This window comes from Siphateles boraxobius, unplaced genomic scaffold, assembly GCF_051911475.1.
Source record: "Siphateles boraxobius isolate OS27281-9 unplaced genomic scaffold, OSU_SipBor_1 25, whole genome shotgun sequence".
Taxonomy (NCBI): Eukaryota; Metazoa; Chordata; class Actinopteri; order Cypriniformes; family Leuciscidae; genus Siphateles; species Siphateles boraxobius.
Genome location: NW_027508866.1, coordinates 19481620 through 19542567, shown reverse-complemented (window position 1 = coordinate 19542567; position 60948 = coordinate 19481620). Strand labels below are relative to the sequence as shown.

The 60948-nt window shown below is 40.4% G+C and overlaps 2 protein-coding genes across 3 annotated transcripts; one reads left to right on the top strand and one right to left on the bottom strand.

The window, feature by feature from the left end:
• Positions 1-1070: 1070 nt before the first annotated feature.
• Positions 1071-15986, top strand: mat2aa (methionine adenosyltransferase 2Aa). The gene is made up of 9 exons (XM_077243072.1): positions 1071-1394; positions 11204-11281; positions 11378-11500; positions 11681-11793; positions 11877-12020; positions 13131-13349; positions 13685-13867; positions 13952-14085; positions 14282-15986. Exons 1-9 carry the CDS (start codon positions 1304-1306, stop codon positions 14382-14384), a joined length of 1188 nt encoding a protein of 395 aa, XP_077099187.1. The 5' UTR covers positions 1071-1303; the 3' UTR covers positions 14385-15986.
• Positions 15987-28487: 12501 nt separating this feature from the next.
• Positions 28488-38642, bottom strand: sftpba (surfactant protein Ba). Of its 2 annotated transcripts, XM_077243076.1 has the most exons (12): positions 38523-38642; positions 38096-38160; positions 37547-37621; positions 34391-34513; positions 34114-34227; positions 33960-34040; positions 31924-32107; positions 31449-31591; positions 31276-31356; positions 28819-28929; positions 28634-28695; positions 28488-28563 (listed from the first exon to the last, which is right to left on the bottom strand). In XM_077243076.1, exons 1-11 carry the CDS (start codon positions 38572-38574, stop codon positions 28660-28662), a joined length of 1065 nt encoding a protein of 354 aa, XP_077099191.1. In that variant the 5' UTR covers positions 38575-38642; the 3' UTR covers positions 28488-28563; positions 28634-28659. The 2 variants fall into 2 exon arrangements, with proteins under 2 accessions (XP_077099191.1, XP_077099190.1); XM_077243075.1 differs by having other exon boundaries at positions 28488-28695.
• Between the last annotated feature and the right edge of the window lie 22306 nt (positions 38643-60948).

The window sequence follows — 60948 nt, the reverse complement described above, 5'->3', positions numbered from 1 at the left end:
CAGTAAATTATTTAAAATGTATTGATTCTCCCTAATTCTTCTTTTTACTGTTTTAAATTTCCTTTCTAAAAAAACCTATTGTGTGTCATATACCATAGCTTTGACTATATTCAAAACATAGAATGGACATGTCCAATAAATTTGTGTTGCTTCCAAATTTGGGGACAAAAGCACCTCTTGGTTACACCGTTTATGAGAGGAATAATCATGCAAGTTAGTAAACACTGATATAGCTTTGGAAAACTATCTCTTCATCATATACAGTGGCCTTCACTATTGATCTGGACAAAAGTCCGGACAAATATATTTCAAACCTGGAAAACTTTGAATGTGCAATGTCATTGCTGTTCATCATCATCATCATCTTCTTCTTCCGCTTCTCCGGGGCCGGGTCGCGGGGGCAGCAGTCTAAGCACAGACGCCCAGACTTCCCTCTCCCTAGACACTTCCACCAGCTCTTCCGGGGGAATACTGAATAAAATTAAATATTAATATAAGTAAGTATTAGAAAGTATAAACATATTAATTACAGTATTCAATTCAATTCAGTTCACATTTATTTGTATAGGAATTTTCATAATCGTTTTAAAGCAGCTTTACAGTAAATGCATGAGTCCTCATTACAATTTAGAGTTATCTGTTATCAGAGATATCCTATATAACTGTCTAAGTTTTGTATTTTCAGAAATGTACATATACAAATCACAGTTAGCTAAAAATGTATTAATTTAAACAATGTAATAATTTAAGATAGAAATTATTACTCAAATTATAAATCGACTCACAATCCCCCTGCAGTTATTTCACTAACCCCATTTTGAGAAACTCTATCATAATGTAATTTTTAATGCATTTCATGTTGTTGATAACAAAGGATGAGAATATGTGTTTTCTTTTCTTTATATGTATCAATATGGTACACAGTAATAATAATCCCATTCAGTATGCTTTCTATTTCTTTAAAATGTTGTATACTAAGCAGGGCCTTCTTTTGTCTGCTCACCGTTTTAGAGCCTTACGTCGTTTCTGATTGGCTGACAGCCAGACGGACGGGGGCGTGCCCGAGTGACGCTTGAGTTTAGAGAGAAGTGGGAGGGATATAAACTTGAAGACCGGCGACTCGCGTCAGTCGCGTGATCATTTGAGGTCAAGTCTACACAGCGTGTCCACGGCAGAGCATCACTAGAAACATCCCTTTAAGACCCACGTTTGAAAAGCAGAGAGAACCTGAATCTAACACGCTAAAGCCAGCGCGAGAGACAAACACCGATTTAGAAAAGCGCAACAGTAACTTACATCCAACATGAACGGGCAAATGAACGGCTTTCATAACTCCCTGATTGATGAAGACTGCTTTTTGTTCACGTCGGAATCTGTCGGTGAAGGACACCCTGGTATGTATCACAACATCATTGTATTTTCAATAGGATTTTAGTCTCATAAGGTCGTGCAGAAGGGAAACACGATCTAGCGCGATAACGTTACCATACTGCTAGCACGTGCTAAAAGCTTATGCAAAATATTTTCCATTTCTTGATCTACAACATTTGCCATCATGACCATTTCACCATACTCGCATTATGTGACCAGTAAAATACGTTATTTGTTAATATGCGCTGATTTCGTTAATGTGGGATGTATTTATCTCCTTGGCCACGCGCGGCGGAGTCACCAGATTTTCGGCCCAAAGCTAATCTTGCGAATATAGGCCATGAGCGCTTTAAACGGCATATTCTCGGTTTTATTCTCCGTTTTATATAGTAAATTAATAAAAAATGGTATGCACTATATTTTGGATCGTAACAATTATGTTTCCGTTTGAAGGCTGCGCGCGTGTGATGGCCATGTTATCGGCGGGCTCGCGGAACACGCGTTCATGTGCAATGCGGGCTGCGCGTGTTGTTGTCCTGCCGGTTTGCCCGGTTGCGTATATCAGTCAAGACGAGCCTTGAACTTATTCCATTCCAATAATTATTAATCACCATTTCCGCTTAATACATTTCTTGATAATCCTTATTCAATGGCTAATGAGATCAGCGACTATTATCCGCTAAGCGCGTCACCGTGAACTGGTGAAATCGTCGTTAAATGTTTATTGTCGATGTGGTCTGTTCGCCTAGAATAAGCCTCTGTTTGTATGATAGTTTTGTCGTCCTTGGTCTGACACCCTTGCACGTGGTGTAACGTTAGTTTCCTTCTCGCTCAACTGCCCCGCGACTATTGCGTCAGCGCACCTTTTAGGCCCGAAACATGCAGGAAGGCAATTGCGTCTCGCTGCGCAAAGCGTCCCTGCGATCATTTAAGTTTGTCGTTCACACAGCACGCGTGCTTTTTCGCGGTTTGCATGGTAGTTTTGTTATTTTAGATATGTGCTTGACGGACGTCTTCCATCGCTGCGACGCGTCTCGCGCTCTTTGCGCTGCATTTAACGCTGTACGCCAAATGAGTAACAGTTACGCAGTATTCATAAAGCAGTGTGCGGACATTATCCACACGGGAATCTAAGCGGATGCAGTAGGTCCTATTGATGCCTTTTAATTTCCGTAAGACCACAAAATGAGTTTATGGATGATTATGATAAAGAACTGTGAGGCAGGCAGTAGTTTTTGTGTGTGTGCTGTAGGTACCAAGAACGATGAGAAAGTTGGGATTAAACTGTACTTGTTTAACAACACCCGAGTCAATAGTTTATCAATAGTTATTACATCACAATTCAAAGACCAAACTGTTAATTGCACACGTGTATTTCCAGGAATGTGTTTATGCTGCACACTTTCAGCTACAGTCTGATCCAGTACGTGTTCTGCAAGTGTGTGATTTCAGATGCAGCACAGTTTTCTTTCCTGAACATATGTTGCGTTCACCCCTGTCAGAATTTCCATAATAGAGGGAACCACTGCCCGTCCGCTTTTACAGATGTATTTTCCCCCATAGGTATCTTTAAAAAGACTTTGTTAAAGACTTATAAGCCATGAACCAAACCAACCAACTACAAGGTGAATCACAATATTGCAAACTATTTGAAAATCAGACAAAAAGACAAAGGTGCAAGACTGTGTAATTAACTTTAATGAGGGAAAGAACTTTGAATCCCATGAAGCATTGCAAATATAATAATGTAATGGAAATAAATCAATGAGACATATACAACTTTTTGTATATGTATATACAGTATATATTATATCAGTATAAATAAGAAATGGTTATTGCAAGCCTTGAATATACACAATTATTTAAGTAGATAGAGAGTGTAGGGAGATTATAACTATGTCCTCAAAGGGACATTGTGTAGGAATTTCTCCCATCTAGCGGTGAAATTGTATTTTACATTCAAACGAATTGTGCTCTCCCGTCCTCGCTTTTTCAAATGCGTGTTGCATCTACGGCAGCTGTTATGTACCAAAAAGCTATGACAGGATCTCTTCTAATAGCACTTCGTTGAGTTTTCCTTTGGGTGAACAGGTTTGTTATTTCAAACAAACTGCAACATTGACACAACGAACGAATGTTACAGTATGAATAATAACAGTGCAATGCAGCCTTTTAAACTTGCCGGGGCAGTGCAGCGCCTCTCACTGCTCTGCTCTCCCGTTTCTGCTGCTTTCAGTCACGTGACGCTGGCTCCTAACGGAAACGCGTTGGCCTAGTACTTTTTGACCCTCTCTGCTATTATTGTTTTTCAATATGGCGGAACGAAATGTAAGCCTCCGTGGACCTACCCGTCACATGTATATAAAGATAATAAATTCGTTGTTTACGAGGATAAGTCAGATAATTGGCAGAGGTATTGTACACCATTAAGGACATATTTAAGAATAAAAATTTTGATTTTAGATAATAAAATACCTTAACTACACATTGTCCCTTTAATGGTTTATAAGTTGATGTTAATCTATTCCCCTATAGAGAAAATGAATGAGTTTTTACTTCTGGAATCTGACTGTTACACTTGCACACTACAGAATGACAACCCATTGCAGAATAGGCCATTACAGGATAACAAGTTTTTAATACAAGATCATCCTCCAAAATGTTCTTTCTGTCTCACCTTTTTATCACTATGGTATGATTTATTAGATTTTGCTGGTTTTAACCCTGTGAGAATTTTTTTTTTTAATTCAGTTATCTCTTGAAGTTTTTGACAGTTAATCCAAATAAAGTTTTAGAGTTTTTAGCAAAAATACATTTTAAACACCTGATATAGTTTTACCTTTTTTTTTTTTTCTCGGCATGAAAATAGCCATAGAAGCTGGCATGGCGTTACAAACACACAATTACAGGATGACAATCATTGGTGCTTCTGTTCTTCAGTTGTAAAACTCAAATAACTTGACTAGTGGTCGACCGATATGGGTTTTTTGATGGCCGATGCCGATATCTTAGAGAGCAAGGTGGCCGATATAAAGCCGATATTTATAATAAATATTTAAAAATCTTTAAAATAAACATGCTTAGGCACTATACTTTATATGGCAACTTCTTGAATCTGCAATCCTATTACAGTATTTTTCACAAAGTAATTGTTTAAAAATATATGACTATGCGAATAAAAAGGAAGTAAACACTAACAGGGCACTCAGTAATCTTGTAATTTCATGCGCACTGATAATCATATTTTTTCAAATAAAGACTATTTTTTATTTTGACTTTTGACAAGGTAACGATAATTTTACATACAGCACACAGTGAAAAAACGACATGAATATGACACAGTGGGCCACTGGATATAGCACAGCATATTTTAAAATGAAGGATTTAAAGTTTTTCGATCGCGTCTCCTGTGAAGCTGATCTTCTGTTCGCATTCACTCACTTCACACGGACCGTCACTCGCAGTAACACGTTTATGCTGGCTACAAATGCACACTTCACAAGATATCACAGCTGGATTCGATTAAATCTGCAAGGTTTGTGAAATTAAATGTTTATTAGATATTCAGAGAATTGTTTAAATTATGTAGATGCGCATTTGCTGAATGTTGACGGTAAATGAGAAAGTATTTCAGCCTGATTGTTTTCTTTTTCGGTTACAAATAATATAAAAGCAAGCGCATTACTTTTTCGCATACCATGTACTTTCTTTGATTACCAGTTCTGTAGCCACCGGTTCTGTCTAACAAAGTATTAGATCTGACTGAAAGAGATCGTAAACTAATGAAGACGGAGAATGTGAGTGAGCGCTGTGTGATCAGGCGCTGCCGTTCTCTTCTCAGGTGCTCAGCGCCGTCCGTCAAAATAAAAGTCCGCATTGCCGTCAAAATAAAAGACCCGCTTCCAACACATCGGCCAATCAGTAAAACTTATCGCCCGATGCCGATATTCTAAAAAAAGCCAAATATCGGCTGATATATCGGCCGTGGCGATATATCGGTCGACCACTAAACTTGACTTGTTCTCGCGTCCTTGTTGAATTAATAGTCAAGTCTGATGCTTGTAATTACGATTATTTTTATTATTGTAAAAGGATTTTTGATTGGCTTTTTTTTAACTGCCAGTGGGTTTCTGAGTTGTTTGCAGGTGGTGTTAGGGAGAGGGGCATTCTTGTTCTCTAATTTAATTGGACAGATCTGTTAGTGCAGGTTGTGTCATATTTACATTTAACAGTACATTAACATATTGATAGTCTCAAAGCTAACGTAAGTGAACCAAAAGAAACGTTTGATCGGATCTTTAAAACACATGGCCAGTGATCTCTGTCAAGTCAACTACCATCTTAAAGTGACTGTCGAAGGAGTCTTGTCAATCAAGCACTAGTTCAATGACACTTAATGTTTGGATAACTGAGGTTGTTCCAGCCACAGAAAAGAAAGAGTTTACTTTGCTCAATGATCACTTGGCCGCGTACGCATTTGTGTACTCTCGTAAAGTATACTTGTGGGCAGGTCATGTTTTGCCTACTGTATCATTGACTGACACCTGTACACGTGGTCTGAACTTTCCCCTCTCGCTCCACTGCCCCTGGCTACTGTGTCACAGTGCTTTCTAATGAGATCAGCGCAGGTCTAAGTTCAGTACTGATGCTGTGGGGGATGGCTGATTAGCTTGGCTTACCTCTGCCCTAAATATAGATCATTGCTACAGGGGCTGCAGTTGGGCGGCAGCGAGGGCATTCCTGCCGATGCCTTGACGAGAGGCCGTACTGCAGTAAACTACTTGCTCCTAAAGTTACCTTTATCTCAGCTAAATGTATGCTCAAACTAAATTTGTGTTTTTACAACTGGGTAATTTTGTTGCTCATGAGTTTAACACGGCGCAAGGAAGCTGGATTTAAACCTTGAATTGACTTTACTGAAAGAACTAAGCACAAATGCAATAAAATAAAAATGCAAATGAAACTAAAGGTAGTTTTCAGGTAGTTCTGACAGAATTACTACAGAAATTGAATGCATTTAAATGCAGATTAATAAATGTATTAATGCTGTTTGATTAACATCAATGACCCAGACAGTAGCAGGTTTATTAGATTGCTGTCACTTTAAGAGCAAAGATACAAAATACTGATACACATGCATTTTCTTTCTCAACTGTTTACGTTCACTTAAAGGTGAATTGTGTAATATTTCTACGGATCTATTGACAGAAATGCAATATAAGATCTAGGGATGGGTCCGATCCAGTAGCCAGCTAGCAGGATAGCATTGAGCTGCCAACATGTTCGCTGTGTGGAAATCCTATGGTGAAAAATACTTCACACTGGAAACACCGCAGCAGAGCAAGACAGTAAAATGCAATGTTTGCAAAGCCGTATTAACTAAACCATTGGTCTGTGATGCATTTTTGCTATTCGCAGTCCAGAAGAGAAAGAGAGATCTCATGCGGTGCCACAGCGCGCACAACATGACAGCCCTGCTTAATGAGTGATGACGGAGGACAGAACTAAACATTCAAATGTAGCCTATATGGTTACACTTTAGATCTGTGATCTTAGTCTGATTTTATTTTAGATTTCGGCTTCCAAAGATTATAGAATATATTGAGGTAAAACCATTAAAAACTAAAGCCACATTCTGTTTAGCGCAACTTCCTTCCCATCGCAGCAGTAGCCTACGCTGTCATTTCTCATTAACTCAAACTTTAAGACAGAATCAGCCAGATCGGTGATTGTTGTAAAATGCAGTCTCTACTGTTGCTAAATTGCGGGACGCTTTTAATAATAAAAAGAGCTATTAAAAGCACAAAAATCTGCGCAAGAGATGCTGTTCCCAATGCGGCGCGCGCTCCGAAACAGACCGCAACTAGACAAGCAAATTGGGCTTCATGTGCGCGTCTAAACTATCAAATGTACACAAAAATATGTAAAACTGACCTGCATGGAGATTCACTTAAACAGTTAAATGTCTAAAATGGACGTAGTTATGGAAATAGTTGGGAGAAAATATGGTGCATCAGTAGACTCGTTCTCAAAGGTGAAGCAGTCTAATTAACATGCTGACGATTGCGCCATTACTGTGAATCAAACAACAAAAGGCAAAGAGAAAATCACTCACAGCTCTTGAATGAATAACTTTAGCTTTAATAAGCATAAATCTATCTATGATAAACTTTGCAGTGCTATTTTACTTTTTATTACTTTATTATAATTATTTTTAGACCATACATGAATAGTAATGTTAGTAGACCTTCCTTAAATTAAGCACTGTGTAGGCCTAGGCCTGTATAATGTGTATCTTTGTTTAATTGTCTATCTTTTATCTACTGTTTTTTTATATATAAAAAATTTTTTTTGACTTGCATGCATATATATACGTACATATCATACTTGCCTGTAGAGAGGAGTTTATTTCAGCATCATATAAAATCAACAATAATGATAATAATATTAAAGCAAACACCGCTCTGGTATCGGAATAGCATCGGTAGCGGCCGATATCCAAATTCAGGTATCGGGATCGGATCGGAAGTGAAAAAATGTGGATCGGTGCATCCCTAATAAGATCCATAACTATGTTTTCAGTGGTGTATAAAGACCTTGCATAATGAACCGTTATGTTTTTATTACCTTAGAATGAGACATTTATATCTCCACAACCGTGGGCACCCCCTTCTATGGAGGTAGACATATTGTTGTCATGTTTCTACCGTTGCCGACAGCAAACAAACAGCACTACAGAGCGCTTTTCGTCACGACCTTGAAAAAAAGATTTCAGTGGTGTATAAAGACTTTACTTAATGAAGTTATATTTGTATTACCTTTAGAATGAGCAGTTTTATCTACATACACCACCAGATCCCTTACATTGAAATGCGCCGCATGTTTCTACAGTAGCCCTAAACAGACAAACGCATTTCGTTACTATGTTGCTCTTCGTGTAAGGCAGCAAGCTTAGTTCAGCAAATAAAACAGACACAATGATGAACAAGTAACAATAATATTCGCAATAACATATAGTTTTACGGAATAATTTAGTAAACATTATTTCTCAATTTACCCAATTTAACCTCATTGCTGAACTGGCTACTCTCTGCTGTCTCAGAAGATGACATATTTTCGTGTCGGCCAACGTAACTTTTGTTGGTTGTAATTCGTAACCTCACCACTAGATGCCGCTAAAAATCACACACTGCACCTTTAAGACACCACCGCTTGTTTGCAATGTAAATAGCCTGGATGCTAACGCCGTTGTTAACTCGCCAAGACTGGTATTTTGACAATTTTGTGCGTTTCTGACCATTTAAGTGCAATAAGCCTCTCCGAGCACGCGAGTACTACTGAATGCAACACTGGCCCGAAAGTCTTGTATTGCAGTGTGTAGCTTGCTTGTACAGACTATGTGGGGATTTGAAGCGCATTTTGATAGAGAGAGAAGACACTAGCGCTGACTCACTCTCGCTGTTTGGGACATTTTCTCAAAGTTTTGCTGATACGATCTGATAATCTGTGTGGATAAATTTGCTTATTCAACCAACAAGCTATTTGAATAAATGTTTGCAGCAATTTTCCGCCTTGTAAGCATGAAACCTGCGGAAATTAGTTCCGAAATTCGAGCTCTGATATGTTTAATTTACATCCTGTCACATCCTTGTCACACTCAAATTCCAAGCCTGCTATTTTTCAATAAGGCAATCCAGTTATGCCCATCACTGGAGGCGATTGTGGTTTACAATGAGGGTAGGGGTGGGCCATATGGCAAAAATATCATGTCACGGTTTTTGTCAGGAAAATCACGATTTTGAACATGGTTCTTTTTCATGTTGGTATTACTATTTTTGTATTACTATTTTTGTAAGTGACTGAGCATTACAGCCAAACTCGTTTCCCTATTAAAACAGCCTTACAAGGAAACAAAATATATAAAAAAAAAAAAGAATGGTAAACATTTAGGCCAAACTGGCAAAGATAAAAATCTTTGTCATTTTCTTTGTTGTTAAAATAGAAGTACAAATACACACTACATAATATGCAAATTAAATAAACAGTGCTTTTCCCCCCAGCTACATTAGGTTTTTAACAGTAGCATTCAAGAAAGTAATTAAATTAACATATATAAGTGATTTTCTCTTTGTTTTGTTTTATTTGTTTACATTAAAGGGATAGTTCCCCCCAAAATTTAATTTAAAGGGCACCTATTATGCCCCTTTTTACAAGATGTAATATTGGTCTCGGGTGTCCCCAGAATGTATTTGTGAAGTTTCAGCACAAAATACACCACAGTTAATTTATTATAACCATTTGAAAATGTCATTTTTGGGGCCTGTTTTAAAAAGAGCTGTTTTTGTGTTTACCACCTTAAATGTAAATGAGCTGCATATCCCCGCCCAGCCTTTGGATGACGGCGTAACTTGGATTCCTATGGCAATGAACAGTCGGTAGAAGCAGAATGGCTGAGAATGACAGACCTGCTGTTTTGTATTGCATTCAGTCATACATTTTGAATTAGACCCAGATGATGAAGAGACTCCGGCAGAAGAAACACAAATGAGAATGGACCAGGACATCTCGGAATGGTTATTTGATACATGTATGTACTTATAGAGTTGTAATCGCGTCCCCTTTGCAATTATGGATGTGCAACACACACACAGAAACACACAAACTGTGATAACGTTGGCGCAATTTTTTGAAACTACAAACACAAATACTGTGATAACGTTTGCTACGTACAAACAAAATTACATTTATGTGATGTTTCTGTCTGCACAATATCCCTCGTTCTACAGCTTCGTGTCGATGTGCTGGCCTTTGTATAAACATAGCAATTTTGATGTCTTGTCTTTACAGAAAACATGCACCGTTTTTAATAAAATATCTTTAAATAAATTGATATTTATAAACGTGTGGTTACACACTATACAAACAAGGTTTGAATTATATACACAGACATCCTACGACAACAGCTTTAGACGCATTTGTTGTTGAATTGGCTGACATCGACTGAAATGACTATTTGCTCAAATCATAAAATACACTTACTTCTACTGGAGGTGACGTTGGATCGCGAACAGTAGGCAACTGTTTGGTTAGCCACATTCTTCAAAATATCATCTTTTGTGTTCAGCACAAGAAAGAAATTAATAAAGGTTTGAAACGACTTCAGAGTGAGTAAATGACTGAATTTTCATTTTTGGGACAACTATCCCTTTAAGGACAAGCGGCAGCATGTTCACTATTAGGCTACTGTTACTTTAATATTGGTACGTATCTAATATACACTCATATAAACTCAAATAATTACTTTCACTTTAGACATAACCAACTGTGTTTATGTAAACCATGTGTGTATTTGACAGTATTAGCGATAAAAGACTCGGAAGATAACTTGGTACAGTAACTAGGCGCTGTTTGACAGGCTTTTGGTGCCTGTGCGCTTCGTGTGTGCTCATAAAAGTGCATATTAGAAGAGGGCATCATCATGCGAATGAAATGGTTAACCAGCAAGGCTTTAAAGCGCATACAAATTAACTTTTGTGAATTGCAGTGTCTCGGAAGTATGCCCCTTCGTAGTAACTCTACCTCTTCGTTAGCATGTGATGTGAATGTACGTTGCGTTGGATGGTATGTTGAGATGTTGGCTCCAGAACTGCAACTGATAGAATGCACTGAAGCACGATACTACGATTTTTCTTCAAAAGCAGATCGTGGAGACATTTTATACGTCCATGATCAAAAATCGTGATATCGCACAACCCTAATTGAGTCTCGTTTACCATGAATTCTACACTAAATTGCTGATTTAAATGTTGGAGCACATGTTGTTCTTTTCCAGATAAGATTTGTGACCAGATCAGTGACGCTGTGTTGGACGCCCACCTCAAACAAGATCCTGATGCCAAAGTAGCATGTGGTGAGTGTCAAATTATGCTTTCCTGCACACTTTTCTTCATGCTTGCTACTGGAGTCTTTACTGCGAGTCCTAACCCCTATCAATCTGTCCTTGCAGAGACTGTCGCCAAGACTGGAATGATCTTGTTGGCCGGTGAGATCACCTCTCGTGCTGTAGTGGACTATCAGAAGGTAGTCAGGGACACCATCAGGCACATTGGCTATGATGACTCTTCCAAAGGTATAGTGGCACTAAATGTCAAGGGAAAGAGTGCTACCATGCTACTCTCGTTTTCTGTGTATGTGCATAATGCTTGCATAACTTACTACACTGCATAATGTACTGGTTTACTATTTCGTATGAACGGTCAGTTAGATCTGGGTTAGAATAATTTAATCAGCATTTTATTGTATTTTTTAGGGTTTGACTACAAGACCTGCAACGTGCTTGTGGCTCTTGAGCAGCAGTCACCTGATATTGCTCAAGGGGTTCACCTTGACCGCAGTGAGGAGGATGTAGGAGCTGGAGACCAGGTAAGAGCTGTTTGAAGACCAACTCTCATCTTTGCATATGAACATAGAAACAAGATCTTTACTGGATTGATTTTGCTTCTTAGGGTCTGATGTTTGGTTATGCTACTGATGAGACTGAGGAGTGTATGCCTCTCACTATTGTCCTGGCCCACAAACTGAATGCCAAAATGGCCGAGCTGCGCCGCAATGGCACCCTGCCTTGGCTGCGACCTGATTCCAAGACCCAGGTGAGACGAGGCCTAAAAATGTTGTAAGAAATAAATTGGGGACGAAAATACACTACAGTTCAAAAGTTTGTGGTCAGTAAGAATTTTTATTTATTTAAAGAAATTAGTACTTTTCAGCAAGAATGCAATATTGAAAGTGGTCGTTAAATATATTTATAATAACAATATTATAATAAAATAAATGTACACTTTCCGTTCATAAAATAATCCTGACGAAGACGTAGCAATTTCCACAACTACATTGATAAATGTTTTTAAGCACCAAATCATATTTAAAATTATTTTTGAAGAATCATTCAACACTGAAGACTACGGCTGGGAGAAAAAAAACCCCGATTCTATCACATTTGTTTTTTTTATTTCAGAATCGATATCAATTCAAATAAATTGTTTTGCTTGGTTATAGATGAGGTTGACACAAGTCAGCCACTTTTGTTCCAACAGAGGATAAAATGTGTCATTTATGAGTGTTAAGGACATAATATCCCAAGTTGATGCAAGAAAGTGAAGTGAGACTGAAAAGCCCTCTCGCCACTCAAATGCTGAGAAAGAGATAAGACAATAGAGCTTCTCGATTTATTCTTTCCTTAAAGTTCAAATATAAACACTGTCTACGGTGGCGATCTAGAGTAAATCACCTTTTGATAGAAACTTGGCGCTTAAAATAACGCATTCATATATTCAATTAAATTGGCGACAAGTGACTGTTAAAAAAAGTTATTTGTTATTGAATCATTTATTCAAGAGAATGTAGTATTGTATGATGCTTCTGAAATAACTCGAAGATGTGATGAATTGTTTTTGTAAAAATTACTCGTCTTATATATGTATGGTCAATAAGTGTATGATTTAGCTTTTCCCCATGGTTTAGGTTTAAAAAGAGAAATCGCAATACATTGCAATATCGAATCGCAATTTTATAATTTTTTTTTATCAAATTAATGCAGCTGTGGTGAGAGACTTTTTTCCAGAAACATTAAATTCTTATGCTACTTACCACAAACTTCTGAACCATAGTATATTACTACTGTAGGACTTATGCTGTGCTCCTGCATCTTAAAGATATCTGAACCTTTTCAGCTCATCTTTTGATGTTATGTTTTGCTCTAGGTGACCGTCCAGTACAGGCAGGACCGTGGAGCCATGCTTCCTGTGCGTGTGCACACCATTGTAGTGTCTGTTCAGCATGATGAAGTAGTGTGTCTGGATGAGATGCGTGATGCTCTGAAGGAGAAGGTGGTGAAAGCTGTTGTGCCCAGCGTCTACCTGGACGATGACACCATCTATCACCTGCAGCCCAGCGGACGCTTTGTCATCGGAGGCCCACAGGTTGAAATTACAACTAATAATGCAGACTCTCAAACAGGGTTCCCATTGTCATGGAACTGAAAAGCTGGAATATTTTTTAATTTATACTAATTTAGCAGAGTTTTTTTTTTGTGGTTTTTATATTACTTTTTATTTTGAGGTCCGTTTTAGTTTTCCATTTTGTCCAGTTTTTCTTTAGTTTAACAATAATCCAGTCTTAGTCATTCGTTTAACAATAGATGTGGGAACCCTGGGAGTATTTTGAAAGTGTATACATGTATAATTTTTTTACCACTTTTTATTTCCCCAGTTGTGGTTCTTTTTTAAAGATTTATATGCTTCATTCTGTTTTACAGGGAGATGCTGGTTTGACTGGCCGTAAGATCATTGTGGACACTTACGGAGGATGGGGTGCTCACGGAGGCGGTGCTTTCTCTGGGAAGGATTACACTAAAGTTGACCGTTCAGCTGCCTATGCGGCCCGCTGGGTGGCCAAGTCTCTAGTCAAGGCTGATCTGTGCAAGCGTGTTCTGGTCCAGGTGATTATTTGCTAGTCTTTCGTTTATGTATTGGTTTAATAGGTAAATGACTAAGACGGTCTTATTCCTTCACTGTTTCCTCAGGTGTCTTATGCCATTGGAGTGGCTCACCCCTTGTCCATCTCCATCTTCCACTATGGAACCTCCCAGAGGAGCGAGAAGGAGCTGCTGGAGATTGTGAAGAAGAACTTTGACCTCCGCCCGGGTGTCATAGTCAGGTAAAGTGTGTTCCTCAGGGCTGGCCCAACCGCTGCCTCTCGGTTTGACAGTTCCCCAGTCAACTTTGTGGTATTTGCTCCCGTGTTTCCAAAGTTTGGTCTTTCACAGTTAACGTTAGAGAAGTTAATTGAGTTTGACTGAACGTCCTTCTTTCTGCTTGGCAATTGTCTCACTCTGTCTCCTGTACAATTCCAGAGAGCTGGACCTGAAGAAGCCCATCTACCAGCGCACCGCCGCCTATGGCCACTTTGGCCGTGAGTCCTTCCCTTGGGAAGTTCCTAAAAAGCTTAAATACTAAATCTGTAACCCCCCCTCCTTTCCTTGGGCGGTAGGTGTACATTACAGAGAAACCTACTCAACCCACCGGAGGGGGGAGATGTACCAAAACCCCTCACTCCTAACCTCACACCCATTCCCAAAGGTAATTCCCTTCCCCGTACGACTCTACCTTCAACCCTGTTCTTTGCTGTGTTGTTTTCGAAAGATCTGTGGTGGCTGTTAGGTTTTTGTTCTGTTTGACTTATGCGCCTTTTCCACTCATCTCTCTTCGGCCCTTCCTTCCTTACCTACTTGCTTAAAAGATCAAGTGATGGCACAAATGGGGGTCAAAGGTTGTTCTGTGATGCTATGCATTGCTGGCTGAAGCACTAACCCCTCAACTTTTTGTTTTACCAACTAAGAGAACCGATGCTTACCATTTTCCAGGTCCACCACTTTGTGTACCACCACAAATGGGATCAAAACATCTTTGGTCAGAATCAACACGAATGTGTTTAAGTTACATAGTGCAGGGATTGGATTGAGAAATTTTAAGAGACTTTTTACATGAACGTGTACTGTCACGATGGTTTCGTCCTGGTCGCCGCAGGCCGTGTTGTTTTATTTCTGACGTGTTACAGAGAAGTCAGAAGCTGCTACCAACCCCTGTGCGTCTGCGGGACTGGCGACGCAACCGTTCCCCCCCAAAACCCCTTCTCCGTGGTCTCAATGGTGATTCCAGATTAACCTTCCTGGTAGCTGTTATGTGATATTCTACTAGACCACGGCGGAGGCAAAGCACTCCCTCTCTGTGATCGGCGACAGCGGGCGTAGCTACAGAGAAGCCCTGCTCCCTCGCTGTCCCAGAGGGGCTGCCTCCGCTTCTTGAATCGCTCCATACTTGAAAAATCAACCTAATATTTGCTCGGTGATCCTCTTGAGCCTTGGCCTCGGTACAGAAAAGCCCAGGATCTCAAGGTGTGATTGCCTTTATTACTTTTTGTACATGAATCGTTTTTAAAGACAATGAATACTTTTTTTTCATTTGCTTGAACACCGTAGTCATGGTGTATGTCCCATGTGCTGGTCCTGTGGTCTTCCCTTGGTGTCCTACAGAAAGCTTTGGGCTCTTGCCACAGGCTGGCACTGGTAGCTGTGACCATTATTATTATTATTTTTTTTACTAGAGTAAAGGCAGATAGATAAAGACTGTCCATACGCACTCATGCACAGTTTTACGTTCAGGACTCCCGGTGCTCCTACAGACAGAAGCGAGTCTGGCCGGTGTTGTACAGAGAAACCGGCTTCGTTTACATGCTCTCTCTGTTGTGTGCCCTTGGGTTAAAGTCTTTTATATAAAGCTCATTTTCTGTTTTTATTTCACACTATTTTTTTTAATTCTAGAGATTGGTGCATCAGACTGGTTACTGAAAGAGAAGTGCCTTTTTCTATCTTTTCTTTTCCTCCACAACCCCCCCCCCCCATTCCCTTTCCCCCTTTGTTGTTCTGCTCTCTATCCCTTCGATTTTCCTCTCGTGATAAGTGTGAATCCACAGCAAACTTCTGAATTTCCATCCTTTCAATGCTCCATGATGGTTCTGTCCCTTATATCAGTGAACTGAATAAAAATTCTGACCCTTAAGACTGTTGTTTTCATGATATTTCACATTTCTGACAGATTCATTTGGTGGGATTTCCACTTGTTCCCTAATTTTAAATGCTTACAGCACTCTTCCTGGTTGGGGTACAATATAGGACCTGAAAATCTTAACCGTGTATGGTACTCATTGTTTTAACCATCACTTAAAATATCTCCAACAATAATGGGGAAACAAGGTTATGAAAAAGCTGCCACATAGCTGTACCATGGTTTTAAATCTTTTGAATCAAGCATTTAATTTCTTGATTGTTTACTCTTGGAACCAAGGTTATTTTCGTAAACAAGACTAAAACTATTGGTCAAAAAACATTTTCGTAAACTGAAATAAAATTAAAAATTCATAATAAATGAAAAACTAAAACTAAACGAAACTAACAACAGTTACTGAAAAACTAACTGAAATAAAATAATAATTAGCAAAAATAAATAGTTTTCGTTATTAAGCTCTTTACTTTGGCGGAAAATCTGACCTGTGCCTGATATTGCGCTTCATACGCGTGAAGTTTCTGAGGCGATTAACCGCTGTGACGTGCTCAATGAAGGACCGTAACGTAGAACACACGGCTAGTGCTAAGTGCTGTTCATAAAGGATGCATCTGTTGCAGTGGAATGGGAAATAACACAAGGTAATAAGAGTTAAGTTGGACTTCTTTTAACTTGAGTGCAGCATTTTTAGAATGCCGTTTCATTTGCGAGATGCGGGTGCGACAGCAAAACAAGTTCGTCAAGCACAAAAAAACCTTCAATGTTCTAGGCTACTATGTTTGAGATGTCATGTCATGGAGGTTGACAGTCTGAAAGGTGCTGTTATTTTATAAAACATTTACTGCTAATAATATCCACGTGGAGACATTTCCCCGCAATGTATGGAATACCAGGACACACACACGCACACTAAAACTAAAACTGAAACTAAATAAAATAAAAACTAAATAGAAATGTGTTTGCAAAATAAAACTAAAATAAAATAACAAAACCATTAATAAAACTAACTAAACTGAAATTTAAAAGCAAATTTGAAAACGATATTAAAATAAAAACTAATTTAAAAAAGCAAAACTATAATAACCTTGCTTGGAACTCCTACAAACTAAAATTGAGTGAATGTGTTCTACAATATTGTTCCTAAGAAAATGACTCTGAAAAATGACTCTGAACTTTCTCGCTGTTGTTTGGATCAGTGACTCCGACTTCTCCATAAAACAATGTATATATTTCTGTGAAAGGACAAAGTTGCATACAATTTGTCGTGGTAATTTCAATATAAATCTTGTTGATCTATTAGTCCAATACCTTTGACTTTTGGGTCATTAAGATTTGTAATGTTTTTGAAAAGTCTCTTATGCTCTCCAAGGCTGCATTAATTTGATCAAAATTGTAGTAAACTCATTGTAAAATATTACATTTTACAATTCTATTCAAAGATGAATTTTCAGCATCATTATTCCAGTTTTCAGTGTCACATGATCCTTCAGATATCATTCTAATATGCTGGTTTGCTGCTACAGAAACAATTTATCAGTGCTGAAAATTGTTTAATATTTGTGGAAACCAGGTTATGATTTTATTCAGGATTCTTTGATGAATGAAGTTCATAAGAACAGCATTTATTTGAAATGAAAATCTTTTGTAACATTACTGACACTTGATCAAATTTAATACATCCTTGCGGAATAAAATAATCTAATAGAGTAATAATAACCTTAATAACCCCAAACTTGGAAACAAAATAATGCAAAAGAAACACTGAAAATTGTGGAGTACATCTAAGTCTGTAAGTGTTGTCTTGAAGGGGAACTCATGTCACATGGCTTAAATATAGCATGTTTTTGGATACTTAAAGTGCTGCTTATTTCCATCAATAATCTAAAGTTTTAGTTTTTTAAGGTAAGAAAGTGAAAATAGATGTGTTTGACGTCAGGTGACACTGTGCAGACTGATCAGCATCTGATTCAAAGCAGTACATACCAGTTAGAAAATTGAGACCGCGCAGACGCCACGTCACTGAACGTATGGCATCAAAGGACCGCGAGAGTGACAAGCTCTGATGACACCACTGTTCCATAATTGGTCCGATTCACTGATGACAACAATGTTTATTCCGCTAATACTCACAAAAACAGTGTTTTTATACCCTTAAAAACGTATGTAACCATGATGTTATATTTTCATGTTTATCAAAATAACACGGTTTAATAAAATATGGACTATTGGTATTTAAAAAGAATGGATTTATGTTGAACATTGTTATACAGATATTGCTGTATTAAGCAGTACATGAAAAGTGTTTCAGTTTCTTTTATGAAAACGTTGGTATATGACAATTGGATCTAATCCACTTCGGCTGTGATAAGCGACGCAAACCACGCGAGCGTCATGAGAAGCTGAAAGAGTCTGACTTGACGGCTATAGTTTTCAACTCCTCCCCTGACTGCAATTGGCAACTCTCGCAGGTCGGTCTGCACAGCGCTGTATGAAGTTGAACGCGCCTTATATATTGCCATATGGTCACACTACCATACAGAACCTTTGAGGTCAGAGAAAAGTTAAAGATGCTGGAACAAAATTATTCATTTTTTACCTTTAACGAAGGGTATGTTTACACAGGAATGTACTAAAGCCTGAAAAATATTTCGCAAATAAGTCCCGGCCTGTTCACATGGTTCTGCTAACACGACGAAAAACGCAGGCCAGTTGGTGTTACTTTGTATAGAAACAATATCCACATAGACTGAGCGTATTACGCATGCTCATGACATCACCTTTTTCACGAAGTCATTTTTTGTAGTTGAAAGAGATTATAACGATACTTTTCAAAAACGTGCACTTTAAAGCCTGTTTTCAGGCCCCCAAAATGCTGTTGTCAAGTAAATGAACAGCCGAAATGCATGTTTTCCATTTTTATCTGAAAACGTGTAAATGTTTTCTTCCCCCCAAGAATGGGGAAGAATGCCTTGCAATGTTCTTACCATTGCAAAGTAATAAATGTGCGATTACAGTAGGCCTAACACTTAGCTTTCTGTGGAAGATATTTATATATATAAACTTCATACAGGTTTCATCAAATTAGTGGATTTATGCTGCAACCTAAAAGGTAGGCAAATCTGTAATTCATAGTTGCAGTGTAAAACCGCAAAGCTAAAATCATTCTGCATCAGATATCAAATATTCCAAAAATGCGCAAAACTCACCACTGTGATTGCATCTTGAGGGGAAAACATTGATATGACTTTTTACCTCAGAAATGCATCGGTAATTTTCAACGGCTGCCATTAGTTCTCCCATCATTCTATTCACTGGCTTTAGACAGAAAGGTTTAGGTGAACCATCATTTGATCTAAGGGTGAACCATCATTTGATCTAAGGGTGAAATACCACAGGGTAGAAGTCAATTAACAGGTTCCCTGTACACCCTACTACTATTCATGGTTGAAAGCTGTTAATTCAAAAATAGTGAATGTGTAACAAATATGTAATAATAAAAGAGGTAAGTATGTGCTGACACAATGACACAACAGATCTTTTAACATAAAAGATGTGAAAGCCATTTTAAAACACCAAAGGCAAAACTAAAACGTAATCTTATACAACAGGTTATTTTTGTATCTACAGTAATGTGTAAAAGAAAGTACACCCTGTTTAAATTGTTTTTTTGTCAGGACAAAAAAAATGATCTAGTCCTTAGGTTCTAAAGGTATATTCAACCTCATATGAACAACACATGACATATGTCATACACGGTGTCATTTACAAAAAGCTAAAATGGAGAAGCCATTTGTGGAAAAAACAAAGTGCATCCCATTATTCAATTGCTTGCAGAACCCCCTTTAGCAGCAATAACTTGGTTATAATTTCTTTATGATTTTAAGTCTCTCGTTGTGGAGGAATTTTGGCCCGCTGTCCTTTACAATGTGCATCCGTTCATTGAGGTTTGTGAGCATCACACAACAGCATTTAAATCGGGTTGAGGTCTGGACTTTGACTGGGCCATTGAAACACTTTTTCAGCCATTTAGTTGTAGATTTGCTGGTGCGCTTGGGATCCATTTCAGCCAAGCTTTAGCTGTCACTCAGATGGCCACACATTTGACTCTAGAATACTTTGGTCTACAGAGGAGTTCATTGCCGACTCAATGACTCCAAGGTGCCGAGTAGGTCATGTTGCTGCAAAACAAGGCCAGATCATCAGCCCTCCACCACCGTGCTTGACAGTTGGTATGAGGTGTTTGTGTTGACAAGCTGTGTTTGGTTTTCACCAAACGTAGCGCAGTGCACTATTGCCAAACATCTACACTTTGGTCTCATCTGTCCAAAGGACATTGTTCCAGAAGTCTTGAGGTTTGTTCAGATGCAACTTTGCAAACCTAAGCTATACTGACATGTTCTTTTTAAAGAGAATTAAGAGGCTTTTCCCTGGCATCCCTTCCAAACATGCTATACGTGTCCTGTCTTTTTCTAATTGGACTGTCATGAACTTTAACATGTTAACTGAGGCCTGTAGAGTCTGATGTGTAGTTCTTGGGTGTTTTCTATTGATGGCAATTTCAAAACACTGCTTCAAGAACTGTTTCGAAACACTTCGAAAATTCAATGGTTCACCGCAGGGAGCGATGATCTCGGTCAACCCATGCATCATGAGGAGTCACTGAGAACCATGAACAAGTGTCTGATCTCTGATCAGTTTTATACATATGTAGACATTTTAATTAAACATTAGTATAATTAAAATAAGGTAGTTAGGGACTGTTTGTTTTTTATTTAAGGGGCTACCGGAGGAGTTTTGAGATCTATAGTCAACATAGACTTGACCCTCCCTTCGCTAGCAATACATTTTTCTATAACCCTCCAAAATGATTGTGAAAAAAGGCATGACCCCCCCCATTAATTTATTGATTACTTCTGTACTGGTCTGCACTTGGCAAAGACGTTCAGATCTCCATGCCTAGTAGACCTACACCAAACGTTCATTAAAAAGGGTCCTGTACAGTGCGACATATATCTACGAAAAGACTGGTCTGTGCGATGAATAAATGTACCACTGTAGCACGCAATACAGTTTTGTAAACTCCGTTACTTGTGTTTGTTTTCAGACATGATAACAGTTGTTTTATAGGCCTACTTGTGCTTATGCGATATCAAGATTTTTGATCGTGGATGATTTAATGTCTCTACGATCTGCTTTTGAGGAAATATGGTAGTATCGTGTTACAGCGCACATTCTATCAGCTGCTGTTCTGGCGCCTCAAGCTTGGTACTCGCTGCGTAGATTTTGTAACTGCGCGCGCGGCTCCGAATCCGAAGATGCACGACTTCGAGCCGAATCTGGCCGAGTATATAGGCTACGTCTCATCACACCAGCACCCAGTTTGTGCGTCTAGTAGTTGCTCAAATTTACAAAATGAGCTTACAATAGCAGACATAATGCCTTTTAATTTTTTTTAAAGTTTTCGTTAATTTAGTCGTATAGGCTATGTTCTCAGATGCATTTATTTTATTCTAATGTAACAAGTAGCCTACTAATCTCAAGGTTTACTGCTTTACACGATTCTTTTGTAGTGTGGTTTTGGTGAAGTTTAGCCTACTAAAATAAACATTCACCTTACTACTTCTCATCGCTGATTAATGGTGGTTTAGAGGGCAAGTAGCCTACTCCGAGTCGCCTCCTGTCGTTTCAAAGAATAGTACAACGGCGAGCGCGTCAAGTATAAACGCCTCGTCCGTTTGGGGAGGTGCGCTTGCAGGCAGCGGAGGCTCGCGCTGCGGAGCCAGGCGAAAGTATTAACAAGGCTTAAAGGCCTCATTATGCTTCTGCGTCAACTCCACGGCGTAGCTACGCCGTCACTCCTACGGCGTCGTGGCCGTTTTATGGTTCTGCGTCAAGTTGAGTTGCATTGCATCTGACCAATCACAGCCCTTGTGGTCTGCGTTGCCTCGACACGTAGTTAACATTTTTTGGAGGTGCACGTCGAGCTACGGCGGAGCGGTTCGCGTCGACGCAGAGGGGTCTGCGGGCGTACGCCGTCGATTCGACGCAAAGCATAAAACAGGCTTAAGTCCCAATACTGTAAATCTCGACGTACAATCACATCACATGTTAATTCAGCGGTAGAGTTACACTTACAGGACAGTGCACTTATTCGCAATCACAAAAGTTCATTATTTGCACGTACTTTAAAGCTTACGAAGGCCAAACATTCCATTGGCCTTTTGTTCTGACATGACGCTCTTTTTCTGAGCGCGTACGCCCGAAGCGCGCGCGCAGTCAAACAGCACCACACTGGACTTTATCTTTCGCGTCTGATTGTTGTTGGGCCATCTGCTGGCGATGGGTGGCCGAGACTGAGAGAGCTACATGAAGCTACCAGTGGTGGAAAGAGTACTGAAAAAACATACTCCAGTAAAAGTACCATTACATTCCAAAAAATGTAGTGTGAGTAGAGTAAAAAGTACTTGTCCAAAAAACTACTTGAGTAAGAGTAAAAAAGTAGCTTATTTAAAAGTACTCATGAGCAGTGAGTAGTGAGTTGGCGGATTCTACCCCTTACAATAAACACTGTGCACTACAATTTATAAATTAAAAAAAATTGCACACACTGTAATTCACATTATATTTTGTTCTTTGTCAGAAAGATTGAAGAATATCTATCATCCATCTTTTTTAAATGCATCAAATCAGTACACTCATCACCATTTAAATCATATTATTTGGGGGGAAAAAGCATTTCAAATTAGGCGAAAAGCCACTGGGCTTGCTATTGTTGCACATAAAAAAATCAATATTCATAACTGTACAAAAAATGTAAAAACCTTTGGAAACTCATATGATAGTTCAGCATCACACACCATGAGATGGGTTAAATAGAGAGATTAAAAAATACCCAATTTCTCTCCAAAACGGTACCAATGTTAGTGTTTTGATAAATGAGAATCACTAATATTATCAGATGACCTCACCTAATGCACTGAAAAAGGCTAAGATAGTGAGCTAACACTAATTACAAACTTTAATCCAATGCTATTAAATGTTACAATTTAAACGTAAATGCACATTGTTCTAGAAGGGGGGCATCATCCCTTACATTTTACACGGCTACATTTACTCACATTGTAATGCTGATAATATAATTTGTAAGGAGAATTGTGCATTAAATAGGGAAGTTATATCCAGGAAACTTTTACAAAAGAAACAAACACACACACACACACACAGTTCGCATTACAGGGGGTACTGGGGAGTACTATACCCCCCAATGAAGACCCAGTACCTCCCAAAGGGACAGAAATATCAGTTTTGGGGGGGTCAGATAATTTTTCTGATATTGTGAAAAAATAGAATTAATATTATTTAGATTAATGTCGTGTAATGTAGTGTAGCGAACAAAACACATTAAATGAAAACCGTAGCATTTTAAATTATGAATAATGTCCATGGCCCCCCTACTGAAACCTCATGCCACCCTTTTGCCACCCCAGGTGGTAGTATGGTTCCCTTTCGTAGTCACTCCGAGTTACGTCGGATGACGACGAATGGGGGTTTCGCTTAGAACACCTATCGACCTCGAGTATTACAAAACGAGCCAATGGCGATGAAATGCCATGGGTCTGCGGAATTTGCATAGCGTATCTCCGCCCCACCGCGTGGGTATAAAGGAGGACGCCGGCAACATGCAGGTATGTTTTTGCCTCGGAGCCAAGAATATTTCTTCACTCCACAATCATCTCTGACTTCGCTCTACGAGACGAGCTTCTCTCTCCGGTGTTGGTGTGACGGCGATCTGCAGCGAGCTCACAGTGCCTGCTGATCTGTGCAGTGATCTGCCAGTGTGTGTGTGTCTCCCTGTGCTCTTCAACATCGCGGAGTTTTTTTCTCCTCTCATAAAAGAGCTCGCACGCGGCACGTCTTTACAAAGACGGCTCGCCCGTGCATTTCTGGTTGCAGCGGACTGGTATCGGACTCTGATGGGCACGGGCGCTGTCTAGTGTGTTTGGGCTTTGATCATGCTTGAACAGCGCTCGTGGATGACTCATGTTCTCTCTGGGAACGTGATCATCGCGTCATATATAGGTCGAGACTCGGTGAACTCTCAAGAGTGAGAGTCCCCTCATCCACTACCCGATCTTCGGCTGGTGGCCAGGGTGACCTGAGGGTGTTGGTCTGGAACAAGGCGCCGACTCTTTAAAAAGAAAAGTCCACGCCCCAGCCCCCCCCTCTTTAATGACGATGCCCTCTAGCGAACTGATGATTCCACGAGTCTACCCTTGGGTGGCCCGTGTGTTTTCATTTGAAGCTACAGAGGATGATGCTATGTCTGTAGCAGCATCACTAGGTGGGCTTCATTCTTCTGGAAATGACGACTCGTCACAGCTGCCACCCTCTGGCGTGCATTCGGCTGTGCCTGAATCTGATCTGGAGATGACGGCCATGCTTTCCCGGGACGATTGGTTTTGGGTGAGGCCGCCGAATCGTCCACGGCAAACCCCAATATCTTTCCTCCCGGACGTGCATGATAAGATCACGGGTTCCCTCGTTGGTCTCATCCGCCTTTCCTCCCCTCAGGGGCCGCTGCCCATGGGTAAACTGGGGTTCCGCCGGTTGAACGCTCTGTTGCCATGCTACTATGTCCTCAGAGTGCTCCCCGGCGCTATCCTAAGCACTCGTCCAAAGCCTGTAGTTCTTTTCGTCTACACTAATCTGTGGCGAAATCCTATAGTGCCACAGGACAGGCAGCTGCCTCACTGCATCCCATGACCGTTCTGCTGATCTACCTGACCCAGATGCTCATGGACATGCAGGAGGGCGGGACTGACCCGAGGCTCTTCAGTGAGCTGCTCGCCGCCACTGACCTTGCTCTCCGAGCAACGAAAGTGGCCGTACGCTCTTGGAGTCAGGTGATGTTCACCAGTCTGGGGCTGACCGGTCTGATGTGCACGATGTCGGGCGGACCCGTCTGCTCGACACCCCCATCTCCCAGGTCGGCCTCTTCGGCGGTGCGGTTGAGTGCCTCTGCCCAACAGTTCTCAACCGCCCGTGAGCAGATTGAGGTTATTCTGCCCGACGGCCCCGCCGTCCGCTCAGACCCCTCAGTCTGCCCACCGCCGAAGGCTCCCTCCCACGGTTCCAACCCCGCCCGTTTCCGGGCCTGGCTCTGGAAGACCGTAGGGGGGATGCCACAGCCCTCTCCAGCCCCGCCACCCGCTAAACGCTGGTTAAGCGGCACTTTTGAGATGGGCTGCTCAGAGATGAAAACCAGGCGCCTCAAAGAATAATGACTTTCGTCCCATAGCTCTAACCTCGATTGTAATGAAATGTTTTGAAAAATTTGTTGCGTCTATTATCATGAAGGATGTTGAGTCAAAGTTAGATGTGTACCAGTTGGCCTATAAGCAAGAACGTAGCACTGATGACGCAATCCTTTGCATCTCGCACTTTTTCTAAGCACCTTGAAAACATAGAAGCTTATGCTAGTATGCTATTTTAGTTCAGCTTTTAATACAGTGCAAACTCATGTGCTTTTAGAGAAGCTTAAAAACATGAATGTTAATACTATCTTAATTAAATGGTTTTATTCTTCTTTTTTAACTGACAGGGCACAGCAAGTGAAGGTCAATGGGACGCTATCGGAGATCAAATACTGTAACACAGGAGCTCCTAAGGGTTGTGTTGTATCACCATTACTTTTCACATTGTACACCAATGACTGTAGGAATGTACACTCTATAATGAACTATATAAAATGAAATTTCCTGATGATACCGCTATCCTGAACCTTCTGCACAAGGATACGGACTCCTCTGTGTACCAAGACGAAATAGACACATTTGTTAAATGGTGTGACACCAACCATCTAATTTTAAACATCCAAAAAACAAAGGAGATGGTCTTCGACCTGAGGCAAGTTACAGACCACGAGCCAGTGGTCATTAAAAACCAGGAAGTAACTCAGGTGTCCTCATACAAATATTTAGGGGTCCACATCGACAGTCTTCTTAGCTGGAATACACATGTTAACAACCTGTGTAACAAATTGCAGCAGAGGCTTTATTTTTTAAGGCGTCTAAGGTTGTATGGTGTGAGCAGTCCGATCATGATGATCTTCTACCATGCAATCTTAAAGAGTGTCATCAGATATGGAATTACTGCATGGTTTGGCAACTTAACAGTTAAGCTGAAAAACAAGCTTGCCAACATGCACAAAACAGCCATGAACATTATAGGGAGGAGAGACTATGAGCCTTTACAGAGCCTGTATGATCAGGCAGTTATGAAACAGGCTATGAAAATTAAATCAGACCCTCAACATCCCCTCTTTCCTGAATACGAAACCCTGCCATCAGGAAGAAGACTCCATGTACCAAAATGTAAAGCTAATTGCCTAAAATTATCATTTGTGCCAGCCTCCATTAAGCTGCTGAACAATGTGAAATAGAGCTCTGTGCAATAAATATGTGAGCACTTCAGCACTTTACTTGTGATCCCGGTGCAATAGGGCAACGTGCAATAAACATACTAGCACCTTAGCATATGCACTTTACACAAACTTTAGTGCAATGGAGCAATGTGCAACAACCAAACTAGCACTTTAGCACTTGCTCTTTAATCCATGGAACAGTGCTGTCAACAATGTCCTTTTTCTTCTGTCTTTTCATTTCTTCTTGTGAAGTACAACATGTCGATGCTTCTCAGGTTCTTGTTGATGTGTTTTGTGACGTTTTTTATGAAGCAACTCTGCACTGTGCCCAAGCAGAATTTCCCCTTGGGGACAATAAAGTTAACCTAACCTAACCTAACCTAAGCTACTTACCCTCTTAATTCCTATGGAAGCAGTAAGGGTGTACGAAGGGTCTCAATCAGATCCCTAGGCCATCGTGAATCATTGTGCACGTGACTTTGGGCACTGATAAGGACATTAAGAACCCTGGCTCACTACACATTGGGACACTTGGACACTACTTCCGGCGACATGACAATGTCCTCATTGTACAACATCGTGCAGCATTTCAGCCTTAAATAAATGATAAATGTTAGCCAGATTATGTTCATTACCTGTCTAGCAATGTATGTTCATGCTGAAGTATAATTTGTATTTTAAAAATACATTGTGAGTCAATGTGTAGTGAGTCGGCTAACATGATTTATGTTTCCAGCTTCAGAACTTCCATTAAGGGAACAGTGAGCATCGATGCACCCTGGTTTACATTGTGTATTGTGGGTCTTTTTAGGGAGCAAATATTTCAGCGCACTGGCAGGATTTTGCAATCGAGACAACACTTAAAATGGTCGAGTCCCTGATCAGTGCCCTGACTACTTAACTATAGGGAGCTGATTGAGATTGCACCCTTAGTTTTTCAAAGGTGGCTTCTCCATTTTGTTTATTTTGTTAAATAAATAATGACACGGTGTAATATGTCATGTGGTGTTGTTCGTCTGAGGTTGTATTTACCTAATCTTAAGACCTGCTAAGGACCAAATAATTTTTATTAGGTTCTGATACGTGCATTTTCATATGTGGCACCATTATAAAAAATGGAATGACCTGTTGTAAATCTTTAAAAGTAATTCTGCTGTCTTTACTGTTGACTTTAATATACATTAAGGGTCAAGAAATAAATATTAAATCTAAACATAGAGCTAGCCATTTACTGTAGCTATTCTGCATTTTGGACAGTCTCATTCAACATTTAATATTACTTGCAATAATTTACCATGCTAATACTTTAAGCTAAAATACTATAGTACTATACTAAAGTATTTTGATGTATTTTATGACAGTGGTGTCTAATTCCAAGTGTAGGACCAATAAGGTTAATTCAGGATAATTGAGAATCCTCCACCCCCCACCCCCAATCTGATAAAAATTGCAGTTTTAGTTAAAATGTACATTATCACTGATCAAATGTTTATGCAATCCTAAATTAATCATATCTAAGATAATATTGTTAATGTCCTTTGAATTGACCTCTCTGAAGGCTTGTGCAATCACTGAAAAGATTGATAAAGTATTGTAAGATTAATTATGTTGCTTAAGCAACAGTATCCCTTTGTGTTAAGATAATAACTGCCCCTTAAAACATGTTTTTATAACAAGTCTGTTGTATTTTATCTTGTTTGTTGAAGATATCCAAGCCTATGACTCTGTGACCCTCGTTTTCAACTTGAAAAGCAAATAGAACCATGGAGATCCAGGATAGGATGAAGAATAATAAGGCATTGGTCCAGTGTGTCCATCAGCATTTCATATGGCTACATTGTTGATGCACAGATGCTGAGATGCTGTTAAAACACACACATGCTGGAAACCTCTCACCTTTGATTAGAAGAAAACACAACAAAATACTTTCAACACTCAAAAATCAATCAATAAAATATCCTGGGTTTTTGTGTTCAAATGTTAATATTGACCCCTAAAGTCCACTTACATTTGATATGACGAGGAACACCAAACATATGAGTTATGATTATGAAAAAGGCCCCAGTCTGTGTAGATAAGGTTTGTAAAACTTTAATGAACTGAGTGTAATGCAAAGGAACAGTAAGATATCCAATGGTTCAGAATCTTGTTCTGTACATAAAAGATTTATCAGTTTATAAGGCATTGATTGACATTTGGCAAACTATGTGTTAACATTTACCATTAGCATGGGCAACTGAAACAGATTTATCCCCAAACGTTCTTCTGACAGAAGGACACGGCCTGTAAGAGTTATACAAATGTGTTTAAAACAAAAGTTTAACTTGCAGAATATGAAATAAAGAAAAGTAGAAAGCTAGATCATGCAGATTTATTCGTATATAAACAGCTTTTCATTGCACTTACCCCACAGTCAACAGCGGTCTGGAGGTCTCTGCAGATGTAGTCCAATCCAAGAGTACAGGGGTCGGCAGCAATCGCAGGCTCCTTCTCACCAGAAACACACAAATTTGCCCTCTAAAAGGTCCAGAAAACAGACAAATACTCATTTAAACATGTCAAACTATTTATTAAGCTCATTTAAAAAACAACAACATATTTTAGAAAGTCAACTGACATAATGTTGCGTTTTATTGAAGGTGCATTTAGTAGGCTAGTTTGGTGCCAATTTAAAAAAGAATTAAGGCATCATTATTATAGTGTTTTTGTGAAGTGTCTACATTTTTATGAGATGAAGAATTTTAATAGTTATACACTCATAATAGTTTTCTATAAAAGTGTTTTAATTATACATGGTGCGAGTCTCTTAAAAGTGTAGCCTACTTCGGCATTGACGTGACCCGCGATGTTTCAGTAATCCCTATCATTTGCTGCCTCCTAGATTTGCTAGTAGCATAGTGTTGTTTGGTGATGAGAAGAGCGAAAATTTTACAATAAAAATACTTATTATAGTGCTTTATCTGCAGAGACATCTGTACGATGCAAGATTTGAAACTACGGAGTTGTGATGCCCAATTTTGTTGAACAGATAAGAAAATTAGGCTAATTATTTTGCAGACTGCTCTCTAAAACAAAATAGTCATTTAAATAAAACTGAAAAGACGATCATGCCGATCCACTTAGTGCGGGATCGTTTCGTCACGTCGCAATGCATTGTGGGAATCACGGTACGGAAGTAGATGTACTGAGTAGTAGGCAGTAGGTAATTACGTTGGTCATTAGATAATATTAGGTTTAATTTAGGTTATTTTTAGGAAAATGGTTCAGTATTGCTATATTGCAAACTGCTGTAATCGGTCTTACGATCGACAGGGCAAACGCCTCATAAATCAAATAAGTTTTCACCATTTTCCTACTTGGAAAAAAACACAAGGAGACTTGGTGTCTGGAATTACAAAGAGGCATCGGATGGCTTGGGTCGCCGCTGTACGGAGAAAAACCATCACCTTCGACAATATTTCCAAATAATTGCTTGTTTGCTCACGACACTTTCACAAAGTAAAAAAATCAAAATAGGAGGTGAGGCGTCTTGTTTTGGTGAACGGTGGGTTGTGTGTGAGGTGAATGTTCGTCAATATTACCGGACAACAACAGCAAAGTAGCATCTAACACCATTGTGTTAGCATTTCGGTACTTTTTTTACATTTGCGATGCTAATGCTAGCTAAGCGACTAATGAATGCTTCTTTAATGCAACAGAGTTGGAAATCCCTCGGCTGGAAGGCTATGGTAGGACATTAATAAGACAAAAAGGTCATAATTTTGTAAACAAATAAACTTTAAGTGTTCCGTTTGGGTTTTGCCACAATGTTTATCACAGGGCTCTCAAGTGTCACGCATTGAGCGTGACAGTCACTCATTTCGATCTTTTGTCATCCATCCCGCCTCACTCACCCACCTAGCAATCTCATAGCACCATGCTAAACACCACTCTGAAAACCTTAGCAACTGCCTAGCAACACCCTGGCTTCATGTTCAGATAATTAAAGTCACCATGAAATAAAAATTACAATCCATATTATTTTTTCACAGAATATTGCAGCGTTTATTATAAATTATTTATCCGTACACACCATTATTTTATTTCTAAATTATGTGCCCTTGTAATCTGTTATAAAATATCCTGCAACAACTTCTATTCTCTGATGATGAGTTTACTGGCTCTAGGGTGGGGCAACCTGTCACTCACATGAGATCCACCAATAGCAAACCACAACCATCCAATCAAGTCCCGCCCCACATTTTTTCTTGTTTACATTTACATTTATTCATTTAGCTGACGCTTTTATCCAAAGCGACTTACAATTGCTATATATTTCAGAGGTCGCATGCCTCTGGAGCAACTAGGGGTTAAGTGTCTTGCTCAGGGACACATTGGTGTCTCACAGTGGATTTGAACCCGGGTCTCTCACACCAAAGGCATGTGTCTTATTCATTGCGCCATCACCACCCCCTCGAGAAGGCGCTTTACTATACGTCACTATAGACCAGGAAATACTGTCGCAACAGTTTCATGTTTCATGCCAACATTAAAGGTGTGGTCACAATTACCGTGGTTTTGTATATATTTACCAGTGAAATTCTGTCATTTGAATACGAATCCTTGCGATCGGGAATTTCACGTGAGGGCGAAAGATTTCTCCACACAGATTTCACATCAGATTCAAGATGGTCAAGCAAGTTCACCCACAGAAAGAATCCATTGACCAACATGAAGCCTGAAAACCTGCCTGGCCTGACCGTGACTTCAGTGTGAGCTGTGCTTCATACATTACTACACTATTGACAATGGACAATAGACCTTTTTGCTCCCTTAAAATTGTACCATTTCTTTTTTCAGAAAGTAAAAAAATCTAGTAATTACCTTACAAATATCCAGCGGCCCCTGTGGTTTGCTCAGGAGCACACGTAGCTGGTTCCCATGATGCTGCATGTACGCATCACACTAGACGAGATATAAAAATGATTATACATTTTTAAATATTACAAATTCAGGGCACTCAAAAGTCAGTAATTCAAATCAGCTTTATGTCTAACCTTCGGCATGGCACCGGGGTGCAGCTGGCAGACGGTGTCCAGGAATGAAGCAGCCTGGTGCTCGGTGGCATTGGAGCCCAGGCGCATTCGAGTCAGAACCACCAACGTGAGACAAGAATCACAATCAGAAAGTGACGGAGGCGCTGTTCAAAAAAAGAGAGAGGGATGAAGAAAGAGAATGGGAGGCAGAGAAATGTATCTAAGCCAGGGGTGTCCAAGTCCAAACTTGTACCTGGAGGGCCACTGTCCTACAGAGTTTAGCTCTAACCAAAATTAAACACGCCTCAACCTAACCAAGGTCTTCAGACTCACTAGAAACTTCCTGTTTGATCTGGTTGGAGCAAAACTGTGCAGGACGCTGGAACAGGATTGGACTCCCCTGGTCTATAATTAACATTTTTGTGAATTATTCCTTTATTGAAATTCAAAAGTGTTAAAGTCAAAAATCAGTACAAGCCAATGTCTTAACTCTAACCGTTGATGGGACGCTCCCGTATTTCACAAAGACGAAGGAGAGTGCATATGAAGTTAGGAGAAGTGTTGTTCAGTAGCATGTCAACCAAGAGTTGGACGTATTTTTCTACCAACTTGTTGCACTGTGGCTGAATCAGGGGAGGAAACTCGCTGCACAAACTTTCAAGCAGGATAGTTATGATGCTCTGTAGAGTGGGGGGAAAACACTGGGGTTCAGGGTTTTTGCTTGATGTGACCTTTCTTTTCCATCGTGAAAAAAATATATTACAGCTGCATTTTTTACTCATCTACATGGTGTTCCAAATTATTAAACAAGTGACATACAAGTAGGAGTTCAGTACAATAAACACTCAGATTGTAGTTTTTCAAAGAAAGTGTTTGTTTGTTTGTTTGTTTGTTTTATTTCTCCATATCTTTTTAGATAACTGGTATCAATCTCAGACAGGTTTGTTAAATCGTTTGCCAGGTCTAGGTAAATGGAAACCCTTAAAGAGGTTGACCCACATTATTAAGCAAGTCACAGTTTTCATTTAATATGGGAAGGAAGAAAGATCTTTGCCAGACAGCAACATAGTGTCGGCCCAGATCTGGCCCGCATCTGGAATCCACATGTACCAGATGTGGCCCGGATTCGGGTGGACACTATGTTTCTGTCTGGGTTCTGAAGATGAAAAGCATGAAATGGCGCAATATTATGCAAAAGTCATAAAAAACAACTAATATTGTGTTAAAATTGAATGGAGATTATCGAACTATCCTAAGATTTGTGAGAGAACACGAGCACAAGAGAACTCTTAAAACGCTCAGATAAACGCTTAAGGAAAAAAAGAACTTCTCAATGCAGGCTGGCAGTTGTGCATAAAGTTGCATTTCATTGTGTTGCATTTCAAGCTTACAAAGAGAAACGTTTGATAGTGAGATTGATACCAGTTATCTAAAAAGATATGGAGAAATAAAACAAACAAACAATTTCTTTTAAAAAACTAAAATCTGAATGTTTATTGTACTGAAAAATCCCACTGATATGTCACTTGCATAATAATTTGGAACACAGTGTATTTTGAGTCATTTGATCAGACAAAACATAAGATTTTGAAGTTGATTAGGACCAACAATGTAGCATATGCTACATTTTAGAAAATTTATTAACACTTCCACTTACTAGGTAAAATAAATCCCCGGTGAAAAAGAAGTATACTTTAGCATACTTTTAAAAAGAGTAATTATTGCTGAGATAATATGCTATAAAGTATACACTTAAATGCAAACGGAATGTAATGTTTTCGAACACTTAAATGCATGTTAATGGCAATTAAAGGAAATGTATTATAGTTTAAACTTATATTAAATGCAGTTATCTGAACTTTAAAGTGCTTTTTTTTGTTGTCTTAAGTACATCTTTATGTGTAATTTCAGAATTACTTCTGTCGTCTTTAAAATATGGTTAAAGTATTGCTGAATGTGCTCACAAGCATTTATGGTGAAATAAAATATACTTTTAATGTAATTAACATCCCAGACAGCGACATAGTGTCGGTCCAGATCCAGATCGGTCATGGATTCCTCACGTACCAGATGTGTGCCGGATCTGGACCGACATTATGTCTGTGATTTATGTCATTACAGTATTTAAATATATTTGTAATAACAAGTTGCAATTTAGTACATTTGAAATATATCAACTATAAATGTAATTCGAATAACACACTACAGTTAAAATTATAACCAAGTAGGCTGTGTTCTTTGTGCTTAATAAGTGTAGTTCTTTAAAGCATGACAAAGTATAATTAAAACATAATGTTTTAAAATGTACTCTAAAGTACAACTAAAGTGTACTCTCTTAAAATACACCTGGCTTTTTATTTGATTAAGATTATATTGAAAATTAGGCCTATATATATAAAAAAGAAAGATTTGAACTACATGTTCACATTCAACAATTAAGCGCATCAAGAGTGTAAACGGCACACTAGTCAGTAGGAAATATGCCATTATTCTGAATCTGAACTCTATGTGTAATGTGATTGTGAATTTCACCTGAGTCCTCTCTCTGGGAAACAGATACCCAAGTGTGCTCACAACGTATGTGCAAATAGAGCACTGAATGGATCCCTCCATCTGTGTTAGAGAGCAGAGGAACTTAAGTCAGCTGAAGAACATGAAAAAAAAAAACCCTTCGTATTAATGTTACCTTCATAGTTGCCATTGGCACAGTTTTTGCCATGTGATTAAGCAACAGATCTTTCATTTTCCCACTGTCACTGCCTCCACACAGTCCAAGAAAAGTACAGATGTCACTTGGATTCTGCAGAGAGAGATTGAAAGACTTATAATTTTGACTGTTGCATCTTTTTGTTATGTAAGTTTTCAAATTTGCATTCATTTTTACCACGGAATATATGCAAAATACAATATCCTATCGGTCAAACGCATAGTCTAATCTAATTATAAAGCTGTGAGCTACTCACCATTATGCTGCTTATGAACGTGATGGCCAGAGGAACCATCTTTTCCACCTCAGTGTGGCAGATTTTAGTGACTTGGGGAGGCAACTTATCACACACTTGCTCAAGAGTGGCAGTTAATTTGGCCTAAAAATTAAGACAAATGATTGCATTTACAGTTACGCAAGAAAAGAGAATCCCACATACACAAACATTATTTTGGACAAAGGATATTCTTTACACTACCTCTCCTTGTTACCTCTCCTAAAAACTACTTTTTTCTCTCTCTTTTTTTGTCCTGAAATGTTATATCTGCCTATTATGATCAAATAATAATCTTTAAATTAATCCAATTTTTAATGATTTTATTTACCTTTAAATTCTTGAATTCTATTATTTTAATTGAAAATAAGCATCTTTATACATTATTTCACACATACGCACGCACGCACGCACGCACACGCACACGCACACACGCACACGCACACGCACACACACACACACACACACACACACACACACACACACACACACACACACACACACACACACACACACACACACACACACACCAAAAAAAAGGAGACCAGAAAAAAGACCTAGTTCCAGTCCAATTTCACTGAGGGTCTCTGCTGACCTCTAGTGGAAAAAAAAAATACATTAATCTGCATTTTATGATTATTGCCACAAGAGAGGCTTATAGTTTCTCTATGGAGATTCTATATAGAGCAAATAAACTGGAAATGGGAACAAAACTTAATATAAATTCAAAACATAAATACATTTTCTTATCCATTTCTATGTCTGAGTGGTGTACGTGTTCTGCAATGGCGATATTCTCATCCCTTCATTTGTGCGTGTGTAGCCTATGTTCTGGATTGTGTCAGATTTTTTTTTTTTACAAATACCCCCCATTTTCCCATTTTCCATTCATTCCTTATGGGGGTCAAATTGACCCACAAGTGAAGGATTGGTTTCTATTTTTATTACAACTAAAAAAACGTCTTGAATCCAGAAAAGTTTTGCATGTGTATTCCCATTTCAAGTGTAAAAGTTTGAAGCAATCGCTTAGACCACTCAGATGAACACCTGGTTTTTAAAAATGTAAAAAAAACTAATTTCAGGTCAAAATGACCCAAGGAGAGGAGTAGGGTTAAATGTACGAATGCGATTGCATTAGATACATCAAACCAAGTGGCATTTATTTTAAAGACAGTACATGACACCAAAACCATAAAAAAAAAATATTTGGACACATTCTAGTAGTTGAACATTAGCGGATCATGTTTATAGTTAAAGTGATGTACTGCACCTGTATAAGCAGTTGTTTGAAAGTCATTCCTACATTGGTTAGACCTCAGAAAAGCTTTTGCAGCGTTTGTTTACAGATATTTGGTTTGATACTTTTCAGTCTAATTTAATGCCTGTGGTGTATTAAAGGAATATTCCAGGTTCAGTACAACTCAAAATCAATCAACAGCATTTGCGATATGTTGTTTACAACATTTTTTTTTCCAATTGGCCCTCCTTTTCTTGAAAAAAAAAAGCAAATATGTTGGTTACAGTAAGGTACGTACAATGGACGTGAAAGGGGCAAATTCATAAACTTTGAAAATTACGTACCTTTTTAAAAGTAAATCCACAAATGATCATGAATTTCAACATGATTTTAGAGTGAAGAAAAATCCAGCACACTTTCACGGCAATTATGACTATTTTTACAATTTGGCGAAATGGCAGCGAATTTTGATGTTTTTTTTAATTATTTTTAATTTTTGTACGATCTGTTTATGGCACACTGATGGTTAGGTTTAGGGTAAAAAAACGAACAAAAAAACAACAACTTGTCAACATAAAAAAAAATCATGAGATCAAGTAAAAAAATGTTTTGCTTATAAGCATTTTTCTGTGTAAAGATATATATCATTTTACAACTTCAAGCTATAACACAACAACCATAAAGACAATGAGAACAACTTTATAGTTTAAGAAAAACAATTTAACAGAATAATTAATGGAAGGCTTTTATAAAATTGTAAGTGTCACTTTTCTGCTGTAAAACACTCCAAAATATTGGACGTATACATTTACTTTAATTAGAAGTGTCTCACCGTGAACCACCATTTTTTACAAAAGAAAACAAGGGGATAAATAAAAATGTTTTGTGATAATCTACTATATTTAACAAGTGTGCTCCATTGAGCTTAAAACAGAATATTCCTATAAGTGAAATAAGAGGACAAATATAATGTCATTATATATTGTATGTAAGGCTCATTGTAAAGCGGATGTGTTAGTACAGATATAATACAGGGTCTTTGAAGGACCATATTTGACCGATAAGTGGATAGGAGAGAAACACCAAATTCACCAGATTTGTGAGTGAGAAGTTCAAAAAGTGACACCATGAAAAGAACCGAAGCAATTCACTTCTGCTTTTCAATACAACTTCCTTATTTATTTGAAATACTATTGAAAACATGCTGAAAATCATGCAAATTTGAGATAAATTTAGCTGCAGTCATGTTAAGACTTTCAACAAAAGCTTTGACATTGATTGTAAATTCATGATTTTCAGTTTTAAACAGCAGCACTCTCACCTCAATCTGTTTCTCCTAGATAAAAGTAAAACACTGTATCTCAGACATCAGCCATGCAAGAGACCATGAATATTTTTTATTCACTATTGTGTGTGTGTGTGTGTGTGTGTGTGTGCGCGCGCGTGTGCGTGCGCATGTGTGAGTGCATGTGCACGTGTGAGCGTGCATGTCTGTGTGTTCACCTGGTAAACCCTACGTTGTGAGGCCGAAATGTCCCCACAAGGACAGTAATACCAGTAATTTTGTATCTTGTGAGGGAATTTTTTGTCCATTTGGGGAAAACAACTTATAAATCATACCAAGTGATGTTTTTTGAAAATGTAAAAATGCTGAAAGTTTTCTGTGATTGGTAGAGTTAAGGCATAGAATATACAGTTTGTAGTATAAATATCATTATGTTAATGGCATGTCCCCATTAAGCATGAAAACCCAATGTGTGTGTGTGTGTGTGTGTGTGTGTGTGTGTGTGTGTGTGTGTGTGTGTGTGTGTGTGTGTGTGTGTGTGTGTGTGTGTGTGTGTGTGTGTGTGTGTGTGTGTGAGTGTGTGAGTGGGTGTGTGTGTGTGTGTGTCTGATCATACCTGAAAGTCTTGATTGGAAACTAGGTCCTTCAGGAGCTCAAAAATCTGAGTGCAGTCCTGACACATGTCCCCCATCTACAGAATATAAGATATTAGAGAATATTCAAATATTCAAATTTGTATATCTTATCAAATGTTTAATCTTAACGGTGGAGAAATACAGAGAAGTGAGAACTCTTAAAAGTTTGTGGTTTGTGTATTTCAGGTGCTGTGTGAAAGAGTTTGAGGATATGAAAATGACAACTTCTATTTTCTCTAATCAGTCAATTACGTCTTAGAAAAAAACAATTGATGTATGAAATTTTATAAACTAATCACAATAATGCTGGATTTGCAATATGTGTTAATGACATTTTAGCATTTTAAATTACTCTGCCTTATATTGGTTTTGTTTCTTTAAAACAAAACAAAAAATACTTCCTGTCTAAGGAAATAATATCAGTCCAACCAGCGTTTGAAAAGCAGACTGACAGGGTTGAGTCACCTTTTGTTTAAGAAGTCAGTACCTATGTAACAAAAAAGCAAGCATTTAGGATTCCTAAAACTCACCATAGTGTCATCCGCACCCATCGGGACTTTATTCATGCCTGTTGCATTAACAGATCTTGTTTTGACTGTTAAAAACAAAATCACTTCTTCATGAACCTTCACTGAACTGATGAAAATGAATTGCATGCATTTGGAAAATAAATAACAGTATTAGAATATCACTATGAAATTTTTATAGATTTAAAATTCAAATTAATTAAGTTTTGTGTATAGAGATTTGGAGAAAAAAAACTTTATTTTTTTCCCTATTTGATTGAAATCAGGCAAACATTTTTTTATATAACAATAATATCTGATTATATTTCTTGTCACACTATATTATTCCATATTTTTAATTCAGTATCAAACATTACAAAAGCACTACAGATGTATATAGACATTCACACAGAACATATCGATATTACCGTCATCATAGCAGTTCATTTACCTGAACCCAGAAGGGCAGTGAAAAAGAGGAGCTCCAGTTTGAAGGCAGTCATGTCTTCAGTCACTTCGGCTAGAAGAACTAATGTAAAATTCTCAAAGTTGCCCCTGTATATAGCGATGGGAAGGTTCAGCTCAAAGAGGAACTACCCTTTATATGTGACGCCTCAAAAGCACAACCCAGACGTGATAACATAGACCCTTCACTGTGCAAACAAGAAAGCTGTTCTTCGACAAATAATGTTGCGTAATCTCAGTATTTGACAGCCAGGAAAGCCAATATTTGTCATTTTTCTAGACCATTAGTTATTAGTGATTCTTGCTAAGTCAAGCAGCTCATAGTCAGGTTAGAGATTCATTCTAAAAGATGGGTGAAAAAAAATCGAGTAGACTTACACTGATGGAGGGACCTGACTTGTTTCAGATCTATGAGGAAGACAGAGAAGCCACATAGTTTAAGACTAGGAAGACCTACAGAACTGAAGGATGGTTTTATTGTTCTTATTAATATTTTTATATAAAGTTTTTATTTTTTGTATTAAAATTCTATTAATTTCTACCGAACGTTTAGAAATGCTGTAATGTTGACCAGGAAAGATAATCATTTTGTCTTGTTTATGCATATATTCTATAATTTGGGGTCATTCATTTATAACCTTGTCATTGTTTAGTTATCTTTATAGATTGTGTTAATGGACTCCAAACCTGTCATACAGCTAGTGTATGACCAGTTAGTGTAGCTGTTCTTGTGTTGCTGGCATAGCATGTAACCACATTGTTGCACTGCTGTAACAGGCCGCACAATACTCTCAGCTTGGCATCAGTGCAGTTCCTCCAGTTCACAGCTGTACTGAAACTGAGCTGAGCTGGCACACACCCAGAACAATGGTAAGTTTAAGTGAATTTTAAGAATAGGATACATTATTATTGCTTTCCTAACACTGTCCCTTGAGGCACACAAACAGTTGGTTTTAAATGCAACTCATCGGCTCTTTAATAGACCAAGACCATGTGTCAAATTAGGGAGATGTCCAAGACATGTATTGATGGTGGGCCTTCAGAAACAGGTCTAGAAAACACTGGCTCATCGCCTCATCCTAAAGTGACCATTGGTATTCCTAGGGAGTCCGACCAGGTCTTGTCAGTGGGATGGTGGTTCTATCTGCAAAACCTTTCAAGAGTCCAAGGGGAGGGCTCCGAGCTCGGTATTTTGGCCCGAACCAGTGCATATATATACATGGAGGTCATCATCAGGCTGCACCTCACCAAAGGGCTCCTCTCCTTTTTGATGTGGCAATGTTGTGTAATATGGCACATGCAACAGTAATGTCACAGGTGCAACCCTCAGGCTTTTCAGACACTGAAATCTTCCCTTTAGTTGGCCAAAGGTCATTTCAATGTGTGCCCTTGTCCTGGCTAGAGCTGCATTGTAACGGATTTGTGGTCCGGGCTTTGGGTCAGTGAATGCGGTCAAAAAATACTGCCTGCAGGCATAGCCCCTGTCTCCAAGCAGGATTCTGTCATAATCACCTGTATAATGGAAAAATGCAGTTCTGTTAGGATCAGCAAGTGTATGTAATACAGTGAGCTTGATGTTTATATTTTCCCTCACCACATTCAAATAATGTGCATAAATGTGACCCTCTGAAAATTTTTGAGTCAGGTGTAACCCAGATGGGTTTTGCCTTATTCTCCTTATATTCTCCTTATTCGCGGCTCCCTTTTTGTGTTCACGTTGTCGCGAGACTTCGTGAAGTATCGCGAGACTTGAGATGGAGTGTTGCGTCATTTCCTTTAAATACGGCCGCGCGCTGTTGTTTTGGTATGTGTGTGCGCGAGCTGTGTGTTGAGCTGCTGCAGGTAGGCGTTTAGCCCTGTAAAACATTTTATTAATTAAACTGCTGGTTTATCTATCATGTATGCCAATCTTTTAGATTGCCTCTACCGTTGCAAATGACTGCTGTTGAGTGACTTAATGATGTGGGAACTGGTGAGTTGTCATTGTTTGTTATACAGTGCTGAAAGTGTGTTGTATGTGTATATGGTTCTGTTAGCCAGTGCTGGCGCTGGCTTTGCTTAATCATACTGAGTCTGACTATATATATACACTTTGTGCTTATTTAAATGAGCAAAACGTTAATAATTAATCTTAATATTGTTGAATTATGAAGTATCAACTATTCTTTGATTTTGAAATGTATTTTGAGGTTATTTACTGATATTGTCTATTTATAAGAGTATTCTTGCTGATTGTTAAATTATTTATTGCTATATGCAGTATTTATATTGAATCATGTACATGATGAAACGAATGAACTGAGATAATGATTATGATAATATGATGACTTTATTATATTATGCTTATGGTGATTAGTTGTGATGCTTGGAACCAGAATGATGTATTAATTGGTCCTGTTTGTACAGGCCAGGTTCTGTGCATTGATGGCGAGCCACTAGGCCCAACCCTGATGCATCGGAGTGCATGCATCTCCCGGTGTGGTAGGAGGTGCTGCAGCTGCTGACTTTGCTACACCTGCTCACACACCCTCAGAGACATTTTCACACACCTTTGGACACTTTAGCCATCTATATATTGTTACTGATCTTATGAACTGTTCCATCCTGGACTCTTTGGACTCTGTCCGTCTTGCGGTTGTGTGTTGTGAACCTCAGCGGCTTCAAGCACCTTTTTATGATTGAGTGAATTCTGAAATTGTTGTATGCTCATCATTAATAACTTTGAACTGAATACCTCCTATGTGCACGTGTAAATATTGTAAATACTTGTTGTCTTATATGTAATACAATTCACTATTGCACTGCAGTCCTGACTCTTGTGTATCATTGAACTCTACCATTTCCTCCCTGAGCCAAACTAAGATCTTCTGATACTGGTCCACTAATTTATTTATATTTGCAGCACTTATATATGCTACATAACTTTGGCGAGCCAGCCAGGAGGAATTGGTGAGTTTAATGTACATTTGAGGTATTGATTTGGGTTTATTGCAGTTCAGTAACAATAATGGATGTGTTTTTGAAACGTGGTATCAAATTACCAAATGCTGTGCTGTTGGAGGGCATAACAGAACCAGAAAGTGATGAAGTCATTGAGTTTTTGAGTCAATATGGTTCAGTCAATGAGATTGAGAAAATCTCCGAGACTGAATCTGAGTATGATGGTGTGCTTGTTGTTGAATTTACTAGTGGTGCAGCTTTGGAAGCGCTACGTCCCATTTTGCCGTACACATGGGTCTCGGCTAAAAAGACACATAGATGTTGCATTTTGGAGCTATCTTCTGTTTGTACAGATCACTTTGCTAAAGCTAAAACTATGTTGTATTTGTCTGATTTACAGAATTTAGCCAAATTAACTGGGGTGGATTACACAGAAGTGCTCAAAACAATGATGTCTCAGATTGGACTTTCGGTCTCCAAGCTCCGCTCTGAGCCTCATGTGGAAGACCCACCAAGTATTGAGTTGCCCACGCTGCCAGAGCCATCAGTGAAGCCATTAACTCGGGCTCCATCAGTCATTCCTGTTCCCCTTGTGGATACTGCTGCTCCCAGGTCAGTCACTGAGCCCCGCACTGATCCTTCTGCTCCTACGCAGCCGGGGATGAGACATTCAACTGCCAGCATTGACGTCCATCCACCTGAGGTCCAGCGCTACGTAGTAGAGCACATTGTAAAAAATGAGGAGAGTGCAGCACATCACCAGAGGATCAGGGTTTTCTCAGGTCGGCTTCCCAGACCTATTCATGAGGCTGACTACGACACCTGGCGGTCAGGGGTAGAACTGCTGTTGAAGGATTCATCTGTGTCCGACCTCCATCGCTCAAGGAGGATAGTGGAGAGCCTCCTTCCTCCAGCAGCAGATATGGTCAAGCAATTGAGTTCCAGCACACTGCCTATAGTGTATCTAGACACTCTTGACTCTGCATATGCTACTGTTCAAGATGGGGATGAACTGTTTGCTAGATTCATGGACACATTTCAGGATACCGGTGAGAAACCATCTGCCTATCTCCAACGGCTCCAGGTTGTCCTGAACTCCGCCATGAAGAGGGGAGGAGTCATAGGGTCTGAACTAAATCGACATTTGTTGAACCAGTTCTGTCGTGGATGCTGGGACAATTCTTTGATCGCTGAGCTTCAGCTAAAACAAAAGAAGACTTGTCCACCCACTTTTGCTGAGCTGCTGCTCCTCTTGCGCACTGAAGAGGACCGAGAGGCAGCAAAAGCACATCGAATGAAGCAATATTTGGGGTCAACACGGCAGAAAGCTGCATCTCATGCCCAGTTTGCTCGTGTTAACCCTGTAGATGGGGCTACAGTTACCGCTTTGGTTAACATCACCCAGCAACTGACTCAACAACTAGCTGACGTCCAGCGACAGTTAGCCATGCTAACGACCAGCCAGTCAAAGACCAGTGCTATTCCCAAGACTTCCACCTATAGTAAGCCACATGCCAGGGCCACCAATCAGCAGCTTCGTCGATCCACACCTACTCAGGCCAAACCTGGTTATTGTTTTCGGTGTGGTGAGGATGGTCACATCCGTCCCCAGTGTGAGAATGAACCCAATTCTACCCTGGTTGCTCGTAAAAGGAAACAGTTCACTAGCAACCAACAAAACACTTCCAACTCCGTCCATTTAAACTGAGTCCGGTTCCTGTTGTGGGAGAGACAGGGGCCAGAGGGGACCAAATCCGTCCCAGGGAAAGAAAGAAGATCGTCAAGTGTGTAGAAGTGTCACAGCCCCAGATAAAGAATGCAAACATACAGCTTCCAAAGGGCCTGGTAGGCTCAAAATGTTCTGCAGTCGTCCAGATTGCTGGACAGAACTACCATTGTCTTTTGGATACTGGCTCGCAGGTCACTACGATTCCAGTCTCTTTTTACAACCAGAGTCTCAGCGATCACTCTGTGAAGCCACTTTACGACTTACTCCAGGTAGAGGGTGCCGCCGGTCAGTCAGTGCCATACTTGGGGTATGTAGAGGTGACCATAGGGTTTCACAAAGAGTTCGTAGGAGAAGAACTTGAGATACCGACTCTTGCCTTGGTTGTACCCGATGGTCATCCTGAGGGTTCTTCAATTGTGCTTATTGGTATGAATACTCTGGAGCCTTTATATGAGCGATACACCAGTAGTGACATCTCTAATTTTCAACCCACGGCCCAAGGGTACTGTGCAGTCCTAAAGCTCCTACAACTGAAGCACCAACAAAGCCAGGTGGGGCGAGCAGGCACCGTGAATTTGTTGAGTCAGACACCAGTCATGATTCCTTCTGGTCAGACCATTGTTCTAGAAGGCTCTGCCAGAGTAGACAGTCCAACTAAAGTTCAATGGGCTGTGATTGAACACCCCATATCACCTCTTCCTGGTGGGCTATGCGTCCAGAGTTGTCTCATCACACTTCCAACTCATGCTCCCTACAAGGTTCCTGTTTTCGTTATGAACGAGTCTGTACAAGATGTTCTCATTCCACCAATGACAGTAATTGCTGATATTGGTACATCACCTACCATCCTGGCCCAGCACACCGTAAATGCTTCTCCAGTCCAAGGAGGTTCCCAAAGAAGTACTTTGGAGTTAAATTTTGGAGAATCACCTATCCCACCTGAGTGGAAGGAGCGAGTAACATCGAAGCTCAACCAAATGCCCGAAGTGTTTTCTTACCACGACCTTGATTTCGGCTGTACGAACCAAGTAAAACACCATATCAAGCTCCACGATGAAACCTCTTTCAAGCTTCGAGCCAGGCCTATCCATCCCCGCGATATTGAAGCTGTTCGAAGCCATTTGCGGGATCTGCTTGAAGCTGACATTATCCGGGAGTCAGAGTCACCATTTGCTTCTCCAATTGTGGTGGTCCGAAAACGGAATGGCGATGTTAGGTTGTGCATTGATTATCGTAAATTAAATTTACAAACAGTGAAAGACGCCTATGCCCTGCCGAACCTTGAAGAGTCGTTTTCAGCATTAACGGGTTCCAGATGGTTCACGGTTCTGGATCTAAAGTCTGGATATTATCAGATTCAAATGAGTGAAGCCGATAAGGCTAAAACCGCATTTGTCACACCGCTGGGTTTCTGGGAATGGAATCGGATGCCGCAAGGCGTTACGAATGCTCCAAGTACATTCCAGAGACTTATGGAGAAATGTATGGGGGATTTAAATCTCAAGGAAGCTCTTGTATTTCTAGACGACATCATTATCTTCTCTGACACTTTAGAGGAACATGAGAAACGCTTACTCAGAGTACTTACTCGCTTGAAGGAATTCGGCTTGAAGTTGTCGCCTGAAAAATGCAAATTTTTCCAGTCCAGTGTACGTTATCTTGGACATATTGTGTCTGACAAGGGTGTTGAAACAGACCCTGAAAAAATATCAGCTCTCAAATCCTGGCCAGTCCCCCGAAATCTTAAAGAGCTACGGTCATTCCTAGGGTTTGCAGGATACTATCGGAGGTTTATCAAGGATTATGCCACCATAGTAAAACCTCTCAATGGCCTTACTAGAGGCTATGCACCCATCTGTCGGTCTATCAAAGTTAAAAGTCCTGCTGGAAAGTTCCTGGACCCGAAGCAGTCTTTTGGGGAGAGATGGACAGTAGATTGTCAAACTGCTTTTGACACAGTGATTTCTAAACTAACATCTGCTCCTGTCCTTGGGTTCGCAAATCCAAAGTTACCCTACATCCTTCACACAGATGCCAGCATAATCGGGTTGGGAGCTGTTCTATACCAAGAACAGGATGATCAACTCCGGGTTATCGCCTATGCCAGCCGAGGCCTATCTCAGAGTGAATCTCGATATCCGGCACACAAACTTGAGTTTCTGGCCTTAAAATGGAGTGTCACAGAGAAATTCCATGATTATCTTTATGGTGCTAACTTCACAGTTGTTACAGACAACAATCCTCTTACATACGTTTTGACCTCAGCAAAATTGGACGCCACAAGCCACCGGTGGCTAGCTGCGCTGTCAACGTATTCCTTTAAGATGCAGTACCGTGCTGGTAAACACAACTTTGATGCAGACGCTCTGTCCAGACGTTATCATGAAATGCCAGATAAGGCTGCAAGCTGTGAAGAATGGGAATTTGTGAACCGACTAGTTGAGCAACTGTGTGACCCCGGTGAAGCTGCAGAAATCTCCCCCGACATTGTGGTTGCTATTTGTCAGAGCAGTCTTGTCAGATCATGCTGTCCTGCTGACTACACTCAACTTGATGTGACCTTAGTTGAGTCTCTTTCTGTCCATACTAATATTATTCCTGACTGTTTTGCCGAGGAAGAGTCGCATGGCCTTCCTGTCATTTCCCCGCTGACCCACGCTGACCTGAAAGAGGAGCAGCGGGCCGACCCAGCAATTCGAGAAGTCCTCTACCAGCTTGAGACAGGAGAAAAGGTTTGTTCCGCTGTTCGAGAGGAACTTCCTGAGCTTCCCTTGTTGTTACGGGAGTGGAATCGGTTGGAGCTGGAAGATGGAGTTTTATACCGGAGAAGACAGGACGAAGATAAATTTGTCCTTCAGCTTGTTCTGCCCCCAGTGTTGCGTTCTACCGTCCTGAAGAGTCTCCATAGTGACATGGGGCACATGGGCATAGAGCGAACCCTGGACTTGGTGCGGCAGCGGTTCTTCTGGCCAAAAATGGCCGCTAATGTTGAGAACTTCATCAAAACCTGTGGTCGGTGTATAAGACGTAAGACTCTTCCCGAAAGGGCAGCTCCTTTAGTAAATATTCAAACCAGTCGTCCTTTGGAACTAGTATGTATGGATTTTTTAACCCTTGAGCCGGACAGCAGCAACACCAAGAACATCTTGGTACTTACTGATCACTTCACCAAATTTGCAGTCGCTATTCCAACTGCGAACCAGAAAGCCAAAACTGTGGCGAAGTGTCTGTGGAACGACTTCATGGTTTGCTATGGCATTCCAGAACGCCTACATTCTGACCAAGGGCCAGACTTTGAGTCTAAGCTGATTAAAGAGCTCTGCGATGTAGCCGGCATCAAGAAAACTCGGACTACGCCATACCATCCCAGGGGTAACCCTGTCGAGCGCTTTAACCGGACGTTGTTAAACATGCTGGGAACTCTTGAGAGCAAGCAGAAGGCTAAGTGGAGGGAGTACGTTAAACCTCTTGTCCATGCGTATAATTGCACACGGAATGAAGTAACGGGGTTCACACCTTATGAACTCCTGTTTGGTCGATCACCACGGCTTCCGGTTGACTTAGCTTTTGGGTTGCCAGTCCGTGGCTCTTCCTCTCCCTCGCACTCTCAGTATGTGAAGGACTTAAGATCACGTCTCGAGGAGAGCTATAAACTTACGTGCCAGAACGCTCAGAAGTCAGCTAAAAGGAACAAAAGACGGTTTGATCAACGTGTAAAACCTGCAAGCTTGGATGTTGGTGACCGAGTACTGGTTCGGAATGTCAGAATCCGAGGGAAACACAAGCTCGAAGACAAGTGGGAACAAGAGGTGTACGTGGTTGTGAAACGTGCCGGGGATCTTCCAGTTTACGTTGTGAGACCAGAGACCAGGGGGGGCCCTAATCGCACACTCCACCGTGATCTGCTCTTACCCTGTGGCTTCTTATCGGCTTCTGCTACAGAGGATTTTCCAGAAGATTTTCCTGCTCAAAAACCCCATACTCGCAGCCAGAGTCACAACTGCACTGACCAAGTTGATGTTTTTGAGGATGAGGATACAGAGGATGCTGTCCTTGGGAGTTTTCCTCAGTTCCCAATGAAGTTCAGTGTGGAAAGAGCGAGTGGATGTGAACATGAACCAACGATCGGTGACATTGAGGGGTCGACATTGCCGACAGCCCCAAGTGACGCTGATTCTGTTCCATCTTTTCCACAAAGCCCTGCACTAAGACCTTCAATTGCAACTTCATTTGAAGACCACTTACCTCAAGTTGAAGAGTCCTGGCCAACCACTGGTGAAGATTCATCCATGTCCAGATGCGAGATAGAAACTCAAAGAATCAAAGAACCTAGAAACCCTCTACCAGAACCGATAACCGAACATGTTACGGGAGAGATGGAGCTACCTGTGGGAGGAGAATTGGAATTTCCTGTGGAAGAAATAACTATCAATGTGCCTGAAGCTGAAGTGCTTCTGGAGCCTGAGGTTGAAGCTTGTGAGCCGGTCCAATCTGAGTCATCTGTGGGTCCTATTGTTCATAGTTCTGTTACTGTCCCCAGTGATACATTGGGATCTGATGTAGTACCCAGACGTTCAGGGCGGCAGCGTCAACCCCTTCAACGCCTTCAATATGCAGTATTGGGCAACCCATTAATTTCAGTCGTTCAAACTCTTTTTCATAGCTTGTCTAATGTTTATACAGAGGCCCTTAGTCACGCTGCTGCAGCAGACTCTGTCCCTAAACTGTAATAGTTGCTTCTATAGTTTTATGCAACGGGACGTGCATGATTTAAGGGGGGAGGGTGTAACCCAGATGGGTTTTGCCTTATTCTCCTTATATTCTCCTTATTCGCGGCTCCCTTTTTGTGTTCACGTTGTCGCGAGACTTCGTGAAGTATCGCGAGACTTGAGATGGAGTGTTGCGTCATTTCCTTTAAATACGGCCGCGCGCTGTTGTTTTGGTATGTGTGTGCGCGAGCTGTGTGTTGAGCTGCTGCAGGTAGGCGTTTAGCCCTGTAAAACATTTTATTAATTAAACTGCTGGTTTATCTATCATGTATGCCAATCTTTTAGATTGCCTCTACCGTTGCAAATGACTGCTGTTGAGTGACTTAATGATGTGGGAACTGGTGAGTTGTCATTGTTTGTTATACAGTGCTGAAAGTGTGTTGTATGTGTATATGGTTCTGTTAGCCAGTGCTGGCGCTGGCTTTGCTTAATCATACTGAGTCTGACTATATATATACACTTTGTGCTTATTTAAATGAGCAAAACGTTAATAATTAATCTTAATATTGTTGAATTATGAAGTATCAACTATTCTTTGATTTTGAAATGTATTTTGAGGTTATTTACTGATATTGTCTATTTATAAGAGTATTCTTGCTGATTGTTAAATTATTTATTGCTATATGCAGTATTTATATTGAATCATGTACATGATGAAACGAATGAACTGAGATAATGATTATGATAATATGATGACTTTATTATATTATGCTTATGGTGATTAGTTGTGATGCTTGGAACCAGAATGATGTATTAATTGGTCCTGTTTGTACAGGCCAGGTTCTGTGCATTGATGGCGAGCCACTAGGCCCAACCCTGATGCATCGGAGTGCATGCATCTCCCGGTGTGGTAGGAGGTGCTGCAGCTGCTGACTTTGCTACACCTGCTCACACACCCTCAGAGACATTTTCACACACCTTTGGACACTTTAGCCATCTATATATTGTTACTGATCTTATGAACTGTTCCATCCTGGACTCTTTGGACTCTGTCCGTCTTGCGGTTGTGTGTTGTGAACCTCAGCGGCTTCAAGCACCTTTTTATGATTGAGTGAATTCTGAAATTGTTGTATGCTCATCATTAATAACTTTGAACTGAATACCTCCTATGTGCACGTGTAAATATTGTAAATACTTGTTGTCTTATATGTAATACAATTCACTATTGCACTGCAGTCCTGACTCTTGTGTATCATTGAACTCTACCATTTCCTCCCTGAGCCAAACTAAGATCTTCTGATACTGGTCCACTAATTTATTTATATTTGCAGCACTTATATATGCTACACATGCACATGCAGATCCTGGCCATTTTGCTTCCACATTTGTGATATGGAACGGTCACACACCACCTAAGAAATCTTAGTCAGTCCACTGAATACTTCTATGATTCTATTCCTTTTTAAAATTTGATATAATATTACTAATATGGAATATTTAGAATCGTAACAGTAACTTGCCTGCACATTTACATTGTGAACCCCATTTCGGTTAACAAAATCCCCTTAATTGAGGCCTAAATGGGAACGTGTGTGCAGTCTATCGCACCAATCATGTTAGGGAAGCCTGAGGGACACATACTCTGTCATACTTATTGGAATGATCATGATTGCATGATCTTCAATAAAAATTATAATATATCTGCGTTGGCAAAAAAAAGAAAAAAGAAAAGAAGAAAAAATCTGCTTTTCAACCTTGGGTCTTAACTCTTAAGTTGCCACAAAAACCCCTAAAAACTGCTTGAGCACCAGATAAACTTTGCGAAAGGCATGACAGTCATCACTTTTCAGCAAGTTCTCCACATCTCCAATAGTGTAAAGGATAGAGCCGCTCACAAAAAATCTGCAGGGCAATGCACACAGTTTGTGCTGTTATTAAAGCCCGACTTCGATGAGCCGAACATTTAATTTGTTGTTCCAACAAATTAGAGTAAATATGTAAATGACAACCTCACTAGTCACAAGAAAAAAGATATCTCTCAAAAAGTACACTATCGCGCTGCGTTAAAGGACTTCTCGTATCAGCTCTGCTTATAAAGCCGCAAACTAATCTTGTTTACATGAAATAAGCCTGCTCCCGAGCAGGTTTAAGCTTACACACCTGTTGCTGTGTCAGCAAATCCAGAATGAGCGTCAATGAACCAAACAATCCAAGATCATGCCTAACTGAGTTAGCGACGTACAAAGAACAGACCCCGGGAAACAAACTTTAATTCAAATCTTTAATTAGGAAAGCTGAAGACTGAGGATGAAGACAGAGTCGAAGGTGCATGCAGAGCGATGTCTGACCAAGACGAGGCCAGTGGGACGAGGAAGCCCGGTGGAGCCATTGGGATGATGGTTTCTGGTGGAGCCCAGGGAGGGAGGAGCCAAGGCGGAGATGATGGGTCGACAGGCCACGGTGGATTGATGAGTTCTGACGCTGCAGGTGGAGCCGGGGGATTGTCCTTACTGGTTGGAGGTGATGTCTTGAGTTTCTGAGGCAGATCCTCACATGATGGTGTAGGACCACGGTTGTCAAACTGGGGTACGTGTACCCCCAGTGGTACGTGGACTGATTTCAGGGGGTACGCGAAAAAAGATCTAAGGGACTGTTCGTTTTTTATTTAAGGGGCTACCGGAGGAGTTTTGAGATCTGTAGTCAAAAAAGACTTGACCCTCCCTTTGCCAGCAATAATTTTTTCATTGAACCTCAAAAAGGATTGTGAAAAAAGGCATGACCCTCCCCCATAATTTATTGATTACTTCTGTACTGGTTTGCGCTTGGCAAAGATGTTCAGATAGCCATTGTTTTTTTACAACCATGACAAACGACTAAACTCCAGCTTTCTCATCTTACTAGGGCTGTAACGATAGACCAAACCTAAAATTCGGTTCGTATCACGATTTTTGATTTTACATTTGAAAAAAATCATGTTTTCGGTGCTGATGCAGTGGTGATGCGTTCATGTAACATGCAAGGGTGGCGCTGCCAATAAAGTATCTAAAAGCTGCCACAAAGAACCGGCATAATGATTATGAATATGTGAAATATAACAAGGAGACATTTTAATTGTTTATTAATAAACAAGTGTTTGTCAGTGTCGGCTGCAAAGATGAAGTTGCCGATGTTGACTCGCGATCTTCGCAGTAGTGAACGCGCCAGAGAGAAATGCACATTTCATACGGATTACATAAGCAGAGAGTCTGATTTCTTTCGTTTTGAATTGTTCTGTTAAAAAGTAGACATTTCAAGCTTTCTATATATTTCTCAGTTCTGTGAGGCATGTACCTTATATGCTGTGTTTCGGTTCATTTATTAGACGAGAGTCCAGATCATGCGCCGGCGCCTCCGTGTCATGATGATCTATTTTCTACTATGTTTACTTATTGATTAAATCCAGGCAATTGGTTGATGAAACATTGATTAAAATGAAGATACAATTAATAAAAAACGAGTTCACTTTAAAGAAAGGCTTTGTGCTTTCTGTTTGAGGTCTCTGTGAAAGTTTTAAAGTCGCTTTCAGAGCGGTCATGTCCATAACGGAGAACTGTCACGTCCGTAACCTTGTTTTTTTCCTCATAAATGCGAACACGAAAAATGAAATAAAAATAATATTTTATGTTCTGTGGAGGCGGACCCTCATCCGGTGGGTAGTATTACTTTTGTTTTGCGCAGTGTAGTTCATAGAATTACAAAAAAATATTTTGCCACCTAAGAAGTTAAAGATTTTTGTGTCATGTCATGTGATTTTTGTGACATGTCTATTTCCCTCATATTAAATATAAAACGCATGTGTAGACTGATATTTTTCTAATGTCTGGAGCTTTATTAAGGGAGTATGGATATATAAACAGACGTTTCAGTATTAAATGCATTTTCTGAGAATTTGTATTTCAAGTTTTGACTGCAAATATCACGTCCGTAACGCTGGAATTGCCCAATTTTAAAGAATTTATCCTCAACTAGTTTTTTAGCGTAGGTCTACGTATTTTATTATATTCACTTCTACTAATAGTAATTTAAAAATGTGGTAGCCCTACATCTAATACATCACACTCAACTGTTATGGTGGCAATTTCAGTAGATTTACTCACTAACATTGTTGAGGAAACACAATAAGAATGGAAACTAAAATATGGTAGTATCGTGCTACAGCGCACATTCTATCAGCTGCAGTTCTGGCGCCTCAGTCCCAATACTATAAAACTCGACGTAGCCTACGTTCACATCACATTTTTATGCAGCGGTAGAGTTACACTCACATGACACTGCACTTATTCGCAATCACAAATGTTCATTATTTGAGAGAGAGCCTCATTGAAATATCCACGAACGGGTCGGTCAGAATCGAGTTCGGTCAGAAGACAGATTTCTGGATTAGTTTGTGGGCAGAGTATCCGGACCTGGCAAACCGAGCGATCAAGACGTTGATGCCATTTGTTACAATGTATTTATGTGAGACTGGATTCTCAGCTTTGGTCTGCCTTAAGACCAAGTATAGGTACAGACTGTTTGTGGAAAATTATCTAAGACGGAAACTGTCCCCGATTCGGCCTAACATCGCTGCATTATGTAAGAACATCCAGGCACATCCCTCACATTGATTAAACTGGTGATGTGGATTGAGAGGTGGTAGGCCTATTGGTTTACTACAATTTAGTTTACTGTTTACTATTTAGTTTACTATTGTTAATGTGTTCTCTTTTTTATTATTATTTTACAGCAGAGAAGTTAAGAAAATATACAATGTTATCATATGTGAAAAGCAATACTTATCAGTAGGCCTATGTGAAAAGTTAACAATAGCTTTAATGAGATGTTGGATATGTGTTGTAGGCCTATTGTGTGTGAGATTGGGTGCATATCTGTTTAAAATCATTATATTCAGCACATTTGTATCATATGTTGACTTTTGATGAGATTCGTATCATATGTTTATGATTCTATTCACTATTCTCGACAAAATTGATAAAAATAAATATTACTAATAAAAAAAACTTGTTGTTAACATTTGGGGGTGTTGGGGGTACTCCGGAAGATCTATAATGTCTCAGGGGGTACATGCCTGTTAAAAGTTTGGGAACCACTGGTTGTAGGAGATGCAGAGGGGCTGAATGGAACCAGCGGAGGCGGGGCTGAGGGACTGTTAGAGGAGGTGGGAAAGGTTGGCTGGGAGGGATCACAGGAGATTCAGGGCTGGGCAGAACCTGCGGGGAAACAGTAAAGTCCCGCCTGGTAGGAAACAGTGGAGACCAGTGTTGGGGAAGCTACTCTGAAACTGTAGTTCGACAAGCTACAAGCTACTCGTAAGGTAAAGTAGTTAAACTACAGTCAAGCTACCATTTTGGAAAAGTAGTTAGCTACACTACAAGTTACTATCAAAAAGTAACTAGATACATTGAAACTACTTTTGATTTTTTTTTTAACAATGTATATTACAAATAACTGAATAAGTCTCTGAGGAATGTTTTAACCCTCAGGTGCTCTTCATTTGGGTGCACCTTTTGTTATCTTCCCTGTCATAAGTGACCGGACACCTAAAAATGAAACTCCCCCATCCCAGTAAAACCAATGCAAATTTTTTTCTATAATATTTTTTCTTTTTGATTTTGTATTTTGAGAGAATTTGATGTTACTTATTAATATTAATGGTCCATTTTTGCCATTGAAAATAATACAAAATATTGTTGTGTTGTTGATATACTGCACATGGAAACGCGGGTGGAATGAGCCACGACAAGGAGATTCTTTCACAAGTTTTACTGAAGTTCTTCGGACAAAGTGGTAAGTTAAAGTTCACAGCGCACTCACTAACAGTGTTACATTCATGAACACAGACTTATATCAGGTTTCTGCAGCTGATTGGCGCCCTTGCCTCGGCACTGGACGGTAGTTTTTCCGATGTGCGATGAGCATGCGAGCTACCTTGAAGAACAAGAATTAACGTTTCCAACGTAACTTCATGCTCCAAACTAAGGAGTGCTTATCTGAACAACCAGTGAGCTACAAGAACACGGTAGGCAGTTAAGGGCCAGGTTACAACACTATCCCCCCTCTTTTAGCAGTACTGAGTCCCTTCAGTACAATAACCCAAAAACAGGAACCAAAACAATAACTAAAAATTGTAAATGTATTTATGAAGAGTAAGTACACTTAGCCTGGAACAGCCCTCAAAGGTGTTAACTCTGAAATAACAGTCCATAAGTACTTGCACATAACTGAAGTCTGGAACAGTCATTCTCTTTTCTCTTAATCATTGTATCTGGCAGGATTACGAATTTCTCTTCCTTTGTCCTCTTGATTTTTTCTTTTTGTCCTAGGTCTAACCTAAACCCAAGTTATTTGTCTTTTTTTCTTCGTCGGCGAGTTGTTGGCTGACGTTTTCTTCCTTTGTCCAGGTTTTCCTTAGGCTCCAGGTCAGAAGATACTGAATCTGTTTCGCTACTGTCCTGGGTTACGAGCTGTTCAGGTTCAAGCTGAGGTTCTTGAATGATAGGATTATCCGGGGTACCATTGCTCTTTTGCCGAATCTGGCAATCACCTCACAGTCATAAGGTTTCAGACGATCATGATGCATGATTCTCTTGTGTCGTAACCCCTGAACCTCATAAAGTACAGGGCCACGACAGGCTAATATCACAATGGGCCCTTTCCAAGGTGCTTGGAGTTTTGGACTTTGTCCCTTCTTTTTGGTGCTGTCTCTAATGTACACAAGATCTCCCACACTATACATCCTCTCTTGAGCCCTGAGATCGTACGTCTTCTTTTGACGTTGTTGAGCTGTTCGAAGGTGCCCTCTGGCAGTGTCATGTGCTTCTCTTAAGCCTTTTTCCAAGTTGTACAGGAAGTCTGGAACTCCCAAACTATCTGACCTCTGCTCTGCTATGCCAGACCACAGATCTTGCGGTTGGTAGACTTCCCTTCCGAGCATCGGCCTATTTGGTGTGAATCCGGTAACTGCATGCTGGGAGCTACGATACACTGATGTAAGGAGGCGAAGATGCACATCCCAGTTTTTCTGATCCTGGTTCACATAGCAGCGGATCATCTGCAGGAGTGTACGGTTGAACCGCTCAACTTGCTCATTTGAGGCAGGGTGGTAAGGGGTCATCCTTGTTTTGGTGATCTGCAAGAGACTACAAACATTCTTGAATAGTGTACTTTCAAATTTGCGACCCTGGTCTGTGTGCAGATCAAGTGGTGCACCAAACCTGGAAATGAACTCGTAAACTAGTGTCCTAGATGTAGGTTCTGCCCCTTGGTCTGGAACCGGAAATGCTTCCACCCATCGAGCGAATTGATCAATGATGGAGAAAGGCAGGCATGCAACACTTCAGTTTGCATTGAAGCTGGTACTAGTAGTAGCAAGGAAGGGCTGAGTCCCCCAGGCCTTTCCCAACGATAGAAGAGAACACCTTGATGTGATTGGACTTGCGGCCAACACAGCCAGTATTTCATTACTGCTGGACTTTTCAATGCTACCTGCTCTTTTGCTGGAAGGGTTTCACTCTCTTTCTACTCATGCAAGATTGAAAGATCAGGATCAGCTTTTTGTTCTTGAGCCAGCTGTTGTTTAGTAATGGTTTCTAACCAGTTAACACGTGGGGCTCCAAGCAACTCTGAAGCTGACCTGTTCTCTCCACCGGTGCAAATGTCATTGTGTTCCTCTGTTTCACACTCAATGCGCCTTACTGCTAGTGGCACAACGTCATCGACGTCTTCTTCAAACCTGTCCCAACGTTCATGGAGTCTTTGGCAGTGTTGGCAACCTCCACATGGCAAAACTAAAACATCCTTCCCCGCCTGGTAACAGTTACACATATTGTGGATCTCGCCCTCACGTCTTGACATTGCATCAGCATTTGAATGGTGTTTTCCAGCCCTGTGCTCTATGTCAAAATCTCAGCTCTTCCAGCCATCGTGAAAGCTGTCCTTTGGGTGTTTGAAACAGAACAACCAGGTCAGGCTGTTGTGATCTATGCGCAAAAGGAACTTCTTGCCAAGCAGGTAGTGTTGAAATTGGTGGGTGTAGCAAACAATAGCTAGCAACTCTCGTCTCGTTACACAGTATCTCCTCTGAGTTGGGGTAAGGTGGTTACTAGCGTAGGTGATAACTCTCTCCTCTCCCCACTGGAGTTGTGATAACACTGCTCCGATGCTGTGATTTGACGCATCTGTGTCCAGGATATATTTCCCTTCCGCAGAAGGATACCCAAGTATCGGTACAGAAGTTAACTTTTCCTCTAGCTGTGTGAAGGCATTTGGTGCTCCTCAGTCCACAGGAATGTTACTCCTTTTTGAAGGAGTTCATTTAGAGGGCTAGCCAACTCAGAGAAGGCCGGAACAAACTTCCTGTAGAAGTTACATAGTCCAAGGAAGGCCTTTAGCTCATGCACACTTGTGGGACACTTGACCTTAATCAAAGCTGGATTGGGGCGTATGCCCACACCACTGACCACATGGCCCAGAAAAAGGACTTCATCTTTGAGTAGATGACACTTTGATGGCTTCAGCTTCAACCCGTAACTGTCAAGGCGTTGGAATACAACTTCGAGATGATCAAGGCTCTCGTCTATCTCTTTACCCAGGATTATAATGTCATCCAAGTAAATTAGAAGGGTTTCCCACTGAAGTCCTCTAAGAACAAGCTCCATTGCCCTTTGGAAAGTACTTGGAGCATTGCACAGTCCGAAGAGCATACGATTGTATTCATAAAGGCCATGGCAAGTGATGAAGGCCGTCTTTTCTCTGTCCATTTCATCTACTTAGGGCTGGGCGATATGGCCTTTTATAAATACCGCGATATTTTTAGGCCATGTCACGATACGCGATATATATCTCGATATTTTGCCTTAGCCTTGAATTAAAACTTTGATGCATACAATCACACCAGTATGATGATTCTATATGTCTACATTAAAACATTCTTGTTCAAACTGTATAATCCATAAATAATAATCCACCCGCCAACCACCCATATTCTTTGATTTAGATATCTGCATCTGATCATCACATTACAATTATTCAATTAAGCATGATAATATGGTAACATATCACACAATTAACATTTATTTAAATTAAAAGTTCTTCTCTTGGCAAAATTACATTTTCTTTATAGCCTAAACAGAGGCTTTACTCCCTTTAAACTTATTGTCAATGTTTCATTTCTGAAAACACTCTTATCAGAACAATTTTTTGTACCTTTACAAAGGGCATTTTCCCCCTAATTTTATTTAATGTATGCTCTAAATTTCATTTCAAATTCTTACATTTTATCAATACATTCAATTAAAATAATAAGACAGGCTGTTACCAATCAAATTAAATAATTTACATTGAAAAATTATAACTGTATTAAATGAGATTATGAGATTGTTTTGAATATTTTTTGAATATACAAATAAGGAATGTTGAAAAAAATGATACTTTGAAACTAAACCGCCAGTAGGAGGCGGCAGGGGGGCGTCTTAATGAGCGAGTCATTGAGTCATTAATTTAAACGATTCGTTCAAACGGCTGATTGATTCAGAATGAGGCGGTTTAATAATGGGCAATTGAATCTTTGACTCAAGCGATTAACTGTTAGTTCAAAACGCTGAATGATTCAGTAATGAATCATGGATGAGTGTTGCTGTGAGACGCGATATGGTTCTGTTGTTTGGAACTATTTTCGCTGCTAAAACAGAACAAAAACAGTCTAAAAATGTAAGTAACTTAATTTGAACTATTTGTTTATTGAACTGTTATGAAATTAATATCTCGGTTTCAATCGTGATGGCATTCAGGAAAACAGCACTCTGGTCGTGTGTAGCCTATATATTGTTTCTTAACTATAATTAATGTTATAAATAATTGCGCGAGACTCAACAGCGCAACTTAGGGCCCTTTCACCCCTACCTTGTTTGGTCCGGACTTTCGGACTTTTCAGTTTGGTCCGAATCAAAATTACAGGTGTGAAACCTCCCCCGGACCACGGTCCGCACCAAACAGATGAAATTTGGTCAGACGAAAAGAGGTAGTCTCGGTCCGGATCAAACTGAACAAAGGTTTGGTTCGTTTCTAGTGTGAAAGCATTTCTGTATGGTTCGGATTTTCAGACCTTTTACAGGAAGTTCCGGTGGTTCCCGCATAGCCGAAAAAACAGAAGGTGGCAGGAAAAATGAGCCGTACGCACATGGGGAGAGGAGGAGACGAGGTTTTTAATTGAAGTATGGTCTGATGACATAATTAGAAGTCAACTGGAAAACATGCACAAAAAAAAGAGCTTGCATGATTGCTTGCAGTCTTCTCCTCCTTTCCTGCCGGCGACGATAAAATGTTCAAACGACGAGGACGTTCATTTGGCGAATTTGAACTAGCCTTGTGTATAGTTGGTGCTGCAGGTAATTGTGCCATAAAAATAACAATACAGTCGCAACGATATGCGTCTGTTCATTCATGTTTTCAAAGTTACCCGCCGCATTGACAACACGATGACGTCAGACGCACGTCCATTTACAAACCAATCAATGTCGAGATGCAGCCCACATAGATGATGACGACAGGACACAAGTATGTCATGTAAAGTTCTTTAGTGCGCTCGCATAATTGCAGTGTGAAACCAAACCAAAACTTTCTGAAAGTATAAAATGTATCAAAATGTGAACTTTGGTTCGGACCTTGGTGCGGACTTTCAGGTGTGAAAACGCCCTTAGTTACCGTCCGTACATTAGGTAACATGATGGGAGTTCCGTGTCTTTATTACACTCATTTAGCTGTCATCCACCCTCGATTGAATGGAATGTTTTTATTACTCGGCCCGCTCGACCCGCGGATTATGATCCGTGCAGCACTATCGGCAAACTAAACGGTTAGAGAATGGACACAAGCGGGAATCGCGACAGAACTGTCATGGTGGAAAAAGTGTATATGAGCACGTGACTGTCTGTCCGAGTTTTGTCGAGAGGCGGAGGCGGCACGAAATTTGACGGAGGCGGCCGCCTCATAATTGTCTATGCAGGAAAAACCCTGAAGGTAATCATTATGCTTGCGCTTTGATGCTGGACAGGACAAGAGGGGGAAAAAACAAAGGAAAAAAAATGTCCGCGAGTTTCAGGATATAGTAATTTTCTACATCACACGGACTACAAGCCGCGATATATCGAGTATATTCGATATATCGCCCAGCCCTACATCTACTACAATTTTACAGTACCCAGACTGGAGGTCTAGGGTAGAGAAAACCCAAGTGCCACCGAGAACATCAAGACATTCCTCAATCTTGGGGAGAGGATAAGCATCCTTAATTGTCAGGCTGTTTAGGCGCCGATAATCGACACACCAGCGGACCCCACCATCCTTTTTACGGACTAGCACCACAGGTGAGGCCCACTCTGAGGAGGAAGGTGTAACGACTCCTGCTTCCAGCATAGCTTTGAGATGCCTCTCCTCTTCCCCTTGAAACTCAAGGGGAGTCCGTCTTACAGGCTGTCATACTGGCCTAGCCGCTCCAGTGTATATCTTCTGCGTGACAGCTGTTAAGAATCCAAGGTCATCATCTGAAATGGCAAAGAGAAACCTGTATGAATGCAGGAGCTTAACAAGTCGTTGTTGCTCTTCCTCACTTAAGGCCCCGCTTGAAGCGGCTTAAAGGGCTTGGAGGTGCTTGGGCAAGTCAGTGGCAGTTGTCAGTCTTCTCAGTTCTGAATGAACTGTGTCATCACGCTGCTTTTGAAGGCTACAATCCTCTTCTTGCAGTGTATAATTTGACGAGCTCTCATCTGCATAAGTTTCAACTAAGAGACCCAGGCAGGCTCCTTTCAGTAAGGTAGTCTTGTGGCTGGAAAGATTGCAGAGCCTGACAATCACCCGTTGCTCCATGGTTGTGACAACACTTCCAGAAGCCACAGTTTATGTAATCGGGTAGGGTTCCAAAACAGCGCAGACACCAGGTTTTGGATTGTCAACTTCTCCCCAGACAAGACATTCACTTTCTGGACGTAACATTGTGTCTGTCTCGAGGACCACTCGTGCAACGTGATAGTCTGTTCCATCCCCGCCAACGATCCTAGCAGGAACCAGCTCCTCCTCAATTAATACTCTGCCATTAGTGTGGATTGTTACGTTTGCAGCTTGCAGAAGATCGAGGCCCAGAAGAACAGAGTCACGTATCGGAGCCACAAAAATGTCCCATTCTGCACTCCAGGTACCAATTTGGAATTTAACTTTTAGTGTACCTTTGGCGCTCCTGCCTTTCCCTGATTCTGCATTATGGAGGCATCTCTGTGTTAAAGCCGTCTGCTTATTTGAGGGAAACTGCTGATACAAGGTTTCTGAGATAACTGTTGCTTCAGCTCCTGTGTCTACAACGGCTTTCACTGGAATGCTGTTCACAGTTGCATCAATGAGCAAGCTTGGGCCTCTACTTGTAGCGCGTCCCAACCGGGGTGTGGGGGACTGACTTCTCCAGCTCACTGAGTCTCTTGCAGCAGGACTGCGGTTTTGATCCTTACTATTTTGACCGGAGTTGGGTGGGAGGGTTGCCAGCCTCATGCACTCTCTGCGAAAATGTCTTTCTTCACCACAGTGATAACACAAACCTGTTCCAATACGGCTGGGACTTGGGGAGTAGGATCTGGTTTGTGGTGCACCACGTTGTGTTGGAGACCGCCCTGGCCTACTTTGCTGATTTGCTTCCTCCAGCTTTCTTGGCTCCTTAACCACAGGGTTGTCTAGTTTCGATTGCAGCTGCTCCATCTTTTTCATCAGGAGGTGAAACTGGTCAGCAGTCACATAGTTCTTACTAATTCTCTCCACTGTCTCTGTTAGGGATGCAGTTTTTTGCGAGAGAAGGGCTAGCTGGTCTGCAGTGACGTAGCTTGGACTATGCACCCTGCATGAGGCTGCTGGAGTTTCAATGGACACGTCATCATCATCTGCCCATGAAATCCGCCTGGCTCTGCTCTTTGAATCAACACCACGCCCCACAGTCGCTCGATAATTGTGCTTGTGGG

What these genes read in the sequence shown, in the direction of transcription:
- mat2aa (XM_077243072.1), top strand. Translation starts at nt 1,304, where the DNA reads ATGAACGGGCAAATGAACGGCTTTCATAACTCCCTGATTGATGAAGAC. An exon ending in TGATGCCAAAGTAGCATGTG is followed by an intron (nt 11,282 to 11,377) that starts GTGAGTGTCAAA and finishes CTGTCCTTGCAG; the next exon opens with AGACTGTCGCCAAGACTGGA. An exon ending in ATGTAGGAGCTGGAGACCAG is followed by an intron (nt 11,794 to 11,876) that starts GTAAGAGCTGTT and finishes TTTGCTTCTTAG; the next exon opens with GGTCTGATGTTTGGTTATGC.
- sftpba (XM_077243075.1), bottom strand. Translation starts at nt 38,574, where the DNA reads ATGACTGCCTTCAAACTGGAGCTCCTCTTTTTCACTGCCCTTCTGGGT. An exon ending in CACTGCCCTTCTGGGTTCAG is followed by an intron (nt 38,161 to 38,522) that starts GTAAATGAACTG and finishes TGTTTTTAACAG; the next exon opens with TCAAAACAAGATCTGTTAAT. An exon ending in TGCCAATGGCAACTATGAAG is followed by an intron (nt 34,041 to 34,113) that starts GTAACATTAATA and finishes TCTCTAACACAG; the next exon opens with ATGGAGGGATCCATTCAGTG.